The sequence below is a fragment of the Pleurodeles waltl genome, chromosome 6, assembly GCF_031143425.1.
Source record: "Pleurodeles waltl isolate 20211129_DDA chromosome 6, aPleWal1.hap1.20221129, whole genome shotgun sequence".
Classification (NCBI taxonomy): domain Eukaryota; kingdom Metazoa; phylum Chordata; class Amphibia; order Caudata; family Salamandridae; genus Pleurodeles; species Pleurodeles waltl.
The window spans coordinates 1,052,355,372-1,052,427,460 of NC_090445.1; positions in this window are offsets into that span (position 1 = coordinate 1,052,355,372).

Below are 72,089 nucleotides of genomic sequence, written 5' to 3' on the forward strand. Positions count from 1 at the left end.
AAAAGTTCAAGTAATTCTTCACAGTATAATGCCTTGGAAAGAGTAGAGTTAATTCCTTATTGCTTGTCTTTAGTTTTCTGGATGAATGAGATGCCAACAATCTTAAGTTCTTTATGCCAATGATTGTAATAATGTACAGTGCAGAACGCCTCTGAATGACTTTAACACACACTGTAAATCTCGAAGAAACTCAGCTGGGTTCATCACTTTAGTATGAATCAAATGAATAATTTGCCACAGTTTTTCTGTGCAGCTTTCACATCAGTGACGTGTAATGACTGTGCCTTTGAAAAGAAATCATCATAGGTGTTGTATACATATTCATTTTTGCACAATATACTTCTGTGTTCACAATGGTTTGAAATTAACCAACAATCATTAAGAGCAACAAGGCTCAACACTGCACCACGATTGTTTCTCTTGTTCATGCTGATAATCAAACAACCCTAACTCCGTCAGCTTTAAAGCATATCATAAAGAACATAAGCACAATGGTCCGACATGTCCTACTGAATCTGATGCTCGTGATGTGCCGGAGCTCTGAGGTGCTGCCGAAGCTCTGGGTTTCTTCAATGCAAGCACTCAGGACCAGACGTGGCAATCTTTTATTGTGGGCTGGGTCTCCCTGATAACGTTGACATCAGCAAGCAATGGAATACAGATGTGCTTGTAAAAACAAAATGCATGAAAATCAGGGCTGTAGTGATGGAAAAAGGACAAACATTAGTGCAATGTATGGACCCAGAAAGCGAACTTGCAATCCCTCGTACTGTGAGATGGTCTATAAGCATTCTAGTGTAATATCCTGGCTCATAATAGTTCATTATACACTACCCTGTTAATAGTCACTGTAAATACTGAAGGTTCACACAGGAGTGTAGTAAAGCCTAACATAATACAATAAAGCAGTGCCAACAAAGAGCTCCAAGGCCACTGAAGTCTACACTTAGCAGTATACTAGCAAGCAGTGTCCCAGACATATCATGAGGGTATGAGGGTGTGACGGTTTGAGCCTGACAAAAGGGTGATTTTTCCAGGTCAAAATGGCAGTTCGAAACTGCACACAGGCTCTGGAATGGCAGGCCTGAGCCATTGTTAGAGATCTACTTTAGTGGGTGGCACAATTAGTTTTCCAGGCCCACTAGTAGCATTTAATTCACAGGCCCTGGACACATGTAGTTCACTTTACTAGGGGCTTAGAAGTAAATTAAATATGCAACTGAAAATAAGCCAATGCTTCCATGTTTAGAGGAGAGAGCACAAGCCCTTTAACACGAGTTAGCAGTCGTAAAGTGTGCAGAGTCCTAATACCAGCAAAAATGAGGTCAGTAAAGTGGAGGAGGCAAGCAAAAAGTTGGGGTGAAGACCACTTTAAGGCAGTCAGGTTTAATATGAGTCAAATGTCATACCACCCTTTGTACCCACACTCCTTCCACTTAAATGGTACTCCACGTGTGTATAGATAGATGTATTGTCTAGAAAAGAAAATGTCAAAGTACGTGACAAAAGGATGCGTAGGAAGGAGCTTGGAATTAGATTTTTGGAATGGGTGTAGCTAAGGCTTTTGGGCACTAGGAAAAGTTACCAACCCCAGGTATTTCTAAAAACAAAATACCCTAGAGTGTATGCCTCCACTTGTTCTGAGCTGGGAGGCACTGCAACTGTCAGAGTTTGGTCCAAAAGATAGAATTCACTCACATTTCTGTGAAGAAAAGTTTTGAAATATGTAGAAAACAGCAAACCTCCTACCACTCAGTATTGGCACACTTCTACTAAAAACAAGACCTCACATTTTTAAGTAGGCTTATCGTAATAGATACAAAGAGGCCAAAACTGTGACTGTTTGGAGTTATTTTACTAAGGTTTTCACACAGTTAAAATGTTACCCTGTCCCTTTATCGTTCAATAGGCTTATCCACACATGTAGGGTGTCATTTCTATCAAGAGAAGTGTAGGAACATTGGATGGTGGATTTTAGTCATTTGCCAAAACTCCTGATGTTTTCTGGTTCAGAAAAGTGAAGAAATTGTTGTTTTCTTACCAACATACTTAAGGAAGACTGAATGGAAGTAGCAAGTTTGAGGAAAAGAATTGCTGAAAATCTAACAAACATCATGTTTAGAGCAATCTCCTGGCCAACCAGTCAGTTTGAGGGCATTCTGGCACCCAGTGACATAAACATTAGGATGTACAATTGTGAAGGACATATGGTTGCATTTTTCCATACAGTTCAGCAGTGACACCTGAACTAAAATACATGTGCCATGAACAGGCCATTTTCTATCAATTACTTTCCTAATTTTCTAAATTCAATGGACCCAGTTTATCACCTGTGGTACTCCCATGGAAAAAAAAATTCTCAAATCTGACAAGCGGTTCTGCCAGTCAGTCAGGGCAAATGAGGGGAGGCATGAGCCAACAGATTGTTTGGGATGTAGAGACTCGGAAAATATATATGGCCTAAATACAAGTTTGGCGGTCCACGGACTGCCAAACTCACAGTGGCGGTCGGACCGTCACAATCCTGGTGGTCTGACTTCTAGATTGCTATCCTGGCTGTGGGAACGCCAGGAGACCACCACCTCAGCCAGGATCATGGATGCCAACAAATTGGCAGTGGTCAAAGTCGTGGTCAGCTACAGATGTGTCAAGTACGGCAACACAGTGCTGATCACGACTTTGCTTTCTGCCAACCTTTTCATAGAGGGTCCCTGCTTTAAAAAGACTGGCAGAAAGACAATGCTAGGTGACCCGCTGCCAGCACCCTCGAAATGCGCACTGTCTGCAATGGCAGACTGTGAGTATTCCGAGAGTACTGTGTACAACGTCATTGGCCTTGGCTCCCTAAGGGAGCTGAGGCCAATGCCACAGCACTCTTTCCACAAGACTGACCGGTGGAAACGTCATAATACAACATTTCCACCAGTCAGCCCGGTGAAAACATCGTAATATGACATTAGTGAGGCAGCTGGCTTGACGGCCGCCTCACCACTGCCATATTGGTGTTGTGGCGGTTCAACCACCCAACTCCTAATCAGTCCCATAGTTTTTACATTGCCCATTTAGTCCTAAGTTTTACATCTGTCAGCAAATGATCAGTGAACCATAAACAGTGATTCTGCCACAATTTAGTGACATTTACTAACATTAATGCTTCATAGTTTTTTTCAGACTTCCATTTTGTGAATTGCATTTTCTTTTGTTAAAGGGAAAAAGCTATTGCAGAGAGAAGGCATGTTTAAAATGGCCATTTTGCTGGGATAAAGGGAAACGTTTTTAAAACCCACGTTTTAGCTTAACGCATGCACTTCTATCCATGAACATGCACTAATGGCAGAATTGATGTTTTGGGAGTAATAATTAAGGAATAAAGGCACGTAGGTCTTCCATGGAGAGCATGAGAGTCATGGAATGGAGATCCCACCTTCCCTAAACCACAAAGTCCTGGCGTTTTTTTATTCAATAACTATAGGAGCCATCTGTTTCTTTTCCCATTTCCGTAACATACTGCATCTACTGTGGTGCTGTTTGTAACACACTACGTTGTATTTAAGACCACTGGACAATTTGATCTCTTTGTACAGCTGCATCCGTTCAAACTATAATCCAGCATGCACTTGCTATAGCTGGCACTAGAAAGAGCTTAATAGGGTACAAGTGCACATAGCTCTTTGAACAGTGCAGACTGGACTGTCAAATCCCTCATTATGAGTCATATTATGAGTCTGGCAGTTGGCTGATTCTGGTGGTTGAACAAGCCAACCTCCAGACTCACAGTAAGGAGACCATTGAGGAACTGGCAGTCTCCCAACCAGCCCCCATTACAAGGTTTCCACTGGCCTGACTGGCGGAAACCTGAATCCAGTGGAAACTGTGCAGCAGCATTGGTCTTGGCTCCACATGGAGCGAAGGCCAATGCCATCACATAGGGGGGCCCCCCCAGCACCCTTGGAATGCACACTGTCTGCAAAGCAGACAGTGCACATTCTGACAGTGCTGGGCAGGGTGGCCCCTGCACTGCCCATGCCATGTGCAGTGCAGGGGCCCACCTTTGGCTCCTATGTTGTGGTTACACTAGCCCATCCAAGAGCTTGATTACAATAAGATGCTGTTGCTTGCAACCACCAGACTTATTTGGGCATATTCATTACATCCTTGAATATCAAGCTTGCGAAACCCAATGCTTATTAAATGTGTCATTTGTTATAACCAATGCCTGTTGATTATACACAATCTTATTCCATCTGCTCCAAGTATAACTGTCAAAATATGTGCTCTTCACAATGTGATCTATATTGAACATGTGCCACAATCAGGAGGATAATTGATAGTTTCCTTAACAAGCAATCAACTGTCAACATGTGCACATTTTAATAGTTAAGGATGTTTGTGAGTCTGAGGCCTTGCTTGGCTTCGTACCTATTGCTCTGCTCACCAGTTTCCAATCAAGTTGAGTTCCATGTCCTCCAGCCTACCTCCATTCAAGTTCCAGTGCAAGTCAGGTTCCCAGTTCTCCAGCCTGCCTCTCGTCGAGTTCCAATATTCCTCGTTTTCCAACCAGCTTCTAGTCGAGTTCCAGCATTTCTCGTCCTCCTGACACCCTCCAGTCGAGTTCTGGTGACTCTTGCCCTGTGGTCCGCTTCCTGCGGGGTCCCGGCTCTCGTCTTCCATCTTCTGCAGACGCCCCATATTTCCTCTAAAAGAGAGAAAATAAGAAAGGTGAAAAGACCAAGACCCATATTTATACTTTTTTTGCGTCACATTTGCGCCGCTTTCTGACGCAAAAACGGTGCTAACTTAAAAAATACAATTGTATTTTGTAAGTTTGTGCCGCTTTTGCTTCAAAAAAAGACACAAATGTAGTGCTAAAAACGTAGAAATATGGGCCCAAGTTTGGGTTCTTCTGAAATTTTCAAGCAGGTAATTTTATTTGAAGGTAAAGATGGATTAATCACTTAAATGAAACAAAACAGAGCTATGTCTTTTAAATAATTTATGACAATAAGAAGTAGCATAACATATCATTTGGGTAGGAATCCAAGATACAGATAAACAGACATAAATGAAAGACATATTTTCTGTAGCAAGAGGTCCCCTAGGAGATTGAATATAGAGCAAGTTTATCTGAACTATATTGGCAAGAGATTACGCCAGAACACAAAGAAGCCCTTTAGTCAAGCTGATTGTTTTTGAGTTTGGACATTGCTTCAGAGACTCTGAAAGTATTGTATAAAGAGGCTTGTTCAGCCTTATAGAAACGTATGCGCAATGTGTTAACAATAACTGACATTATGCAATGTACAATAGTCTATGCAAGTTCAGTATGTTAATGAAGTAATTCTTTTCAAGCCCAGAATCCTAAAAAGCCAAGAACTCAGTATTTTGAGAAAACAGAAGTCCTGACGCCCAACACGACACGCAGTCCAGGATCCAGCAGTTTGATTCTGCAGTCCACAAACCAGAAGCTGCCATTTTCTCTTTTTCTCTTTCTCGAAACCCTCTTCCCTTTGAGGACTTGCGAGAATGCAATGCACTCTTCATTGCAGACATGTTAGTCCTCACTGGGATTGGGGAATTGTCATCGCCCCATTGGAACACCTGGAATTCAGGTGATAGGCTTGCACAGAACACCCCAGCACTGGCTTACCATCAGCAAAAAGGCTGGCGGTAAGTGAGTTGTAATCAGTCAGGAGCACTGAACTTAGCACTGTCCTGAATGAGTATAACTCAGACCACTGTCGGATCGCTGGGAACCATGATCCCAGCGGGGACGGCAGTCCCCTGGTGGTCTGACTGTCAGGGTCATGATGTGACAATCGGACCACCACAGTTGCAGCGGTCCAACTGCCACCACGAGTCTAGCTGTCCTCGGACCACCTGCTTCGTAAGTAGGCCATAAGTTTTAGCTTTTATTAATTGGCGTTTTTGCAATGCAACGGCACACATTAGGTTTAACTAACAGCACATATTTGTAAATATCTGCACATTATACAGGGGTTGTCTGTTCTGTTTTAAGATTATTTTAATTTTCCTTCTTTTCGCTACATGTTTGGATGCAGAGGACTGCAATTGTTATCTTCTGATGAAGGGCACCCACGCCCAAAATGCAAAAATAATTGAAATAATTGTAATAATCAGGCTTTTAAAAAAGTATAGATACTGTTGTATATTTATAATATACAAGAGGGTTACAGGGAAAGCGCATTGGGGCATGCTGTACAGGTTAGACTAGAGCCTTTTGCATAACATGCAGGGGGTACCAGCTCCACCCACATTCTTTTCACAAGATGGAAAAATATAAAGAGCTGCTGGGGCATATATTGGTTCACCAGTTAGTGACATGTGCATTGAGTAAAGGAAATTGAAAATGCTGAAACAATGATTGGGGTGGAGGGATTCAGAGTTTTCAAACATCTTCATTGGCATAGTTCAGAACAGAAAAAGAATATGATTTAAATGACTTCAACAAAGATTCAAAGGATGTGTGCCTTGTGATAAGAATGTTCTGTAATATGACAGACAAGTGCAGTGGTAAACAACATTGTGTAAGGGTGTTAAGATTTACTTCAAACACAAGGAGGGTAAGCATGAGGAGGTGGAAGACTATTCAAGATGAAGAGGAAGGATTAGTTGCTTGCTTTACAGGCTGATGGCAGACTTCAGGCCACACCTTCTTCTGGGGTGTTGTTGGGTAGTAATGTAATCACCATGATGGCTTATTCAGAAGCTTTTACATTGGTGGTTAAGTTTAATAATTTCCTGATATATATGCATTTGTGAACAGATACGAATCCTGATGCATATGGGGGATGAATGGTTGAAGTAAAGGGTACATTTCTTTTAAGGCTGTGGCTGGAAAGTCACAAAGATGTAAGCTGATATGAAGGTTCACCAGCACAATATTGTGACAAAAACATTGTTGACAAAAAAGATTGTTGCAAAGATATGTTTTACTTCAGTATTGTGTCCCTATACTTTTAATGAAAATGACAAAAATATGGATTCAAAAATATCCTGAATTGGAATATCATTTGAAAACACACACATATATATATATATATATACACACATATACACATATTATATATATATATATATATATATATATATATATATATATATATATATATATATATATATACTTTAAAGTAATTAATTTACAAGATTAATATATATGCATTTAAGATAATATAAGATAAGATAGTTTTCACTAATTGTTTATACATATACATATATATACTTATAAACACAAACACACACCCAGACAGATATTTGTATGATACATCCATTTCAAAGTCCAAAGCAATTTATAAAAAGAATAACAATAAATTACATAAATTGAATTAAAAATATTTATTTAAAATAAATTTAATAAAAACAAATCCTGCATGGTCATAAATAGGTACCTAAAGCTAAAATAAGCATCATACTTAGCCTGCACATCTCTGCATCATTTAACACTAAAGCCACTGTGGTGCCGCCTCGGCTGCCCACCTATGTTAGTGGAAAAACCTTCACTCCAGCGACAGAGGTTGCCACTTAGGTGGCTCAAGCAAAGAAAATCTCCTGCATCTAACCTGCATCTGTTCCAGGATGCAGAGTTGTTTCCTGAAGGCTCCACTAATCCGTACATGCAGGCAGGCTGTCATAGCCTGTCTAGAGCCCGACAACCCATTTTGAACTATTGCTTCATACATTTTTGTAACTAATTAGAACAAAAACTACCTAAACAAGCAAACAAGGGATCAGAGGGATGGCCCAGGAGCCGCGTCTGGAGCTCCTGTCATGCTCCGCAGCTGAGGAACCGAACGCGCAGTGGGGGGAGCAGCGTTTCACTCCATCGGATGCGCTGACGCTCATAGATGCGTGTTTTGGACAGCGAGACGGCCCCAATGGATGACGTGCATCTACGGCTCTGAGCATGAAGCTAAAATTCACTAACAAGGTACAGAGGAGAGGCTTGGGGAGCTCTTAAGGACGAGGCAAGATCAAGCCTTTCTCCCCCCTCCCAAAAGGAGCAGAGAAATTGGCATTGGCGAGGCACATCAGGCAGCGCTGTGGAGGTTGGCTTACAGTGAAATACCCCCTCCAGGGGCTAATAGGGGACACCAGGAACCACTAGTAATAGATAAGTTTCCCTGCCCCCTCCTTCTTAAACTATATTTAAACTGAGCTCCAAGCTCCGAGTTTCGGCCAACAGATTCACCTCTTCCAGCGGGAAATGACATTAGGTCCTTCTGCTCGGCTGCTTGTGCATGGTGGGGAATCACAGAGGCGGCCTTTAGAGTCACAGGTGCGGCTTGTGGCCCTCAGGTGTCTCTGGCTACCGAGAAAGAGGTGCTACAGTACAATAGTGACATATACTGACCTCACCCTCTGTCAGTGATGTGAGGCTCCTTTAGAGATCTACTGATCAAGGGCCGTCTGTCGTCAAAATCTTTAAAGACAGCGCACAGCATTAAAAATAAGTGCCCTCTACCCCCTGATAAGATGGACAATAATGAGCCTACCACAAGCATAATTGGACCTCAATTCACAGCTAAAGTTGACCTTCAATCCGGTATGGCCCTCAGCTGGACAGGCGCAGACCAGCCAAACCTCGTTGATTATGGCAGGTTAGCAAACCAGTCCACTGAGATAGCAGATGAAGCACCAAGAAAGAGAGGGCAGCAAGCTAATTTGGTAAACCCTGATCCAGGTCATCAGTAAAACCTACTTCAACCCCAACCTCACTAGCTTTCTGACGAGGGCAGCAGCACTCTGAAGCAGTTATATCCATTATTCACCGGGTGTGGCACAGGCTCAAAGGAGAGCTGTTCCGGACCACAATCCTCCAGCCATACCTCAATACAAGTGAAAGATAGCCTCCCCCCCCCCCAGTTCTAAATTGCTCGGATACAAGCTTTGTGAGAGAGACAAGCAAAACTGGCATTCTGAGACATCCTAAAAGCCAAGTGGAGTTTGGGAATGTCAGCAGGGCCAACAGGGAGAGGGGCAGATAACTCCATCTACAAGGTTACAGGAGACGCCACAGCCAAGTTTGCAGCCTCAGGATTCCTTGCTCCTCCAAATATTAAACAAACTGAAGTCCTTAAAACTTTTACAAACGGAAGCGAATAATGTAGTTGAGAAACAGTTAAACTCAATATACATTAACATTCAGCAACCTAATTCGCGTATAGTGGAGGTAGAACAGCGTGTCTCAGATTTGGAGGACGACAGTGCCCAGTTAGCACCCACGGTCTCCAAATGTCAAGCCAATCTTCTGGAATTACAGATTCGCCTAGATGATGCAGAAAACCACTCACGCAGAGCAAATTTAAGATCCACAGTGGTGCCGGAAGGGCATGAGAATGGGCAGACCACTATAGAAATGATCACAAATCTTATTAAACAACATGAACTCCCAGATCTAGCGAATAATCAGCAGGACCTTTCCATTTTGAATTCTCATCGCATTCCGGTCACACAATCACCCAACGCCTAATATCCTAGCACAATCCTGGTGAATTTTGGCGACTATCGTATCAAAGAACAAATTTTATCTCAGACGATTAAGTGTAGAGTACATCAGATTCCTGGCAATTATACTTTCAAAATTTTCTCCAACATGTCTGGCACCGCTGCTCGAAGGAGAAGGGAAATGAGAGAAATTATTCCGGTATTTCAAAAAGCCGGTGCCCAGGCTGGTCTGTTCCAGCAATTAAAGCTAAAAGTTCTTTTCAAGGGACGGTCAAGTATAATCCATACAAGGATGGCAGCGAAAACTCTGCTACACTCAATATGTAATGGCAATGGGGCTGGCTGATCTGGACACTAATCAGAAGGATATGTTTCTGAGGATTTTACATGATTTACCACTATGTTTTTTATCTATACCCTCCACTGCTTTCGGTGACTCAGTGCCATGTCAAGGCACCCAGGTAGGATTATAAGGGTGGGGTTGGGGCGTAGTCCCAGATCACCCAGACGGGAGGGCCCCAGGTGTAGGCCACTTTGGAGGGGGGTTGAGTTCCACGCAGGCTGGGGGGTAAATTGGTATACGAGGGAGGAAAGGGAACCAAGGGCCAGATGTAGTAATCTCTGGCATTGAGACTCGCAAATTGCAAGTCTGAGCGACTCGCAATTTGCGAGTCGCAATGCCGGATGCAGGATGGTGTCCCAGACACCATCTGCGAGTCGCAAGGAGGTTGCAAAGGCCCACCTCATTAATATTAATGAGGTGGGTCGCAATTTGCGACCCCTAGCGAGTCGCAGCACTCACAGGGATGGTGGCCTGCTGGAGACAGCAGACCACCATGCCTGTGACTGCTTTTAAATAAAGCAGTTTTTTTGTATTGCAGCCCGTTTTCCTTAAAGAAAAACGAGATGCATTACAAAATGAAAAAATTAAACGTGTTTCAGAGCAGGCAGTGGTCCATAGGACCACTACCTGCTCTGAAAAAATGTCCCCAATGCCATTCACAAAGGGGAAGGGGTCCCATGGGGACCCCTTCCCTTTTGCGAATGGGTTACCACCAGTGTCACATTGGTGGTAACTGCGAATTGCTTTGCGACCGCGTTCGCGGTCACAAAGCAATCCTGCATCGCGCTGTGACTCGCAAATTGGAAGGAGAACACCCCCTTCCTATTTGCAACTCGCAGTCCCATTTTGCGAATCGGTAACCAGGTTACGTCTCGCAAAATGGGAATGACATTGCGATGTGGTTTTTGCGCCTCGCAAACAGAGATTTTCGCTGTTTGTGACGCAAAAGAACCTTTCTACATCTGGCCCCAAGTCCCTTAAGTTGGGAAAATTCAGGTTTTTTCAAGAAGTAGCATATATTGGCTTTGGATGGAGAAGGAAGATTAACGAACTAACCAATAAGAATGGTCAAGCTTAAAGTCATTTCCTGCAATGAGAATGGCATCTCAAATAGGAAGAAGTATAAGGCAATGTTAAAATGGTTAAGATCATTCAATCCTGATGTGCTTTACTTTCAAGAAACCCATCTAAAAAGTAATAGTACCAAAATCTATATTCCAAAACAGTTCTCTGCAGCTTTTTTGCGTCATCTGGGTTGGCAGTTGGAGGGGAGGCAATATATCTCAGTAACAGACTAGACTGGGCTATAAAAGACGCCATTAGAGACCCCAAGGGGAGGTGGGTCTGGCTCAAAGTTTTACAATCAGGAGCTCAAGTCAATCTGGTTAATTATTATGATCCAGTTACAGATGAAGTAGAGCCACTAATGCAACGTTATAATATAGCAATGAGCGCCACAGGCCCTTTTGTTATGGGTGGCGATTTTAATTATATTTAAGATACAACACTAGATACTTCCAACCAGGTGAAAAGACAACTTAAACCCATAACTGAAAGACTTCTGAATGTATTGAAAAGTGATTTCCAGATAACAGACCCTTGGCGAGAAGTACACCCCATTGCCACTCAATACCCTTGTTTTTCACACTGCCTCCCGGATAGATTTCTTTTTAGTGTCCCGCTCGTTGAAGAAGCTAGACTCAGATATTTGGGCAAATGCTTTCTCTGATCATTCCGTGGTCATGGCGACGCTAGAATTGGACTTGCCTAACAAAGAGAGACCCAGATGGCAGTTTGACTGATCTTTGCTAAATAATCAGCAGTGGCTCTCAGATATCAGAATATTCATAAAGGAATTCTTCCAGTTTAATCGAAATTCTGCATCCCTCTTTAATGTATGGGAAGCATTTAAAGCAACAGCTAGGCATCAAATTATTTCTATTAAAGCTGCACAGACACGACAAAGAGAGTTACAAATAAAACTAAAACTACAGAAGACAATAGGCAAGGCGTCAGATGAATGTATCAGATCAGGGAGGCACGATGTGGCAAGGCTCAATCTTAACCTAAAGAGGGCTCAGCTCACAGAAATGTTCATTCTGGAAGAAGTAGCTAGCTCAAGGGCTTATCAGCAGAAGGTTTATGAAGAAAGTCAACAGATAGGTAAACACTTAGCTTGGACCACTTGTACAAAACACGAAAAGCAGACAATTCACCAAATCCAGGATCCTGAGACTAGTCCAATTCTCAATGAAGACAAGGATATAGCTTGAGTGTTTATGTCACATTATTCTAGAATTGATGAGATAGACTATACAGTTTCACTCTCGCAGCTGAATCAGTATTATAACCCTAGCATGCTACCTCAAATTTAGTTAAAGATTCAGAACGATGTAGCACAGACGATTACGCCTTTGGAGATCAAGTGAGCTATTCAGAGAATACCAAGTGCAAAAGTTTGTGGTGACTATGGGATTCCAATATAATTTTACAAAACTTTCTGCGAAGAGCTCACACCGTTCTTGACAGAATTATGCAATGCAATACTTGAAGGAGCAGAAATACCTTTAACGTTTAACAAAGCAATAATAGTCCGCTTTTTAAAAAAAAGATAAAAATCCAATGAAACCTGATGCATATCGCCCAATTAGTCTGCTAAATGAGGATTATAAAATCTTAACAATGGTCTGGGCTATCAGGATCGCACCAGTTGCACAGCAATTAATACATAAAGATCAGAACGGTTTTGTAGCCAATAGGTTGATGACCTCCAAGACAAACTTTTTGTTACAGGCAATTGATTACTTTACTGCCAACATAACCCCTGCAGTAGTGATAATGTTAGATGCAGAGAAAGTATTTGACCTAGTTAATTGGGAAGCCTTGGTAAATAGCCTAACTAAATTTGGCTTAATTATGTTAGGATGCTTGCACAAGTGCAAGCACTTCTCGATAGATGGATAGTTCTACAGTTAACTCTGTTAGGGAGAATCTCTTTAATCAAAATGTCAATTCTCCCACTTTTCCTTTTTCTATTTAATAATGTACAGATAAGATTAATTAGCTCCTATTTTCATAAATAAGATACCATGATACGAGGTTTTATATGGAGGGAAATAAAACAAGGGCGAGACTTTCAGTTATTCAGCTAAATAGAGGCCAAGGGGGTTTGGCACTTCCTAATTTTCAAGTTTATTATCAGGCCGCATTGCAGGATATATTGGTACGACATTTAGCTATCGAAGTAACTATGGATAATTTCATTTTCAATAGAATGATCACTGAATCAGCAATAAGTCTCCCAGCATTTATAAAAACTCAACAGAAATATATACACGACTTTAGCGAAAAACTTGAAATCCTACGTAAAACATATCAAATACACCAGATTATATTTATCTACAAATACAGGAGTGAAAATACTTCGGCTTACACCTTCCAGAAGCAGCAACAGTCCTATGGAAAAGCAAAGGGTTTAAAGAGATAGGGGATTTTATATCAAGAAATAAATACATCACTTGGGAAGAGGTTGAAACCAGACTTGGCGATAAGGCAACTAGACTCTTCCTGAGCTTTTTTCAGATCTCCCATTTTTTGAATATAATTTCACCCCAGGAAAGCACCCAAGAACACCCAATATGGAGGGCTCTAATCAGAAGTAAAGTACTAGGTACAGGAAATTGGTATGGATTGTTAGCGGAACGACCTTCTTCAGCAATAATTACAGAACTCAGGGATCATATTCTTCGAACAACACAATGGCTAATATCTGATGAAGAGTGGAGAATTATTTCCAAAATAGGTTATAAATCTTTGAAGGCCGCTCATTATAAAAGAATGTCTTTTCTCTCTAGATGGATGGCCTACTACCCTCCTGAAAAGATACACAAAATGTCTCTGTCAATTCCTGATGAATGGTTCCTCTGCCATCAGGGTGCGAGGGGGAATTGACTTCACGTATTTTTTGACTGCCTCAAATTAACTACTTTCTTATTGGGAATAGAAGAGTTAATGAATTCCACCTGCTCCTCTAGGATAGAGCTAGATTCAAATTTAGCACCTTTTGGAGTCTCTGAGAAAACACGGCAGCTAGCAAAGTACTAACAATATTTTATAGCAAATATTTTTGTAGTAGCTCGATCATTATTACCTCAGTTATGGCACACTCAGACGATTCCCACTATGCATAACTGGTGGAATAAAATGCTAATAACTAAGAAGTATGAGGAAGCATACTCAAAACATGTCTGGAGTATGAAAAGGTTCTCAGCTATTTGGCAGTATTTAGAGAAGCAACAAGTCATGAATAGGGGAGGCGGGTAGTTGGATGAAACTAATGCTTGTGAATATAGTATATGCAACAAATATAAAGACAGAAATCTTGATGTGACTATAATTGTAAAGGTCATTTGAATTAATATTTCATTGAACGAAGACTGATAGCAAGGCTGTCTTGATCTTACCAGCCAAAGAAAATTGATTGTTAAGGATGAATCCTACCGAAGATTAATACATGTTTTATTTTTCTGTGTATGTATACCTGAAATGAAAATAAAATATTTAAAAAAGCAAACAAGGGAAAATGGCCACCAGCCCGCTTCTGGTCATTAAGACAAAAAAATGTGGGCCAGGCTGCTAGAAGGCAAAAACATCAAAATCTTGGCCTATCCTGGCTCTTTAGAGATCCCTGATAAAGTTGCTCGTATTACCTGAATACAGGTGTGTGAAGTTTCCAACCTTATCAATCACTTCATAAAAACATACTTCATCTTGGGCATCTGCTTTCTAAATCGAGTCCCTGGGAGACCATTAGACAAGTCCTGGGCTTGACAGCCTCCAGACAGCACCTATGCACTTTAAAACTGCTAACTTTCACGCTGGCACTTTAATAACATCTCTGGCCCCCAAGACCTCCTAAATCAAACAGACTCCCGCCTATAAAAGCTGCCAACATGCATGCTTGCATCTTAATAACACTCTTGGCACCCCAGGACCTCCTGTATCAGCTGCAACACCTGGGTGAGGTTACCAGCTGAGGAACAGACATTAACATCAAAATCTTGGGAAACACCCGCTAACCAGGAACCTTTTGACAAAGTTGAATACTTGATTCTAAAGACAAGACAGCTGTGTGACTCTTTTTAATTTTACAACACAGTCTGATAAAATCTTTTAACCTGTACACCTGCACTTTAACCCAATGCATAGGAAGCCCTCTGGACAAGCCATATGTCTGACATACCCCAGAGAGCATTTAGGTTCTTACGGATCTTATATCAGTTTTTAATCTTGTTCGAAGCCTATATTCTGTCTTCTGAATTTGAATTATTGGTATTTTCTTTTGTAAGATTGTAATTAATCAAAACAAATAGCTACTCACACACACACACACACACACATATATATATATATATATATATATATATGAGACGTCCATTCCAAAATCCAAAGCAATTTATAAAAAAAGCACAACAAATGAAATACATTTTATTAAAAATATTAATTTAAAATAGTAAATAAAATGTAAAAACTAAATATTTACTAATATAAATATTTACTTAATCATTTGAAACATGATGTTATTTTAAATAAAGAATAAATATATGAAATAAAAATAAACAACATTTATAAAGATATAAATAGTGTGTACATAGCATACAATACAATATATACACAATTTGAAACCAATATAAATAATCTAAACAGTAAAAACATTAATTGTAAACATAGCTAATAAAATATTAATAATTATTAATATGATCAAAACATAAATTAGCAAAATATTAAACCCTTCCAAAGAAAAATGGTACTTAAACTAATATAAACATTATAAAAAAAATAGTAAATAAACAATATTAAAAATAAACTGATCAATAAAGAATATTCATCCAGTTTCAACAACAGTAGGAGAAGTGTTGGGGGTTTAGATTTACTATTCACACTCCAATCTATGAGACTGTAGGGAAAGTTTTGAACTACAGAGAAGTTGGATTTACTATTTCCATTGCAACCTAAGCAACAGTAGGGAAACTAATGGACTTCAAAGAAATTATATATATATATATATATATATATATATATATATGGAATACAAATCTTGATTATTTCCTAAAAAAATATATTGCAATGCATAATAAAAACAATATTAAATTATATTACATAACAATATATTATTTATGAAATTTACAAAATAAAAATAAATAAAAAATACAATTACTTATAAAAACATCCACTTGCCTAATGACAAAGAATACATGTATCAAGTATTCAATTTACATTAATACTTAAAATACTTGAATACTATTTTTTTAATTGTCCCTCAAATCAGATTTCAAAAACACTTAGCATTAAGTTAATTCAGAATTCAATAAAACAAATAATTAAGATAATATGTACAATACGTACAATGTAATTATCAACTAATCAGTTACGTATAAGTAACAATTATTATAACTAATGTTAGAAGGTTAATATCCTACCCCCATGCCCCTGAAAAAGAAAATGCAGGTTTTAAAATGCATGCCTAATAAATATACAAAAATTAAAATACACATAAAAAAATACAACTCTACAAACATTAAGCAACCAGTGAAAAATAAGCAATTTACACAATTCTATTTAAATTATTCTAATTAATCTAAAAAAGAAGCTAATAATACATTTAAATACATTCTATTTTAATTACGTTTCCTCCATTTTCCCCTACAAACCCAATAACATCTACTATAATATAAATTACTATTATTAATAATAGATATTATAGATGTTATTGATTAAATGTTAATAATAAAATGAAATATGCCTACTAATCAATAAAATATACCTAAAAGTTTAATATAGCAATTAAACAATTTACATAAATAAAAGTCAATTAAATAATGAATGTGCAATAAAAAAATTAATTACTAATACATTTTAATTCTTTATGGTTAAATAATTAGGAATTATAATTATAATTTAATTAACTTCCCACTCTACTTCCCTACAAACCCAACAATCCACTACCAAAATAGAACTTACTATCACTAATATTATAATTAAATATATATTAAAATTAACATTTTAAAAATAAAACATATAACAATTATTAGAAATTGGGGCTCTAGTTGGCAGAGGTATGCACCCTTTCCAAGAAAGGACCACAACCTTAGTCAGGGTGAGTAGGGTACAAACCCTCAATTAACATGTGCTCACCCCCAGCTATGCTGGCGCAGAGCATTCGGGCTTAATTTAAGAGGCAATGTGTAAAGTATTTGTCCGATGATTAAACTATAGTAACACAGTGAAAGACACCACAAAGAGCAAAGAGACACCACCACCGCACCAGGCTAGAAAAATAGATAATATTTATCTTATTAAAATAAAAACAAAACAACAAAAATCAAATCAGTAGAAGTCGAGATATGACTTTTTAAAGATTTGGGCCTCATTAAGAGTTCAACAGTCGGACCGCCAGATTGCCATGTTGGCGGTCCTAAACAGACCGCCATGTTGGTGGTCTTTCAGACCACCCTATTACGAGTTACACAGTCAGGATCACCAACCAAAAACGGCAGACCGGCAGCAGCACGGGGGCCTGGAAATACACGGTCCGATTTCCAGCACCGTCAGCACCATGACCAACCACTGACCGTATTACAAGCACACAGTGGCCATGGCGAACTCCCTTGGCAGTCAGGCAATGGCAGTCCGAACCACAGCAGTCCGCATCACTAAAGTAATAAACACCTGCACATTGGATGAATTTAAAAATAACATAGCTGACACACATTGCCACATTGCAAAACCTGCAAAGGACACAATAAAACACACCCCTTCACAGACCACAATCCTTTGCATTTAAACTGCAACACACAGAATCCAGAGCACTTTTTCCACACAGTACAGATACTAGACCCCACTTTTTCACTATCCCATACAACACCCTGTATACACTTTTGTCCAGTCATACACTTTTGACATGTAAGTTTGGAAGCTGGAGTGTTGCCTTGATGGAGTGAGTACATTCTTGATCTCTCCTCACCGCCTTAGAAGCCTGAGTGTCTCTTTTAATGTCATGTCATATTTCTTCATGTTTCTACATCTTTAGAGTGTGACTATAAGCACATACCCGGCGAATCCATGGTACCGGAGTCAGTAAACCAAAATGTATGTTTTGCATGAACTTGTGTGTTATTCTGCATATACTTTACGCGTTCTTTGTTCAGTTTGTCTTGTATTGTCCACAGACATTTAAGAATGCAACCATGATAGTATCCATGCATTTACTAATTTTTATCACTTGAAGGTTGAGAAATCACAAGTGTTCTACACGTTTGGGTTGTTGTTTGCTTAGTTTTGGCACCTCACCTAAAAGCAGATCATTAAGTTAAGGTATTGTCTAGCAACTTGGGCAGGTTAATCAAATCTTTGTATGTTTCCGCAGGTAACACCATATGAGATAGGTGCATTATATTCTATCTTTAGCATGCAAGTAACATGCTTGTGTATATACCAGGGAGTCATCCTTGGTCCTTATGATAAGCCTAATGGTAGGCTTTGAAACATGACGACCAGAAAGGCAGCTACATAATATGCCCTACTTCCATGTACCCTCTTTTTTAATCATACCGCCCCTAGGGCAGGTATTATAGTACTATAGCCCCTAGTAGGCAGGTATTTTAAACCACTTTAAGACCCCATCTCACTCCTATCTTTTCTTCCACCTGAGTTATATTACCTATATATTTCAAAAAGTGCTCCCACCTAATTAGTAGGTTGCAGCATGCCCTGTTCCGTAGCGGAACGGGAGGAACCCAGTGATGATGTCTGCCACTAAGGGGTTGCCCTGGTGGGAGAGTGTTTTTAATGAAAATCAGTCTTCCTTCTTTTTCTCTCTGGTAGATACTTTACTTCTGCTGGGTTTTCATGTATTGTTACATAGACACTTAGGAGGGTAAGCCCAGCATTTCATCCTCCTTCACCTTTTTTTATTTTCAGTACTAGAGAGAGTGACCTGACTGCAACTCACAGGAGGCACTGCTTCAGCAACTCTAAACACCAGACCAGTGTTCAGTTGTCTAAAGACCACTGTCTGGCAACTCACAATTTAAGTGTACTCAGCTGGGAACATACTATTTGTCAAATGTGGCAAGTAGAGGGAGTGACATAACTACTAAGGCCTGGAAGGCCCTGTGTATGTAAAACCAACCATCATAGTGTTCTCTTGTTCAAATACCATTGTTTGTGATCTCTCGATTGAAGTGGACTCACCTGGGAGGATAACATGCGTATAGTGTGTATAGTGCAGGGAGTTACATTGCTGCTACTCCCAGCAGCCCTTGTGCCTAACTCCATTCACCAACACAGGGTTCACTTGCCCAAAAACATCTGTTTGTAATCTCTCCAGTGATCTTCACTCTCCTGAGAGTATACCGTTTGTCAAGTGTTGGGAACTAGAGGGAGTTGTAACACTGCAACTCCCAGCAGGCTCTGTATCTGTAACTCCAAACACCAGACAAATGTCCTCTGCTCCAAAGGTGTCTAGCTGGTAACTCACACATGAAGTGTACTCATCTGAGGGGATAATATTTGTATAGAGTGTGTAGTACAGGGACTGACATGACTCCAACTTCCAGCAGGTCCTGCTTCTCTGACTCCAAACACCAGCACAGTGGTCACTGGCCCACATGCCCCGTTTGTCAACTCACAAATGAAGTATACTCATCTAGGAGGATAATATTACAAAAGTGTGTGAACAAGATGGAATAACCTGTCTGCAACTCACAGGAGGCACTGTTTCAGCAACTCAAAACACCAGAACAGTGCTCATTCTTTGAAAGACACCTGTTTGGCAACCCTCAATGTCAGTTTACTCACCTGGGAGAATACCATTTGTATATTGAGTGTAATAGAGGAACCGACATGACTGCTAAGGCCAGGAGGGTCCGTCACTGTTACTTCACTCACCAGTCCAGTGTTCTCTTGTCCAAAGACCCCTGTGTCGTAACTCTCAATTGAAGTGTACTCACCTTGGGGCGATAACAATTGTATAGTGTGTGCACTAGAGAGAGTGACATGGCTGCAACTCCCATAAGGCCTTGTTTCTGTAACTCCAAACACCAGTCCAGAGTTCACTTGTCCAAAGACCCCTGTTTGGCAAATCACTCCCAAACAAAGCTTTCTCATCTGGAAGATACCATTTGTCAAGTATTGGGGAGTAGTGAGAGTCACCTGACTGTAAATCATAGGAGGCACTGTTTCTGTAACTCCAACCACCAGCACAGTGGTCACATGCCCCAAAACATCTGTTGGTGAACTCTCAAATGAAGTTTACTCACCTGGGAAGAGAACATTGGTCAGGTGTGCGCTAGAGAGAGTGACATGACTGCAACTCCCAGCTTCACTGTTTCTGTAACTACAACCACCAGCCCAGTGTTCCTTTGCCCAAAAGTCCCTGTGCCTTAATTGTCAATTGTAGTGTCCTCATCTGGGAAGATGATATTTGTATAGTGTGAGTAGTACATGGAGTTACATGACTGCTAAAGCCAGGAGGCACTGTTTCTCTAACTCAAAACACCAGTCCAGTGTTCAGTTCTCCAAATACCCTTTTATGGAAACTCACAAATAAAGTGTACTCACTTGTGGGGATGACATTTATCAAATGTATGAAGTAGAGGGAGTGACATGACTGCTAGTGCCAAGAGGCTCTGCATCTCTACCTCCACCCCCCAGCCCAGTGCTCTCATGCCCAAATACTACTGTGTCTTAACTCCAAAATTAAGTTTATTCATCTGGGAGTATAACATTTGTTTGGTGGTGGGAAGTAGAGGGAGTGACTAGAATCTTAAGCCCAATCAGCCTTGTGTCTCTAACTCCAACCACAAAAACAATGTTCACTTGCCCAAATCTATCTATTTATGAACTTTAAATTGAAGTTTACTCACCTGGAAGGATAGCATTTGTCAAGTGGGTGTAGTAGAGAGTGACATGACTGCAGCTTCCTGGAGGCACTATTTCAGTAACTCCCAACACCAGACTAGTAATTTGTCCAAATACCCTTGCCTGTCAACTCTCAATTGACGTTTACTCACTTGGGAGGGCCCAAGATACAGATCATGCTCAACTCTGAGATGCGCCTGGCCACCTAGCTCCATCTTGACCAGCTAACCCAAGACAAAACTATTGAGGACAGGGAGGACAGCTTACCCAGTGTGCAAAACAATGATCCTCAATATGCATCATCAGAATGGTATTGGCAGCATACACATTCACAATGCACTAACCACAAGATGTCTCCAGTCACATATTCTACAACAATATCCTCGACTCCACTCTCTCCATGACCAGGTAAGTCAACGCCATCTCCGCGTCCTGCTTCAACACCCTCCGTATGCTCCGCAGGATCTTCAAATGGATCCCCCTCGACACGAGAAAAAACGTTACCCAGGCCCTCATCACCAACAGACTCAACTACGGGAACGCCCTCTACTCAGGAATTACAAACAAGCTCCTGAGACGACTCCAACGCAGCCAGAACGCCTCGCCCGACTCATCCTCGATGTCCCCCGCCGCAGCCACATCACACTCCACCTGAGAGGCCTGCACTGGCTCCCTGTCAATAAAAGGATCACCTTCAAGCTCCTGATCCACGCACACAAAGCACTGCACAACACCGGACCCACCTACCTCAACAACCGACTCAGCTTCCACACCCCCACCCTAAGCCTCCGGTCAGCAAACCTCGCCCTCGCCACAGTCCCCCGCATCTGAAAAACCACCGCCGGCGGCAGATCCTTCTCCTACCTCGCCGCCAAGACCTGGAACACTCTCCCCACCATCCTACGACAGACCCAGGACCTGCTGGCCTTCAGAAGACTCCTCAAGACCTGGCTCTTCGACCAGTAGCACCCCCCCCAGCGCCTTGAGACCCTCGCGGGTATGTAGCGCGCTTTACAAATTGATTGATTGATTGATTGATTGATTGAACAAAGACCTGGGTCTGCCTACATAACAATCAACTAGGCCTTAAAATGTCCAAAGACATATCTTGCTGAGCCACTGTTTTCCCTGGACTGATTGTCAGATGGCATTCTCCGGCCATCCTCACAAGTGCTAATGATCTGCACATTTTAGTAGCTGTTTGGCATAGATAGAAATGGCATGCTTCACAATGTCAGGACAATACAATCAATATCATGGCAACCTGCCACAATACGATTAATTCCAAAATCACTTTCTACAAGGTCTATGCTTTATGAAATTCTGAGTTGTTGGAGGTAGGTGTCACAAAACAACCAGTAAGATTGTATCTTTCACATCAACTGGTCGACCTGCCACTGGACACACAGAGGTCACAGAAGAGACTGGCACTGCCCCCGAATGAAGTCCTCAGTGAAGAACATACCCCTGGATGTCTGGATGAGGAGGACGGTTCTGGCCTATCTGGGCAACCTGGTCAGACACCGACAGTGAGTCTCACTGTGGCCACATCAACACCTTCCAGCCTTGTAGCCTCAACATCACATGCAACCATTCACCCCCCAACCTGTGTCCCTAGCACATTGTCTACTATCTCATTCCTCACAGTCCTGGATCCTGAGTTGCAGCACAACACGTCTGACAATGAGAGTCCAGGATCAAGTGGGAGAGGGCACCCAGTGGCAAGAGCACAGGCTCATGGGGGTAGAGTGCTTGGGAGGAATGCTGTGGGCTAGCGGGATGAGACCACTTGGGCTGTTCCTGGCGTGCACTCCATCAGCCATGTCTTGGGGTCTATCAGGAGTCTCAAGTTGTGATCGGCCAGGTAGTAACCGAACTACGGGAAATCAAGCAGCAACAAAGGGACATCCGAAAGGATATGCGTGAACAGTGGGAAGCTCACAATACCAACATGGCCTTCATAACAGGGGTGATGAGAGACAATAATACCACCCTGAGCAGGGCTCTCCAACACCACTCTCCCTATTCCTTTGGCGCATCAACGCCAGGCCCTTCCAGAGGAACAAGCCCAAGACACTCCTGCCCTGTAACAGCAGAGCCCCCCACCATACAAGAGGGTACATCAGGTGAAGAATCCAGGAGGTGCGGATGGCAAGACACCCACCACGGCCAGCAAATGACCTCTTCCTAAAGGAACTGCTTTGTGTGCCACACACCCACTCCGTTGACTGATCCTGAGCTGCCTACCAGTGCCAATGGGAGGAGCATTCTGGACTTTGGAGTCCCAACGGTGTTGCATCTACTCCAATGATTTCATTTACCATGACTGACATCTTCAATTCATTATTTATCTTCTTTTCTGTCAACATTTTATTTACTGCATCAGCACTGTAATAAATTCACCCATCACAAACTCACATGTCTGCTTGCTTGATATCAACATTTCACTATGTGAACCATATGATGAAGACATTACTTACTTGTGAAAGAAGGGATATGTTACAAGTACACAATATCCTGCTCAGGATTACAACCAATACACACAAACAGATACGTACAAGTGTTTGATCACACCAAACAATTTATTCCAGTGAACAGCACATCGATTATCCATACGTCTGGGCCTTTTTGACATAAGAATGTGTGACTCATACTGAGTCAAGGTACATATTACAGGGTCCAGCCCCCCAGACCACAGAAGGGAGAGATTTATCAGGCATTGTCTTGTAGATTAGGCAAACATTAAAGTGGATGATGTAAGTAGCTTGAACCTTATCACATTCCACACCAAAGTGATCCAACGCCACATAATCCAAGATACAGATGGCAGTACATTGGCCCATCATAATCCAATGACCATGCATCTCGTGGTATGACACAAGCATATGTCAGTGTTGCATCACTGTGGCTTGCAATGATGAAATACATCTACAGCTTCATAAAGGTCATACAAGAATAATGTTTAGCCAATGTGAAGGGTGAGTGACTTGCCCGCAATCGATGACTACATATGTCATGCCTGCATGATGACACACAATACTATCATCCCAACACAGCACACAAAACATGTCCAATGTGCACTTCTGACCTTCCACTCAAACACTGTACAAGGTGCCTTAGCACAGGTCTCATACACTCCAAATCTGTGACCTATATTACCTGCAAAACTCCATGTCCATACTTTATGTCAGAACAGAATCAGATATCTGCCAATGTCACAACTCTGAAATTCCCATATGAGGATGTCACGGCAGAGGTACCTGTACAGAGACAAAACATGGAGTATATGCTTAAAAACATGCCTATTACACAAATCACATGGCAGGTAACTGGAAATGTAATTACATTGCAAAGAAACTGACACAAACAAAGCAACATCATCCAGGAGGGGATATTTCAAAGGGTAACTCTTCAAGCAGCCCTTGGCTGAATATTTCAGAGTATCAGCTCCCTAGTTGTTGCTAAAACACTCAACTCCACACAATTTTCACAACTACAGTTCCTTGTACAGTCACAGTAATTACATCACATGACATACACTCATGAAAAGTAGCTGTTAATGAGATCTTCCCGCAAGTCAGCTCCTTCCTCTTCATCACTGTCATTCTCACTTGGGCCCTCATTACAACCCTGGTGGTCGGTGTTAAAGCGGCGGTAATACCGCCAACAGGCCAGCGAAAAACAAATTTGAATTACGACCATGGCAGAAACCGCCAACATAGACAGCCACTTTAACACTCCGACCGCCACAGCGGTAGAAACAAACAACACAGTGGTAACCGCCAACAGAAAGGCGGAGGAAAAAGTACCGGCCACTGTATTTCAAGACGCCTATCCGTCACCTTTTCCGGGGCGGTAACCAACGTGATCAAAAGCACGGCAGAAACAGTACACAGAAGGGAAAACACTCACCTCTCAACACCCAACGAGGAATCAGGACTCCTTGGAGCCCGAACTACACATCCTGCCCATGCTGGTCTTCCTCCTGCTCTATCAGGAGCAGGACAGACGCTGTCAACCACCACGGTGAGTAGTGCACCTACAACACAGGGGAGGGGGGAGGGAAAAGAGAGTGACACACACACACGCAACACGCAATACCCCCACCCTCACCCTCAACAACATACACACAAATACATGCAGCAACATTACATATACACCCCCTGGAAGAACGCAAGGACAAAAGGAAATGATTGTAACAATTGTAATCATGAAAAATCAGATAGTAATAATTCAAAATTCAGTATATAAAAATATATGCACCAACTACACAAGTCCGGATAGTGTGCCAACCATTGTCCGTGGACCACTGGGCCCAAAATGCATGGGCGAAGCCCACACATGATACCTGACTCGAAACAGAGAGAACACAGCTGGGGCATCACACCGAAAATATACAGCACCTTAGGGGAAGGGGGAGAGGGGGACACATCAGCCAGATGAAATCACGACACCACTGCTGCACGAGGGGGTGCCATGCCCATTTTTGTATCCTGGGGAGTGCAAAGCCACAGTCTCTCAAGTCTTTCCAGTGGGTGGTTTACCCATTGCTTTATCCTGGGGAGTGCAAAGTCACAGTCTCTCAAGTCTTTCCAGTGGGTGGTTTGCCCACTGCTTTATCCTGGGGAGGGCAAAGCCACAGTCTCTCAAGTCTTTCAAGTGGGTGGGTTGCCCACTGATTGGTCCTGGGGAGTACAAAGCCACAGTCTCTCAAGTCTTCCCAGTGGGTGGCTTGCCCACTGCTTTATCCTGGGGAGTGCAAAGCCACAGTCTCTCAAGTCTTTCCAGTGGGTGGTTTGCCACTGCTTTATCATGGGGAGTGCAAAGCCACAGTCTCACAAGTGGATAACAGTCTCCACTGGTTCTGGAGGGGGCTTGGTGCCCAGAGTGCTTCATCCTGCCAAGGACTGAAGTAGAGGATGTTTCTCTCCACTGGTTGTGGAGGGGGCTTGGTGCCCAGAGTGTTTCATCCTGCCAAGGACTGAGGTAGTGGATGTCTTTCTCCACTGGTTCTGGGGGGGTTTGGTGCCCAGAGTGCTTCATCCTGCCAAGGACTGAGGTAGTGGATGTCTTTCCCTACTGGTTCTGGAGGGGGCTTGTTGCCCAGAGTGCTCGACGTACAGTGGGGTTGGTACAATTCCCTCACCTGGGTGTGTGTGCCACGAGATTGCTGAGGTACAGGTAGCATGATACGCCAAGGAGGCAGAGACATACCCCACACTGCTGCTGCTTCGCCTTCCACCTGCAGGTGCAAACAGTGATGGAAGTCATGCCTCATGAAAGCTGCCCAGGGTCCAGGAACTCTCCTCAAGCCTCGGACGACTGACCACTGTGGATGGTAGCCATGTCAGCGTTGGTGCCACTGTCCAAGCACGTCGCAGGGCTGGTGGCGGTGCTTGCGGCGGTGTCTTTGGCAGTGGTGTCTGTGGCGGCAATTCTCGCGGCGGTGCATGAGTCAGCACCTGATGAGGGACACAGCAGGACATCTCCTGCAGCCTCGGATGGCTGCCCACTGAGGAAGAGGCTGGGGACTGTGTATGAGGCTGTAGACGTGCCCGTGGCGGTGCAGGTGGCGGTTGTGGTGGTGGGGCAGCTAGCGGTGTTCACCGCCGTACAGGTTGGTTTGGTCGTGGCCAGAAGGTGTGACACTGGTCCCTCAGTTGGTGCCACCATGCCCTCTCCTGACCTGCTCTTCTGCTTTTGGCCCTTCCCCACCGTTGATGGTGCCACAGTTGTCTTGCCACTACCACCTTTTAATTTTTCCGAGGCCTTGGTGGTTGGTTGTTTCGGCTTCTCCCTCCAGGATGTGGGCACCTTTTTCCCCTTGGCAGGTGGCGGAATGTCCTTGCCCTCATTACGTGGCACACTGGCAGCCCTGATGGGTGGCGCACTTGATGACCTCGCAGTTGCTGGCACCACTGTGCCTGGGGATTTGGTGGCTGAGGTGCTGGTATGGGACCTGGAAAGCCTGGCCCTAGGGGAAGGACGGTGGAGGGAGGTGAAGGGAAGAGCTCAAAGTTTGCAAGGAAAAGTTTTTTAGACACACTGGAATGGGAAGATGGAGGGGGTTTGGGAGTGGAGGAAAAGGTAGTGGTTGTAGGAAGTGTATGTCTGCTGAATTTGAGTGAAGGTGCATGGGCCGGAGGCTGTTGTGAGTATGATGGCTGTTGGGTGGGTGTGTGCCTGCGTTTGTGTACCTTGGGAGGAGGGCTCACAGACACACTGGGAGAGGACACTGGGGATGTGTGAATGATAGTGGGGGTGGTGATTGCACGTGAGCGGTGTGTGGTAATGGGCGTGCTGGTGATGGAGGTAGTGGCTGAGGATGTAGTGTATGCAAGTGTGAGTGGAGATGAGACTGGGAGGGAGGAGGAGGAGGACGTGGAGGAGGGGACACAGTGGAGACAGTGTATGTTGGTGTGCCTGCATGGGGATGGGGCTTGTGTGAGTGCCTGTGGGATGTGTGGTGCTTATGTTTGCCTGAGCCACTCTTGTGTGTTGATGTGTGTGCATGCTGGTCTGATGGTGTTGTTGGGTTAGGCTGAGGTACAGGGGATTGGGTCTGGGTGGAGGAAGTTGGAGGGGGAGGCTGGACAAAGGGACAATGGCTGCCATCAGTGCTGAGGCCAAAGCCTGAAATGCTCTCTGTTGGGCCGCCTGCCCATAATGAATGCCCTCCAGGTATGCATTTGTTTGTTGCAAATGCCTCTCAACACCCTGGATGGCATTCAAAATGGTAGATTGCCCAACAGTGAGGGATCTCAGGAGGTCAATAGCCTCCTCACTGAGGGCAGCAGGGCTGAATGGGGCAGGGCCTGAGGTGCCTGGGGCGAAGGAGATGCCCACCCTCCTGGGTGAGCGGGCACGGGAAACACGTTGAGGGGCTGCTGGGAGGGCAGTGCTGGTGGGGGGGGGTGGCAGCTGTACCTGTTGATGCGGTGGGCACAGAGGTGCCCGCCAGCGCAAGGGAGCTCCCATCAGAGGAGGAGTCGCTGTCACTGGTGTATGCTCCTGTCCCCCGGGGTGGAGCTCCCCTCGCCCTCCATCCCACTGGTGGCTTCAGACTCCGTTGCTTCACCCTCTAGGGCCAAGTGGGTTGCATCTCCCTCCTGCTCCGGTGCCACTGCTCCTCCGCCTGATGATGCTATTGCACACAAGAACAGGGAGACCACAAAAAGGTGGGGAAAGGCAGAAGAAAAACATGTTCAGTGCATGCAACACTACTACCGTTGGCGGACACAACACACAGGGAGCAGCCCTCTGCAGTACGCCATGCACTAACAGTTCCTAGAAATTTCACCTGCCCATGGGGTATGAGGCCTAAGCCCAATTGCTGCACACCTGGAAGTCACAGGAGCCTGACTAGGTGTAGATGGCTCTTACCACTAGTGGGGTTGGAGTGCCACATAGCCTGCCTCACAAGGGACCTTGCCTACCAAGTTCCCCCTTGCCTAGGGGAACTCACTGCCCACCTTCCCCACCCAGACACCTAGTTATGCTCGCAGAGTCAGCTGAAGGAGAGTGTACTTACTCCCTTGTGGCTGCTGTGATGCCCTCAAGCGCCCATCCAACTCCGGATACGCCACCGCCAGGATCCGGGACATCAGGGGGGTCATGGTGTGACGGGCACCCCTTCCACGTTGGGAGACCATCCCCAGCTGGGCCTCCGCCATCTTCTTGCTCCAGCGGCCCAGGTCCTCCCATCTTTTACAGCAGTGGGTGCTCCGTCTGTGGAAGACCCCGAGGGTGCGGATGTCCTTGGAGCTGGCATGCCAAATAGCCTTCTTCTGGTGGGCGCTGACCTAGAGGAATGGTACAAGTGTGAGGAAATTACTCAGCCGTCCGGACCGTCATAGTCATTGCCCACCAGTTCCCACCCATGCCCTGATGCACATATACTCACCATCCGCACATGCAGGCCTCAGCCCCGCCCCCCATCCACACCACTCAAAGCAGGCATTGCCCATGCAGCATGATCACAGTGTACTCACCTGCTTGCCTGGAGGACCGAACAGTTGCGTGTACTGGGGGAGGACCCCATCCACTAGTTTCCCCAACTCCTCAGAAGTGAAGGCAGGGGCCCTTTCCCAGACACTGTAGCCATCGTCGCTTCCAGACACGTCACAGCAGCACTTGCTGTGTAGGTCCTCTCCTGTTGAAGGTCAGGTATCAAGTGAGTGAGCAGACAGAAAATGGCGGTCACGTCCGCGGCGGTGCGTACCCTCACCACTGGCGTCCATCGTCTTTGGCTCCTGAAACCCATATGGCACATTGTTAAAAAATGCAGAATTGCGCTGCGGTCTTCGACCGCCCACCACGACGGTGTACAACACCAGCGCAGTTACCTCATTTCCCCTTGTCCCACCTTACAGGTCAAGCAGCCACCATTTCAGGGGGCCACATGGCATGGAAATAAACTGCGTCACACCTATATAGGCCGGGAATACAGACAGATACCGGCACATAGCAGATTACTAAAGTTTCTGCAAATAACACATTGTGATACCTCAGTGATGGATGACTCTCTGCTCGCTGTTCTCCACAGGGCACGTCTGCTGGGGCAGGTGATGAGATGGCGGCATCATCCGGTGTACAGACCCCAGGTGGACCTGTCAACAATGGAAGAGAAACACATAATTATCACATACAAACTTGATTGTGCAGCAATCCAGGAACTGTGTGCCCAGTTGGAGCCAGACCTGACGTCAGCTATCCGCCATCCCACAGAGATACCCCCTCTAGTGCAGGTCCTGTCTGTCCTCCATTTCCTGGCCAGTGGGTCTTTTCAAACAACAGTGGCCATGGCATCAGGGATGTCCCAGTCAATGTTCTCTAACCTGTTATCAAGAGTGTTATCTGCCCTGCTGAAACACATGCGGAGCTACATCATTTTCCCTCAGGTGGAGGATTTGCCCACAGTGAAAGGTGACTTCTATGCCCTGGGACATATCCCCAGCATCAATGGTGCCATTGATGGTACACATGTGGCATTTGTCCGCCCCGCAGAAATGAACAGGTGTACAGAAACCGGAAGAGCTACCATTCGATGAATGTGCAGATGGTGTGTTTGGCAGACCAGTACATCTCCCACGTCAATGCCAAGTATTATAATTTGAGGAATAGCAGCATCCCTTATGTGATGGGGCAACTCCAGAGGCACCGTGTGTGGCTAATAGGTGAGGCCAAGGTCCCAATACAGTTGACGTAGGTGTCTGGGTCTGGGGTTGTCCCTAAGGGTTAGTGTGTGTCTAACAGTTGTCCCTCGACATTTGCAGGTGACTCTGGTTACCCCAACATGTCATGGCTACTGACCCCAGAGAGGAATCCCAGGACAAGGGCAAAGGAATGCTACAATGAGGCACATGGGCGAACTAGGAGGATGATCTAACGCACCTTCGGCCTACTGAAGGCCAGATTCCAGTGCCTCCATCTGACAGGTGGTTCCGTATACTACTTACCAAAGAAGGTGTGCCAGATAATAGTGGCCTGCTGTATGCTGCACAACTTGGCTTTGCGACGCCAGGTGCCTTTTCTCCAGGAGGATGGGCCAGATGGTGGTCTTGTGACAGCTATGGAGCCTGTGGACAGTGAAGAAAAGGAAGCAGAAGAAGAGGATATTGACAACCGAAACAACATCATCATGCAATACTTCCAGTGAGAAACAGGTAAGAAGATGTTACTACTTCACACATCTCATACTATTGTTGGAGCTAGCATACGTCTGTCAGTTTCACTCAGTGTATGGACACTGACTTGTCACTTTGACTTTCCATTTCACAGATCTGGGTCCCACTTTGTGCCCTCTGCTATGTTTACTCCTGGCCTACAGCTGTGTTACATTGGTATGTGAACAAGTAAATTGACATTGCTCTGTTCCATTGATATTGCAATTACACATTTGTGAAAGCACAGACTGACTCCAGATTGTTTTGTGATTGAAGTGTGTTTATTCCTGTGCAAATAAGTGGAGGGGGTTGTAGAATGGGCTGGGGTGATGGTGGAGGTATGTCCATGGCAGAGTACAGTCTATTTGTTTCACAGGTGCATTGTCCAAAGAGGCATTGGAAGTGGAGCAATGGCAGTTTAAGGATGGACAGGGTGACATAGTGGGACAGAAGGGTGACATTCAGGGGGGTCTTATTTCCTGGTGGGGGTCTTGGCAATGTTCTCTGTCTTGTTCCTGGATCTCAGGGACGTGTGCGGGGTGGTTCTCCATCTGCAGGGGGTGGGGTGCTGGGGTCCTGTTGTTCCTGTGGCGGTGCCTCCTGTCCACTTGCGCCGGCAGAGGTGGAGGGCTGTTCATCATCCAGGCTAGTGTCAGGGGCCCGTTGGTGTGCCACTGTGTCCCTCATGGTGTTGACAAGGTCTGCCAGCACCCCTGCAATGGTGACCAGGGTGTTGTTGATGAAGTTCAAGTTCTCCCTGATCCCCAGGCAGTGTTCCTCCTACAGCCGATGGGTCTCCTGAAAGTTGGCCAGTACCGTGCCCATGGTCTCCTGGGAATGGTGGTAAGCTCCCATGAAGTTGGAGAGTGCTTCGTGGAGAGTGGGTTCCCTGGGCCTGTACTCCCCCTGTCGCACAGCAGTCCTCCCACCTTCCCTGTTATCCCGTGCCTCTGTCCCCTGAACCGTGTGCCCACTGCCACTGCCCCCAGGTCCCTGATCGTCCTGTGTTAGTAGGGTTGCCTGGGTTCTCTGTAGTGGTGGAAACACTGCTGATTGACGAGTCCTGGGGACAGAGGGATGGGCCCGCTGGGTTGGTGCTGTGCTGGTGTTTCCTGAGGGGGGAGGCTCTGTGGTGGTTTGTGACTGTGTCAGGGGAACCGACTGTCCCGAGGTCCCTGAAGGGCTGGGCTGGTCATCTTGATCCAGGCGTGCAGAGCTGCTGTCATCACTGTTGGTCTCTTCTATGGGGGGGACTGGATGTTGCTGGCACCTTGTGATGCTATTGTGTTTGACCAATGACTTTGTGTTTCACCACTGTGCATATTAGTTGCTCAATGTTCACCAGTAGCACATTATCTGTTTTGTTCAGTTTAGTTGCCTATTAGCTTTGACATGGCATTAGACATTACATTTTGTATTCAGTTTATCTGCCTATTGGCTTTGACATGGCATTAGCCATTACATTCTGTATTCAGTTTAGCTGCCTATTGGCTTTGACATGACATTAGACATTACTTTTGATATTTAGGCTAGCTGCCTATTGGCTTTAACGTGAGGTTAGACATTGCAGTTGAGACATTGCAGATGAGCTGTGTTTTTCCAAGCTGTGTTTTTCCACAAGATGGACCAAGCTGTTTTCTTCACACCAGACCTCAGCTGATAAGAGCACGCAGATTTTGTGTTTACCTCGCAATCCAGTCTGAGAGCTCGGGGGCTCGGGAGAATTGGCCACTCTCCAGGGTCCTTCAGTTCTCACACTGAGTTTGCTTTTAAGGATGACTCTGGGCTACAGAGAGTTAGATGGAATCTGCTTCAGACAGGAGCTAGACGTCAGTTGCCTGTCTCCCGTTTGGGTAGAAAATCTCTTTCTCGCAGTTGACCGGAGTCATCAACTTGCAGATCCCAGAAAGATGAAGCTGAGCTATAGGCCCTACAGTGATGAATTTTGACTTTTATGCTTTGCTTTGAAGTTATGCTATAATATAATCACCTATATTTGCTGTGTACATTGCAACTGAGAAGTACTTTGATATATTTTGCTTTCATTGCTGCGACTACTTTTGAACGTGTGCTTCCAATCTACTAATTTCGTCTCTCAGGAACCTCCTGGTGGAGAATTAATAACAATAAATGTCTTCTTTAAACTCAGAAGTGCATTCCAGAGAGGTTCTGTAAGCTCGGTTATGAGATAAAAGGGAAAGTAAAACATTTTGGCTTAGTCGTCAGTTTTCAGAGTCGGAAATTGGAGTTTCGAAGTGCACTGTTTAAAAGTGTAATTGTTTTTTCGATGTTTAGAGGATTAAAGAAGCACAGCAGACCATGTTTGAAAATGCATGTGAAGTTAAACTGCCTCATGGTGCTGTGAAAAACATGTTTTCTTGTTTATCAGGACTGGATGAGTGCTGTGATAAAGCATATTTAGAAAATGTGCCTTTTGAAAAAAATGATGTTCCTTTTGTTTTTGACAGAAGGGTTTGGATACTTTTATCTGCTTACAGGAAAATGCAGGAGAGATGTAGGCAGTTAGAACATGAAAATAATAATTTACGTGAGCTAATTAACCAGAACACATTAATGCAAGATTATGCTGAAATCTATAAAACTGCTGTTTTAGAAGAATCTGGCTTTTCCCATTCCAGTAATGAGGGGGTTAAGACAGCTGTGAGTCAGTCTGAGGAGAGCATAGAGCAAAACACCCCACATTCCTTAACCGATAACACTGAGAACAGAGCTCAGAATGTTATTTACAGACCGCTTCTGCAAATAAAAATTAGCCTCGGAGGAGTCGGTGGAGGGTGGGACACTGGTAAGTCAAATCTTAACTATCACATCCCCCACCCTACCTGCATGCTATCACACACCCCCAACCCCACACCCTCCCCTATCACCCCAAATCCTCACTGATCTACCCATGACACCAACCACCCATCCCAACACCAAGCCCTGCATGACACAACTAAGCATGCTCACCCCTCACCAAAGCATGCTCACTGCACATACCCAGAACACCCCCCAACCATCATCACACAAGCCCCCACACAGGAATGCCTGCACTGGGGTTCACGCACACCCACCCATTGCACACCATGAAACACACATGCAATAATCATGTTCTTATACCCCTGCAGGAACCCCAAGGAATGTCACCACACCAGAGGGTCCAGACAACACCACTCCACCCACAGGAGAGGCCCACAGTGACGACAGCAGCTCTGCCCCACTGGCTCTTGATGACCAGCCCGGACCATCGTGGGCCTCAGGATAGTCGGTTCCCCTTGCCCAGCCACAGCCCAACACCGAGCTTCCACCCTCTGGTAACACCAGCAGAGCACCCACCCAGTGGGCCCAAACCTCCCTACCCAGGGCAGGTCAATCAGCAGTGTGTCCACCACTACAGGGCACCCAGGGTAACCCACCACCCCAACAACAACAGGGACCTGGGGGCAGTGGTAGTGGGCACACGGTCCAGGGGACTGAGGCACAGGAACATAGGGGAACTGGGAGGGCTGCTCTGCGACAGTGGGAGGACAGGCCAAGGGAACCCACTCTCCACGAGGCCCTATCCTCCATCATGTGAGCATACCACCACTCCCAGGCGACGATGGCAACGGTCCTGGACAAGTTGCAGGAGACCCTGCGTCTGCAGGAGGAGCAGTAGTTGGGGTTCAGGGAGGAGCTCAGGACCATCGGCTCCGCCCTGGGCACCATCGTAGGGGTGCTGACGGACATTCAAAAGACCTTGAGGGACACCGTAGCACTCCAAGGGGCCCCTGACACTAGCCACGACGATGAACTGCCCACCACCTCCGCCGGCGCTAGTGGACAGGACGCCCCGCCACAGGACCACCACACCAGCACCTCATCCCCTGCAGACGGACAACCACCACGCAAGCGGTCTCTGAGTTCCAGGAACAGGACAGAGCAAGATGGCAAGACCCCCGCCAGGAAATTAGACCACCCTGATTGTCCTCCCACTGTCCCACTTTGTCACCCTGTCCATACTTGAACTGCCCCAGCTCCACTTCCAATGCCCAGATGGCCAGTGCACCTGTGTGACTAATGGACTGGACTCTGCCATGGACATTCCTCCACCGTCCCCCATCACCATATTACTACCCCCCTCCATTTTTGAGCACTTAAATAAACACCCTTGAACCACAAAACAATCTGGAGTCAGTCTGTGATTTGCTAAATATGTATAATCAATGACAGTGTCAACATGCGCTTCCAATTGTAAAGCCAACATACCTATGTCACACATCACAAGTCCTTGAAGGATGCAAGCAGATGACACACGTTGCTAACCACACCTGTGAAACCGTAATGGAAAGGTACAACTCAGTGACCAAATACTGCTATGAAATGACAGACAGGATAGAGGTAGAAGTGTGAAAGTGAATGTAATGGTAAAAAGAAAACTGTTCTCACCTGTGTGTCACTGGAAATATTGCTGTATGACTGACTCCCGGTTGTCTATGTCTTCTTCCTCAGCGTCCTCCTCATCACTGTCCACAGGCTCCACAGGCTCCACAGCTGCCACAACACTGCCATCTGGACCATCCTCCTGCAGAAAAGGCACCTGGCGTCGCAAAGCAAGATTGTGAAGCATCGAACAGGCGATGATGATCTGGCTCACCTTCTTCGGTGAGTAGAATAGCGAACCACCTGTCATATGGAGGCACCGGAACCTGGCCTTCAGGAGGCTGAAGGTGCGTTCGATCACCCTCCTAGTCCACCCATGGGCCTCATTGTAGCGTTCTTCTGCCCTGGTCCTGGGATTCCTCACTGGGGTCAATAGCCAGGACAGGTTGGGGTAACCAGAGTCCCCCAATAGCCACACCCGGTGCCTCTGGAGTTGACCCATCATATAAGGGATGCTGCTATTGCGCAGGATGTAAGCGTCATGCACTGAGCCAGGGAACATAGCATTTACCTGCGAGATGTACTGGTCTGCCAAACAGACCATCTGGACATTCATCGAATGATAACTTTTCCTGTTCCTGTACACCTGTTCACTCCTGTGGGGGGGGACCAGAGCTACATGGGTCCCATCAATGGCACCTATGACGTTGGGGATATGACCAAGGGCATAGAAGTCACCTTTCACTGTAGGCAAATCCTCCACCTGAGGGAATATGATGTATCTCCTTACGTGTTTCAGCAGGGCAGGCAACACTCTGGACAAGACGTTGGAAAACATAGGCTGGGACATCCCTGATGCCATGGCCACAGTTGTCTGAAAAGACCCACTTGCAAGGAAATGGAGCACTGACAGCACCTGCACGTCAGGGGGGATTCCTGTGGGATGGCGGATTGGTGAGATAAGGTCTGGCTCCAACTGGGTACATAGTTCCTGGATAGTGGCACGGTCAAATCTGTAGGTGATGAGTATATGTCGCTCCTCCATTGTCAACAGGTCCACCAGCGGTCGGTACACCAGAGGATTCCGCCATCTTCTCAAATGTCCCAGCTGACGGTGCCTAGGAAGGACAACAGCGACCACAGAGTCAAACAACTCAGAGGTATGTACCCACAGATACACAGAACACAACACCTAAGACAAAAATCTTCCTCTATGTGTGTCGAGTATAGGCCTAGGTATATGTGACGCAGTTGTAAATGAAGCCATGTGGGCCCCTGAAATGGCAGCTGCCTAACCTCTAAACTGGGACAATGGGATGTGAGGTAACTGCGCTGGGGTTGTACACCGTCGCGGTAGGCGGTCGAAGACCGCGGCGCAATGCTGCATTGGTTAACATTGGACCCTGTGAGTCCCAGGAGCCAATGAAGAAGTGCGCTGGCGGTGATGATATGCACCACCGCGGACGTCACCGCCGCGGACGTGACCGCCATTTTCTATCTGTTCAATCACTCGATACCTGATCTTCGACAGGAGAGGACCTACACTGCAAGCGCTGCTGTGACCTCGGTCTGGAAGAGACAATGGCTGCTGCGTCTGGGGAAAGGGCCCCTGCCTTCACTGCTCAGGAGTTGGAGAAGCTTGTGGACGGGGTCCTCCCCCAGTACACGCTACTCTACGGTCCTCCAGACCAACAGGTAAGTACACAGGGAGCACGTTGTATGGGCTATGCCTGTGTGGAGAGGGCTGGTTGTAAGAGGGAAGGGGGCAGAGTGCAGAGAACATGAAGGACTGTGAATGCATGTGCCACATGGCAAGGACAGGGATGTGGGCCACTCACTTCTACGGTGCTCTTGCTAATGACTTCTCTTCTTCCCCTGTGCATGTCATGTAGGTCAGCACCCACCAGAAGAAGGACATTTGGCGTTCCATCGCCAAGGACGTCCGGACCCTGGGGGTCCACCAGAGAAAGGGGCACCCACTGCCGGAAAAGATGGAAGGACATTCGCCGCTGGAGCAAGAAGACGGCGGAGGCTCAGCTGGGGATGGCCTCCCAACGTGGGAGGGGTGCCCGTCGCCCCATGACCCCCTGATGTTCCGGATCCTGGCGGTGTGGGAAGAGGGCTGTGGGTTTCCCTAGGCCAGGGCGACTTCCATAGGCTAGGCACCTCCGTAATGCAGGTCATGTGCCACTCCACCCCACCTCTGTAGAGTGCCAAGTACAGGTATACATGCCCCTGTGGCATCCATGTGTGCAGATGTCCATCATAGCGATGTAAGCCATATCCCAGGAATTGCATTTGTAGAGGCCAAGAGCACGGCGTAGTGCAGGGGGCTGCTGTGTCTGTATTGTCCGCCAACGTTAGCGGTAAGCCATGCACTCAACCTGTCTTTCTTCTGTTCCCCCCCCTTTTTCTGCTCTCCCTGTTCTTTTGTGCATCAGCATCATCAGGCGGAGGTACAGTGGCACCGGAGCACGAGGGAGCTGCATCCCACATGGCCACACCACGGACTCAGAATGCACCAGTGGGACGGAGGGCGAGGGGAGCTACGCGTCGGTCACCGGATCACCAACCAGCGACACGGACTCGTCCGCCGATGGGAGCTCCCTTGTGGTGGTGGCACCATCTGTGCCCCACACTTCTACAGGTACAGCCGCCACCTCCCCTACCAGCACCGCCCTCCCAGCAGCCCCTCAGCGTTCGCCCCGTGCCCGATCACCCAGGAGGGTGGGCATCACCTTCGCCCCAGGCACCTCAGGCCCTGCCCCTGTCACCCCTGCTGCCCTCAGTGAGGAGGCCATTGACCTCCTCAGGTCACTCACTGTTGGACAGTCTACCATTGTGAATGCCATCCAGGGTGTAGAAAGGGAGTTGCAACACACTAATGCATTCCTGGAGGGCATTCATTCTGGTCAGGCTGCCCATCATCGAACCCTGCAATCTCTGGCCTCAGCACTGATGGCAGCCATTGTCCCTGTGTCTAGCCTCCCTCCTCCAACTTCCTCCACCCAGACCCAATCCCCTGTACCCCAGCCCATCCCAAGCACACCATCAGACAAGCATGCATACACCTCAACACACAAAAGTATCTCAGGCAAACATAGGCACCACACATCCCACAGGCACTCACGCAAGCATCACCCACATACAGACACACCAACATCCACTGTCTCCACTGTAATCTCCTCCTCGTCGTCTCCCTCCTCCCTCCCAGTGTCATCTACACTCTCACCTGCATGCACTACATCTACAGGCACTAGGACTCGCACCACAACACCCAGCACCACACCCCGCTCACCTGCACTCACCACCCCCACTACCATTTACACGTCCCCTGTGTCTGTGACGCCCCCTCCCAAAGTACACAAACGCGGGCACCCACACACCCAACATCCATCCACCTCATGACAGCCTCCAGTACCTGCACCTGCACCCAAAACACCTAAAGTGACACCTCCTACAACCACCTCCTCTTCCTCCACTCCCAGACCCCCTCCAGCTACCCATCCCAGTGTTCGTTAGAAACTCTCCCTCAGCAACGTTGACCTCTTTGCCCCCATCCCCACCCCTCCAATTCATAAGTCCCATAGTAGCGCCTCAGCCAAAAAGACTCCAGTACCAGTGGTGCGTGTTACAGGTGAGTGGAGTGCACCGGCCACCAGGAGTCATTGCCCAGGAGGGCAGGAGTAACGTCACTGGTCAGGAGACCACCGCCGGAGTCAGTGCCCAGGAGGGCAGGAGTATCGTCACTGGTCAGGAGACCACCGCCGGAGTCAGTGCCCAGGAGGGCTCCGGCTGCCACAGCCCCGCTGGGCAATGAGGGACCTTCATGCCACATACCAATGCACAGGTCAGAGACCGCCATGGCAAAGCACAGCTGAACAAGGAAATCACTGCCATGGTGAAGACCGCTGAACAGGGCAAAGCACCGCTGAACAGGGCAAAGCACCGCTGAACAGGGCACAGACCACCATGGCAAAGCACAGCTGAACAAGGAAATCACCGCCATGGTGAAGACCACTGTACAGGGCAAAGCACCGCTGAACAGGGCAAAACCCGCTGAACAGGGCAGAGAACTGCTGAACAGGGCACAGACAGCCATGGCAAAGCACCGCTGAACAAAGAAATCACCACCATGGTGAAGACCGCTGTACAGGGCAAAGCACCGCTGAACAGGGCAAAGCACCGCTGAACAGGGCAGAGAACCGCTGAACAGGGCACAGACCGCCATGGCAAAGCACCGCTGAACAAGGAAACACCGCCACATCAAGTCTAATGCAGTGTGGGCACCATTCCCCCTCCAGAACCATTGGAGACTGTTATCCACTTGAGAGACTGTGGCTTTGCACTCCCCAGGATGGAACAGTGGGCAACCCACCCACTGTAGAGACTTGAGAGACTGTGGCTTTGCACTCCCCAGGATGGAACAGTGGGCAACCCACCCACTGTAGAGACTTGAGAGACTGTGGCTTTGCACTCCCCAGGATACATCAATGGGCATGGAGCCCCGTCGTGGATCTGGCGTGGTGCTGTAATCTGGCTGAGGTGCCCCCCCTTCGCTTCCCCCTGAGGTGCCTGTTGTATTTCTATCTGATGCCCCAGCAGTGTTCTCTCCGTTTGTGGACAGGTATCTATTGTGGGCCTCGCCCATGCAGTTTTGGACCAGTTGTACACGGACATTGATATGTGCATACCTGCACTACTTCTCATAATGTATATACTTTTGAATGTGTATATATATATCTGTATATATTTGGTAACTGTATTTTGATACAGTACAATGTTTGAACTGAACTCCTTTTGTCTTTGCATTCTTCCGGGGGGGTTGTGGGTTGTTACTGTGATGTTTTGAAATGCATTGGTGTGTGTGTTGTAATGTGCGAGGGTGAGGGTGGGGGTGGGGGTGTTGCATGTGTGTCCCCCTGACTTTTGCCTCCCCCCCCTATGTCGTAGGTGCAGTACTCACCGTTGTCTTCGCCACCGCCGTTGCTGGTGTTCGTAAATGAGCAGGAAGACAAGGGCAGGTAAGATTTGTAATTCCGGCTCCATGGTGTCCTCCTTCCTCGTGGGATGTGTAGAAGGTGAGCGTTTTCCCATTGCAAAAGCTGTTTCCGCCGTGTTTTTATCCACGGTGGATTGGCGGGTTGTGATACTGTGGGCAGGACATTGTCTTCCGCCTGTCTGTTGGCAGTGACCACCGCGCTGCTTGTCTGTACTGCCGTGGCGGTCGGAGTGTTAAAGTGGCTGTCTATGTTGGCGGTTTCCGCCACAGTCATGATTCCCTTTTTTTGTCTGCCGGCCTGTTTGCGGTATTACCGCACCTTTAACACCGTCCGCCAGGGTTGTAATGACCCCCTAAGTCTCTTTTTTGAAGATTTTCTTCAGCGGGACGAACCTGCCAGTCCAATCCGACCTCCTGGAGCCCTTCTCCGGATACGCGATGCGGGAATCCTCGGTGGAGATTTTTACCTTCAGACTTAGTCATTTTTTTCAAGGGGAAAATCCTTCGACCGGGGTAAACCTGGATCTTGATCCGACGTCCCTGGAGCCCTCCTCGGATACACTGGCTGGGAGGTCCTGGTCAACTTTTTACCTTCGGACTTAGAGGGTCATTACAACTTTGGCGGGCGGCGGAGGCCGCCCGCCACAGTTCCCCCGTCGAAAGACCGCTCCGCGGTCAAAAGACCGCAGGGGTCATTTCGACTTTCCCGCTGGGCTGGCGGGCGACTGCCAAAAGGGCGCCCAGCGGGAAAGACCCTGCAACAATGAAGCCGGCTCCGAATGGAGCCGGCGGAGTTGCAGGGGTACGACGGGTGCAGTTGCACCCGTTGCGATTTTCACTGTCTGCAAAGCAGACAGTGAAAATCTTAATGGGGCCCTGTTAGGGGGCCCCATGACACCCGTTCCCGCCATCCTGGTTCTGGCGGTGTAAACCGCCAGAAACAGGCTGGCGGGAAGGGGGTCGGAATCCCCATGGCGGTGCTGCAAGCAGCGCCGCCATGGAGGATTCTCTGGGCCAGGGGAAAACCGCGGCTTTACCGTCGCGGTCAGAATGGCCCTGGAAGCACCGCCAGCCTGTTGGCGGTGCTTCCGTTGCCCTCCACCCTGGCGGTCAGAGTCCGCCACGGTTGGAATGAGGGCCTTAGTCTCTTTTTAGGAGATTTTCTTTACCGGGACGAACCAGCAAATCAGGCTGGGTCGCGGTTGAGGCAAACTAGCTAGAGTTGCAGCAGCGGGTCGGTCCCTCTATGGAGCTTTTTTTCAAAAGTTCTCCAAACTTCTGGGGCTTCTCCCAGATGTCCTTTTAAGGTTCTTTTGAGGTCCACAGCTCAACCCAAGGGTCTAGAAGTTCTGAGATGGTCCTTGGGGGGTGCGGACTACAACTCCCAGAATGCACCTGGCGCAAACTCCTTTTTGTCCACTGGACAGTGGTCAGCTGGTCACCTTCTTCAGGAGTTGGTGCAGGGGACTCTGGTTAGCAATTTTTCACCTGTAGCAAACAGGGAGTCCCTCCTTGAACCAGTTGAAGCCAGGAAAAGTCCTTCTTGTGGTGAAGCCCAGGTGTGCAGCTGGTGCAGTCCTTCTGAGTGCAGGTTGCAGGTGCAGGCCAGGTGTCCAGCAGGGCAGTCCTTCTTCTTCTGTAGTTCTTCCTTGTTGGATGTGATAGGGAACTGAGGTGTGGGTGCAGGTCTGCCAATTTTATCCTTGCTCCTGGGTGAAAAGCAGGGGGGTCCTGGTTCTCCAATCAGGTGCAGGGTCCTTCCCCCTGTGATGACCACTTCCTGGGAAGTGCGGCAAAATCAATCCCAGGAGGCAACATTCTCCAAAAATCCATCATGGCTGAATCAGATTTTTGGAGGTTACATCTGGCTGAGCCCACCCACTGGTGTGGCTAAAAATCATAAACACACCCCTCTCCTGCCCTCTCCTAATCTAATCAAGGGGGCACCTAGTTGTCTGGGGTTGCAGGATGTGGGGGTGTTGCTGGTTGCTCCAAATGTCCTTCTCTGCCTTTGAAGACCAGTTTGGCAGCCCTCCCCCTTCCTGCCTCACCATCTGCTGAGGGAAGATTCCCTCCCACAGGCACATTCCTTTGTGTGAAGTCAGGCCACTTCACACCTCATCAAGGCAGCCTGGCCAGGCTGCTACAGGCTGGCCAATCAGAGCACAGCAGCAAAAACAATGCAGGGCTGAAATTGGCAACTTTTCAAGTAAAGTTTAAAACTCTTTACCTGTTACATTAAATCCCACAACTGGAAGTTGTGGGATTTATTACAACAATTAATTTGATACCAAACTCTTGGTATCCATAATTTAAGGAGACTTTAAAAATTAAAATACAGTCTCCCCATTCTAGCCTATGAAGGCGGCCATTTACTACAATGAGGGAAAAACAAATGTGGCTGTTTTTACCTCACCAGGGCTTATAAATCTATTTTTATAAGGTCCCTGCTTATAGTTACATGGCACCCAGCCCTAGGGGCACATAGGGTACACCTTAGGGGTGACTTATATGTAAAAATAAGGTAGTTTAAGACTTTGGAACTACTTTTAATTCCAAAGTCGAATTTGCATATAACTTTAATTTAAAAGCAGCCAGCAAGGCAGGCCTGCCTTTAAAATGACACTGGGCACCTCAGCAGTGCACCTATGGGGGCACTACCTATGCTGTGGTCCCTAAACCGACATGCCCTACCATATACTAGGGACTTATAGGTAGGTTAACTTAGCCAATGATATTTAGCCTAATTTGCATATCCATATTACACAGAGCACAGGCCCTGGGACTGGTTAGCAGTACCCAGGGCACCATCAGAGTCAGGAAAAACACCAGCAAAAAGTGGAAAATGGGGGCAAAAAGTTAGGGGGCTTCTGCAATCAGCCCTGTTTTCTCACAAGTTGCCTATTGGCTTTGACATGGCATTAGCCATTACATTCTGTATTCAGTTTAGCTGCCTATTGGCTTTGACATGACATTAGACATTACATTTGATATTTAGGATAGCTGCCTGTTGGCTTTAACGTGGGGTTAGACATTGCAGTTGAGACATTGCAGATGAGCTGTGTTTTTCCAAGCTATGTTTTTCCACAAGATGGACCAAGCTGTTTTCTTCACACCAGACCTTAGCTGATAAGAGCACGTAGATTTTCTGTTTACCTCGCAATCCAGTCTGAGAGCTCGGGGGCTTGGGAGAATTGGCCACTCTCCAGGGTCCTTCGGTTCTCACACTGAGTTTGCTTTTAAGGATGACTCTGGGCTACAGAGAGGTAGATGGAATCTGCTTTGACTTCAGACAGGAGGTAGACGTCAGTTGCCTGTCTCCCATTTGGGTAGAAAATCTTTTTCTCGCAGTTGACTGGAGTCATCAACTTGCAGACCCCAGAAAGATGAAGCTGAGCTATAGGCCCTACGGTGATGAATTTTGACTTTTATGCTTTGCTTTGAAGTTATGCTATAATATAATCACCTATATTTGCTGTGCACATTGCAACTGAGAAATACTTTGATATATTTTGCTTTCATTGCTGCGACTACTTTTGAAAGTGTGCTTCCAATCTACTAATTTTGTCTCTCAGGAACCTCGTGGTGGAGAATTAATAACAATAAATGTCTTTTTTAAACTCAGAAGTGCATTCCAAAGAGGTTCTGTAAGCTTGGTTATGAGATAAGAGGGAAAGCAGAACACATCTCCTGGCCGGTGACGTTGGGTATGGGTCCTGTTGGGGTCTTAATGCATAGTTATTGTATGTGTGTGTGTGCCATCTTGTGCAATGGGTAAGTGACCCTCTACTCCTGTGCTTGCATTATTGGCTGGGTCCTTGTGTGATTGGTGATTTTGGGGCATGAGTGAGTCTCTGTAGTGGACATGCTTTGGTTATGGGTGTTACATGCAAGGCTTGGTTTTGGGATGTGTCGGTTGTGTTAGTGGGCTATCTGTGGGTTGTTGGGGTGATGGGTGTGAGGGTAAAGGTGGGGGTATGTGATGGCATGCAGGTGGGGTGTGGGGGATAAAGTAGTAAAGATATGTCTTACCAGAGTCCAGTCCTCCTGCTACTCCTGCGAGGCCCTCAGGATGCATAATTGCCAAGACTTGCTCCTCCCATGTTGTTAGTTGTGCGGGAGGAGATGGGGGTCCACCGCCAGTCCTCTGTACAGCAATCTGGTGTCTGGATACCACAGAACGTACCTTCCCCCGTAGGTCATTCCACCTCTTCCTGATGTCATCCTGTGTTCTTGGATGCTGTCCCACTGCGTTGACCCTGTCGTCAATTCTGCGCCATAGCTCCATCTTCCTTGCAATGGATGTCTGCTGCACCTGTGATCCGAGTAGCTGTGGCTCTATCCGGACGATTTCCTCCACCATGACCCTGAGCTCCTCCTCAGAAAACCTGGGGTGTTGTTGAGGTGCCATGATGTGGTGTGGGTGATGTGTGAGGTGGTGTTGGTTGTGATGTGTGTGGGGATGTGTTGGTGTGTGTTGTTTGAGGTGCGTGGATGTCGTGTAAGTGATGGTATTGTGTGTCTGTGGATGCTGGTGTTGTTTTAGGTAGTGTCTCTCTCTGGCCTTCTTTCAAAAAATTGGTAGTAAGGGTTTTTGGGTGATGTAGGTGTGTGTTTTATATTGGATTGGGTGTGTGGGAGTGGTGTGTGTATGTGTATCAGATATGTGTATTTCGAATTGTCCAGTGTGGTTGTGTTTTGTAAATGTGTGTATTTTGAGAGCGGCGGTGTGTACCATCAATGGAATACCGCGGTTGAAAATCAGCCGCGTTGATTCGTGGGTCGTGATACTGTGGGCGTATTCCTGTTGGCGTGACAGTGGAGGTTTTGTTATCGCCAGTTTATCACTGACCTTTGGTGTGGCGGACTTCTGTGGGTGTCTGTATTGTGGCGGATTACGAGCTGTGGGTCATAATACCTGTAGCGGAATTCCGCAGCCACTGCGGAATGCTGGCGGTCTTCTGCATGGCGAAAAGCGGGATTTACCACCAGGGTTGTAATGAGGGCCTTGGTATTTCAGTATTCTCACCCGGTGGAACTGCAGGGTCCACCTCCTCTGGGATTTATGGGATATTCCTCTGCAAGGCAGTGGGGTGTTTCTGAAGCATGCCACAGTGATCTGACACACTTTTACAAGTGAGTAGAGGAGGGCTCCACCAGTTCTATCCAAACACCTTAATCTGGCCTTCAGGAGCCCAAAAGCCTGCTCCACTACCTTCCGTGTTCTTCCATGGGCCTCATTGACTTCCCCTGGTGCAGATGGAGTCCTTAGTGGCGTCAACAACCAAGGATAGTTTGGATATGTGGAGTCTCCTGTTAAGGAATAGGACATATGTGTAACAATGAGTCACTTACTTCATGATTGTAGCACTAGACATTGCACACACAAAAACAGGACAGATGTGACTTACTAACCAACCAAGCCCTCTCTGGGGACAGTTGTGACATCAGCAGCTGGGGTATGGTGCTTTTCTGCATTATGAAGGAATCATGGGCTGAACCGGTAAAACAGGCACAGACATGTGAAATGTAGAGATCCGCCAAACAGACCACATGCACGTGGATGGAATGAAAGTTCTTTCTATTGCGATATACTTTTTCATTGCCCTGCAGTGGGACCAAGCCAACATGTGTGCCATCAATGGCCCCCACCACATGTGAGATGTGTGCAAAACCATAAAAGTCAACCTACACATGGGCTAAATCCTCACATTGGGGAAACCGGATATAGCTGTCAAGGTGTTTCAACATTGCTGAGAAGAGATCCTTCAACATCAGACTGAACATATGTTGGGATATACCAGCAGATAGGGCCACTGTATGTTGGAAGGACCGTTTGGCTAGCAAGTGCATACTGAAATGACTTGTACAATGAGTTGTGTGCTGGCTGGATAACTAATAGCTGGCATAAGATATGGCTCCAACTGGTGACAGAAGTCCACTATTATTTGCCTTTCCAGGCGGTAATATGTTATTATGTGCCTTTGCTCCATGTTCTGAAGGTCTGGCAGTGGACGGTAGACAGGAGGTTGTCGCAGCCTCCCTCTCCTTGGGTACCTATGTATGACAAGACGTTATTTGTAACATTAGTCAATGTGTCCACAGCGACATACATGATGCATGTCAATGATATATCATGTGACAAGGCATTTCTGAATAGGCAGACATGGCAACCAGTACACACCACAGCTGCATGTGACCCTCCCTAATTTTCCACACGTGTCTACAGCATGTCTATGGATGAAACTCAAAGATGTGCAACACAACTGCCCCTCAAAATATGACTGGATATCACAACTGCAAAAATGACCGACGGCGGTGGTAGACTGTGCCCCACTGTTAAGTACCATCTGTGCCCTGCAACATATTACAATGGTATTTTAGTACCAGACAGGATAAGGATGTTTGTGAGGTCAAAAATCCTTTTTTGCAGGTGTGACGCAGTTTCTAAAGCCCAATAGAGCATTTCAGGGTGCCAAAATGGTGGCAAAAAAAACAGAAGTCAAGGCACTCGTGAATAGAAGAAAAAACATTAGTTTTAGAAGTCCAAATGTATATGAAATTAAATCATCTTTAAAACATTCAGGATCCGAAAGGCCGTGATTGGTTAACATGATTCCATTTTATTCTCCGAAGTGAAAGTTCAAACTTGTTGGAACAAGCACCAGCCAACAATCAACAGCCCCAATCGCTAATAAGTACAAAGCATGTGGATACAAGTTACAGGCCATAATCAAAAGCTTTTTACATTTTATTATCCCAGAAAATACTCCATTTCATGGTTCATATTGAGACCTGCCTCAACAGCCCTCAATTTCAAAATCCAATAGCACTCACGCTTCCTGAGTGCTAGTTCCCTGTTACCACCCAGGGAATCCCTGTGTACAATTTCGAAACAAAAGAATTCAAATGTTTTAGTATGATCCTGCTTGGGGCACTGGCTCATGTGAGTTACGATAGGGTATCGTTCGTCTCTCTGTCTCAGAGCCCTGTAGTGTTCACTCGCACTCGTTCTCAGTGTTCTAATTGTGCTCCCCACATAATAGAGTCCCCACGTACAGACAATCATATAGATGACATAGTTACTGTTACATGTGATATTTGAGACAATGTGGATCTGGACACCCCCCTAGCCATTAAAAATAGATATTCCCGATCTGGTCCAGTTGCACATCCCACAGTGACCGCATTTGTAAAATCCTTTACTGCGACTAGTAAGCCAATTCTCACGTAGGTGTGCAACAGAGTAATTCGGGCACAATATATTCTTGAGGGTCCTGCCCCTACGATAAGTGAAGGTTGGGTTATCTGCGATTAGACCCCTAAGATTTACATCCACTTTAAGCACATGCCAATGACTGGTCATACATTTCCGTAGCACTGCTGAGGTATGTGTGTAGTTTACTATGCAGCGCAAATTGGTATCGGTGCTCCTAGTTCTTTGTTTAAGAGTGTCCTCCCTATTCAAACGCATAACTCTACTGCGCGCTTTCGCTAGAATACGTGATGGATAACCACGTTGCCTGAATCTAGCTTCCATGTCCTCAATGCAATTTGTGAAGTCTCCTTCCATACTACAGTTTCTGCGGGCCCGTACCATTTCACCATATGGGATTGAATTGATCTGGGATGAGAGCTTGTTGCGTGTAGTATTAAATTGCACGCTGTACTTTTTCTAAACAGACAACTCTCAATCTTGTCATTATGTACGAAGAGTTCCACATCTAAAAAATTGACATTAGCTGAGCTATATTCCCAAGTGAATCTAATGTTCAGGTCATTGGTATTCAAATAGGTAACAAAATCATTGAGTTTGTGAGTGTCACCCGTCCATATCATAATACAGTCATTGATATATCTACCCCAGAAAAGTATATCCGAATTCCAAGTGTTGCCCTCCATACTCCAAATCACCTTCTGTTTGAAGTATCCCACAAAGAGGTTAGCATAAGCTGGTGAGAATCTTGAACCCATAGCGACTCCCCTTTTTTGGCGATACCACTCTTTCTTAAAGAGGAAAAAATTATTTTCCAGAATTATTTCCACCATATCAAGTACCATATTGGTATGTCCATATAGACTAGCTGATTTTTGGTTTAGAAAATGGCGTAAGGCTGTCATTCCCAAACTATGATTGATACTGGTATAGAGTGAAGTCACGTCAAGGGTCACTAACATCATCCCTGGCTCCCCGCTGATATCGGCGAGGATACTCAGAATGTGTTTGGTGTCTTTAATGAAGGAGGGAAGGTTCACCACAAGGGGTTGTAGAAAGATATCCACAAATTCAGAAAGTCTTTAGGTCAGGCCATTCATACCTGATACTATGGGCCTACCTGGGGGAGATACCGGGTTTTTATGAATTTTAGGTAATGTATAAATGCGTGGATATCTAGGTCTGAAACCCCCAGGTATTTATACTCATCCTCTGTCAGTAAATTATCATCTAAACAATCCTTCAGAAATTTGTTTATCCTGTTTGTAAGTCCAGGTATTGGATCAGACTCAATTCTCTCATAACAGGACGTGTCACCTAATTGTCCACTGATCTCCAATTCATAGTTCTGGGTGTTCATCACTACTTTATTGCCACACCTATCAGCCTCCCTGATAGTAATCTCGTCACAGGTTTTCAAGTGTTTCAAAACATCAATTTCTTCCTGGTTCAAATTGTTATGATAGAGATGATGGCGAGTCCTATTCTTATGTTCCATGATATTCAAGTTTCGCCATACCAATTTGAAGAAAGTATCAATACAGTTTCCACTACTAAGAGTGGGTGTCCACTTAGAGCTGGCCTTAAGGCCACTACAGATTGTTCCAGATAGAACATCAAGGTCAGTCAGTATCTGAGAAGCAAAAGTGGGATTTCCCTCAAGGTCTGTAATTGATAATAGTGTAACCATATCCTGCACATCCTTAATAGACAGAGGATGGTAGTCCCTATTACAATCAGAAAGAATATCCTTATTCATATTATCAGTGTGAAGAGAAAATAATTTTTTGAGTTTCAACGTCTGATAAATTTGAAAAAGTCAATTTTAGTTTTTTTAAATTCCCCCAGCTCATCTGGACAGAAACCAAGACCCTTGCTCAATAAAGAAACCCCATGAGGTGTGAGTTCTAGGTTAGAGAGATTTACAATAGCAATTGAATTACTGTTCCCATCCCCTACTTCCGTTTGTTCCATGATCTGGTTTGCATCCCTTTCTTTATTTCTGTGTGATCCTCCTCTCCTGCCCCTCCTTGTTTTACGACGCCCTCCTTGCGTCAATTTGTTTCCCATTGTCCCTGTCTGATCCTCTGAACCTCTGCTAAAAAAGACGGTGCACTATGTTGAATTGTGACATCCTGTCTCGAGGCATTAGAAATACTGCTAGAGTCACTATTACTTACTGACACAGTGCTAAGTGATGATGTGGAACCCGCGATGTTAGTGTGTAGAGACTCGGCTCCTTTGATTAGATGATTATATTTTTGGGAGAATGTAAAAATCCTACTATTATTATAGTCTTGTTCATCACGTTTAGGTTTACGTGCCTTCCTTCTTGTGATCTCAATCTGATGTTGATTAATGACCTCATTCAAAATTGCATAGTTTTTTACAGTCGCTTCCTCTAAGTTTAAGTCCTTAATTTCTGTTTCTAAGCTTGAGATCTCCGACTGGAGTTTAGTTACCTTCCTGTCCGAGTTTTCTATTAAGATGTTCATCAATTTCATGGAGCTGGAGACCAGTTCTTGTTCCCAGCAATGGTGGCTGCCTGACCTACTCCACTGGACATTAGGAACCGCCGGCGACTGCTGGCTGAAGTCATCATGGCAGTCGGCGGTTGTAACTGTGGCGTAAACATCCATAGGCTAATGTTATTGCCAGTGGTGGTTGCTGGCCAGTGGCTGTGTCCGCTGTCAGTGGCGACTGCGTACACAGTGGACGTGACCACCATGTTGTGCAGATTCACTCACTTGACTTCTGACACTACTGCCAGCAACATCTCCACAACCTGAGCTGCTGTTTGCCACCTCTGGGAGAAATCATCCCATGTCCCACAGGTGATAGGGCCCCTTGCCTTCTCACTAGAGGAGTTGGTGAGGCTGGTGACTGAGGTCCTACCCTGGTATGGACAGCTCTATGGCTCACCAGAGGAGCAGGTAAGTACCTTGTGCGCACAATTTTCTCTGTACTTCATCATCCTTTCCATTCTCACAGGCTAGAATGTGCCCATGTATGCCGGTTATACTACTTGTGCGCCTGTAGTTGCAGTCTGTGTAGCATCAATGGGATGGGCAATGTGCAGGTATTGGTGGCATGTGCCATAAGTTAAGTTCAGTCACATTGGTGGTCATTACAACCCTGGCGGACGGTGTTAAAGCGGCGGTAAAACCGCCAACAGGCCGGCAGTAAAGAAATTGGAATTATGACCGTGGTGGAAACCGCCAACAAAGACAGCCACTTTAACACTCAGACCGCCACAGCAGTACAGACAAACAGCGAAGCGGTCACCGCCAACAGACAGGCGGAGGACAATGTACCGCCAACAGTTTCACAACCTACCAATCCGTCACCTTTTCCGGGGCGGATTCACTGCAGATAAAAACACGGCGGAAACAGCCATTTCAAAGGGAAAACGCTCACCTCTACACACTCCACGAGGAACGAGGGCACCATGGAGTCGGAATTCCATATACTCCCTGCGATAGTCTTCCTGCTCCTATACGAGGATCATCAATGCCGGCGGGAAAGACCACGGTGAGTACTGCACCTACGACATAGGGGAGGGGGGAGGCAAACACACAGGGACACACAAAACCAACATCCCAACCCCCACCCCCACCCTCACCCACTACAACACACACACCAATTCATATCTATACATTACAGTAACAACCCCCAACCCCCCCGGAAGAATACAAAGACAAAAGGAAATGAGTTGAACCATTGTAATATATCAAAATACAGTAAGCAAATATATATACAGTATATATATATATATATATATATATATATATATATATATATATATATATATATATACACATTAAACAAAATATACACCACGATTAATAGTGCAGGTATTGCACCATTCATTGTCCGTGGACCACTGGGCCCAAAATGCATGGGCGAGGCCCACACAAGCTACCCGATCAAAACGGAGAGAACACTGCAGGGGCATCAGATAGAAATACAACAGGCACCTCAGGGGGAAGGGAAAGGGGGCACCTCAGCCGGATGAGTGCACAACGCCAGATCCACGAGGGGGCTCCATGCCCATTGATGTATCCTGGGAGTGCAGAGCCACAGTCTCTCAAGTCTCTGCAGTGGGTGGGTTGCCCACTGTACCATCCTGGGGAGTGCAAAGCCACAGTCTCTCAAGTCTCTGCAGTGGGTGGGTTGCCCACTGTACCATCCTGGGGAGTGCAAAGCCACAGTCTCTCAAGTGGATAACAGTCTCCACTGGTTCTGGAGGGGGCTTTGTGCCCAGAGTGCTTCATCCTGCCAAGGACTGAGGTAGTGGATGCAAGTCTCCACTGGTTCTGGAGGGGGCTTTCTGCCCAGAGTGCTTCATCCTGTGCAGGACAGACGGAGTGGATGCAAGTCTCCACTGGTTCTGGAGGGGGCTTTGTGCCCAGAGTGCTTCATCCTGTGCAGGACAGACGGAGTGGATGCAAGTCTCCATTGGTTCTGGAGGGGGACTGGTGCCCAGAGTGCAGCACACACCCTGTGACGGTCCCAGTTGCATCACTGCCCCTGCCGCAAATGGGCTATCGGTGCCTTCCATGGCAGTCTTTGCCCTGTTCAGCGGTCCCTGGCCTGTTCAGCGGTGCTTGAGTTGCCAGTGTCAGACCTGTTCAGTGATGCATTCCATGGTGGTCTTTGCCCTGTTCAGTGGTCCCTGGCCTGTTCAGCGGTGCTTGAGTTGCCAGTGTCAGACCTGTTCAGCGGTGCATTCCATGGCGGTCTTTGTCCTGTTCAGTGGTCCCTGGCCTGTTCAGCGGTGCTTGCCAAGGCGGTCCTTCATTGCCCAGCAGGGCTGTGGCTGGCGGTCCTTCATGGGTCAGCTGGGCTGTGGCTTGCGGGGCCCTCCTGGCCAGCTGGGCTGTGGCTGGCGGTGACTCTGGCGGTGGCCTCCTGGCCAGTGACGATGGGGCTGGCCTCCTGGGCAGTGATTCTGACGGTGGCCTCCTGGTCAGTGACGAAGGGGCTGGTCTCCTGGGCAGTGACTCTGGCGGTGGCCTCCTGGCCAGTGACGATGGGGCTGGCGGTGGCCTCCTGGGCAGCGGGGATGATGGCGGTCTTCTCCGCCGTGCTGCTCCTCCCAGACTTTGGAGATTTCTTCTGCCCCTTCCCCACCTTGGGAGGAGTCACAGCTGAGTCCACACTCCCACCGGGACCCTTGTGAGGGGCTTTGCTGGCTGGAGTCTTCCCCCTCTCCCGCCGGACACTGTCCAACTTCTGGTGCTTCACAGGGGGTGGACTGGCTGTGCTGTGGGTCCGTGCCACACTGGCTGTCCTGGTGGCTGGTGCACTCCACATACCTGTAACAACAGGCACCACTGGTCCCGGAGAATTTTTGGCTGAGGTGCTAGTACGGGACCTATGAGTTGGAAGGGGGGGCGGTGGTGGGAAATAGGTTAAGGGTGGACAGGAAAAGTTGCTTGGAGACACTGGTACGGGTAGATGGAGGTGGTTTGGGAGTGGAGGAAGTGGTGGTGGTTGTAGGAGGTGTAACTTTTGTCGATTTGCAGGTGCATGGGCTGGAGGCTGTCGTGAGGTGAATGGCTGTTCGGTGGGTGTGTTCCTGCGTTTGTGTATCTTCGGAGGGGGCATCACAGACACAGGGAACGTGTAAATGGTAGTGGGGGTGGTGAGTGCACGTGAGCTGGTTGTGGTGGTGGGTGTGCTGGTGTGGGACGTTGTGGCTGTAGTGGTAGTGCATGCAGGTGTGAGTGTAGACGAGACTGGGAGGGAGGAGGGAGATGAGGAGGAGGGGGACACAGTGGAGGCAGTGGATGTTGGTGTGTCTGTATGTGTGTGATGCTTGCGTGAGTGCCTGTGGGATGTGTGGTGCTTATGTTGCCTGAGCTTCCCTTGTGTGGTGAGGTGTGTGCAGGCTGGTCTGATGGTGTGCTTGGGATAGGCTGGGGTACAGGGTCTTGGGTCTGGGTGGAGGAAGTTGGAGGGGGGAGGCTAGATACAGGGACAATGGCTGCCATCATTGCTGAGGCCAGAGCTTGTAGGGTTCGATGAAGGGCAGCCTGACCAGAATGAATGCCCTCCAGGAATGCATTTGTGTGTTGCAATTCCCTTTCTACACCCTGGATGGCATTCAAAAAGGTAGACTGCCCAACAGTGAGGGACCTGAGTAGGTCAATGGCCTCCTCACTGAGGGCAGCAGAGGTGACTGGGGCAGGGGCTGAGGTGCCTGGGGCGAAGGTGATGCCCACCCACCTGGGTGAGCGGGCACGGGGCACACGCTGAGGGGCTGCTGGGAGGGCAGTGCTGGTAGGGGGGTTGGTGGCTGTACCTGTAGAAGTGGGGGGCACAGATTTAGCCACCACCACAAGGGAGCTCCCATCGGAGGACGAGTCCATGTCGCTGGTTGCAGATCCTGTGACCGCAGTGGTGCTCCCCTCGCCCTCCGTCCCACTGGTGTATTCTGAGTCCATGGTGTGGCCCTCCATGGCCATGTGGGATGCAGCTCCCTCGTGCTCTGGTGCAACTGTACCTCCGCCTGATGATGCTGATGCACACAAGAACAGGGAGACCACAAAAAGGGGGGACAACAGAAGAAAGACAGGTTGAGTGCATGGCTTACTGCTACCGTTGGCGGACAATACAGACACAGCAGCCCCCTGCACTACGTCGCGCTGTTGGGCTCAACAGATGCAATTTCTGGGATATGGCCTTCATGGCTATGGACGACATCTGCACACATAGATGACACAGGGGCATTAATACCTGTACTTGGCACTCTACAGAGTTGGGGTGGGGTGCCACATGGCCTGCATTACGGAGGGGCCTAGCCTACGGAACTCGCCCTGGCCTAGGGAAACCCACAGCCCTCCTCCCCCACCCAGAAACCTTCACTGCGCGCAAAGTCCGCTGAATGATGTTGTACTCACCCCCTTGTGTCTGCTGTGATGCCCTCAAGCGCCGATCCAACTCAGGGTAGGCCACCGCCAGGATCCGGAACATCAGGAGGGTCATGGTTTGACGGGCACCCCTCCTACGTTGGGAGGCCATCCCCAGCTGAGCCTCCGCCGTCTTCTTGCTCCAGCGGCGAATGTCCTCCCATCTTTTCTGGCAGTGGGTGCTCCGTCTGTGGTGGACCTCCAGGGTCCGGACGTCCTTGGCGATGGCACGCCAAATCTCCTTCTGTTGGGCGCTGACCTACATGACATGTACAGGGGAAGAAGAGAAGTCATTACCAACTGCACCGTCAATGTGAGTGGCCCACATCCCTACCCTTGCCATGTGGCACATGCATTCACAGTCCTTCATGCACGCAGAACTGTGCCCCCTTCATTCTTGCAACAAGCCCTCTCCACACAGGCATAGCCCATACAACGTGCTCCCTGTGTACTTACCTGTTGGTCTGGAGGACCGTAGAGTAGCGTGTACTGGGGGAGGACCCCATCCACGAGCTTCTCGAACTCCTCTGCAGTGAAGGCAGGGGCCCTTTCCCCAGACGCACGAGCCATTGTCTCTTCCAGACCGAGGTCACAGCAGCACTTGCAGTGTAAGTCCTCTCCTGTCGAAGATCAGGTATCGAGTGATTGAACAGATAGAAAATGTCAGTCACGTCCGCGGCGGTCACATCCGCTGCGGTGCGTACCATCACCACCGGCGTACATCGTCATTGGCTCCTGGGACCCATAGGGTCCAATGTTAACCAATGCAGCATTGTGCCGCGGTCTTCGACCGCCTACCGCGACGGTGTACAATGCCAGCGCAGTTACCTCACATCCCACTGTCCCACTTTAGAGGTCAGGCAGCCTCCATTTCAGGGGCCCACATGGCCTAATTACCAACTGCGTCACACATACCTAGGCCTTGCCTCACAACACAAACACAGGCCACATTTTGTGTATGAATGGTGTTCTGTGCAGACTGTGGGTATATACCTCTCAGTTGTTTGACTCTGTGGTCGCTGTTGTCCTTCCTAGGCACCGTCCGCTGGGACATGTGAGGAGATGGCGGAATCCTCCGGTGTACGGATCGCTGGTGGACCTGTCGACAATGGAGGAAAGAAGTTTGATCATCACCTACAGGTTTGACCGTGCCACTATCTAGGAACTGTGTGCCCAGTTGGAGCCAGACCTGATGTCAGCTATCCGCCATCCCACAGGAATCCCCCTCAAGTGCAGGTGCTATCAGTGCTCCATTTCCTTGCAAGTGGGTCATTTCAAACTACAGTGGCCATGGCATCAGGGATGTCCCAGCCTATGTTTTCCAACGTGTTGTCCAGAGTGTTGTCTGCCCTGCTGAAACACATGCAGAGCTACATCGTTTTCCCCCAGGTGGAGGATTTGCCTACAGTTAAAGGTGACTTCTATGCCCTTGGACATATCCCCAACATCATAGGTGCCGTTGATGGGACCCATGTGGCTCTGGTCCCCCCCACAGGAGTGAACAGGTGTACAGGAACCGGAAGAGTTATCATTCCATGAATGTACAGATGGTATGTTTGGCAGACCAGTACAACTCCCAGGTAAATGCTATGTTTCCTGGCTCTGTGCACGACGCCTACATCCTGCGGAATAGCAGCATCCCTTATGTGATGGGTCAACTCCAGAGGCACCATGTGTGGCTATTAGGGGACTCTGGTTACTCCAACCTGTCATGGCTACTGACCCCAGTGAGAAATCCTAGGACAAGGGCAGAGGAACGCTACAATGAGGCCCATGGACGGACTAGGAGGGTGATCGAACGCACCTTCGGCCTCCTGAAGACCAGGTTCAGGTGCCTCCATATGACAGGTGGTTCCCTATTCTACTCACCAAAGAAGGTGTGCCAGATCATCGTGGCCTGCTGTATGCTTCACAACTTGGCTTTGCGACGATAGGTGTCTTTTCTGCAGGAGGATGGTCCAGATGACGGTGTTGTGGCAGCTGTGGAGCTTGTGGACAATGATGAGGAGGAAGCAGAGGAAGAAGACATTAACAACAGGGACTCAGTTATCCAGCAATATTTCCAGTGACACACAGGTGAGAAAACATTCCTGCCTATTACAAGTACTTTCACACTTCTACCTCTATCCTGTCTGTCGATTTCAACCTGTATATGGTCACTGAGTTGTACATTTCCCTTACGGTTTCACAGGTATGGTTTCCAACGTGTGTCATCTGCTTAGATTCCTCATGGACTTGAGATGTGTGACATAGGTATGTTGACATTACATTTGAAAACGCATTTTGTCACTGTCATTGCTAATACACATTATCGAAATCACAGACTGACTCCAGATTGTTTTGTGCTTCAAGGGTGTTTATTGAAGTGCTAAATATTGGAGGGGGGTTGTAAAATGGCGAGGGGTGATGGTGGAGGAATGTCCATGGCAGAGTCCAGTCTATTAGTCTCACAGGTGCATTGCCTATATGGGCATAGGAAGTGGAGCTGGGGCAGTTCCAATATGGACAGGGTTACAAAGTGGGGCAGTAGGATGAAAATCAGGGGGGTCTAATTTTTTGGCGGGGGTCTTGGCATTGTGCTCTGTCTTGTTCCTGGATCTCAGGGACCGCTTGCAGGGTGGTTCTCCCTCTGCAGGGGGTGGGGTGCTGGTGTGGTGGTCTTGTGGCGGTGCCTCCTGTCCACTAGCGCCGGCGGAGGTGGTGGGCAGTTCATCGTCCATGCTAGTGTCAGGGGCCCCTTGGAGTGCCACAGTGTCCCTCCTGGTGTTAAGTATTTCCTTCAGCACACCTACGATGGTGCCCAGGGCGGAGCTGATGGTTCTGAGTTCCTCCCTGAACCCCAAATACTGTTCCTCCTGCATGCGCTGGGTCTCCTGAAACTTGGCCAGGACCGTTGCCATCGTCTCCTGGGAGTGGTGGTATGCTCCCATGATGGAGGAGTGGGCCTTGTGGAGAGTAGGTTCCCTTGGCCTGTCCACCCCCTGTCGCACAGCAGCCCTCCCAGTTCCCCTGGACCGTGTGCCCACTGCCACTGCCCCCAGGTCCCTGTTGTTGTTGGGGTGTTGGGTTATCCTGGGCTCCCTGTAGTGGTGGACACACAGATGATTGGCGTGTCCTGGGCACGGAGGTATGGGCCCGCTGGGTAGGTGCTGTGCTGGTGTTACCAGAGGGTGGAAGGTCTGTGGTGGGCTGTGCCTGTGTGAGGGGAACCGACTGTCCCGAGGCCCACGATGGTCCAGGCTGGTCATCTGGATGCAGTTGGACAGAGCTGCTGTCATCACTGTGGGCCTCTTCTGTGGGTGGGGTGGAGATGTCTGCACCCTCCTGTCTGGTGACGTTGGATAGTGGTCCTGCAGGGGTGTAAAAGCATGATTATTGCATCTGTGTGTGTCATGGTGTGCAATGGGTGGGTGACCATATACCCCAGTGCTAGCATTCCTGTGTGGGGGCTTGTGTGATGATGGTTGAGGGGGGTGTTATGGGTATGTGCAGTGGGCATGCTTTAGTGATGGGTGTCCATGCTTTGTTTTGTCATGCAGGGCTTGGTGTTGGGATGTGTGGTTTGTGTTATTAGTACATTTGTGAGGAGTTGGAGTGATAGGGGATGGGGCGAGGGTGGGGGTCTGTGATAGCATGCAGGTAGGGTGGGGGATATGATAGTTAAGATTTGACTTACCAGAGTCCATTCTTCCACCGACTCCTGCGAGGCCCTCAGGATGCAGAATCGCCAAGACCTGCTACTCCCATGTTGTTAGTTGTGGGTGAGGAGGTGGGGGTCCGCCGCCAGTCCGCTGTGCCGCGATGTGGTGTCTTGAGACCATGGAACGCACCTTCCCCCGTAGGTTGTTCCACCTCTTCCTGATGTCGTCCCGATTTCTTGGGTGCTGTCCCACTGCGTTGACCCTGTCGACTATTCTTCGCCATAGCTCCATCTTCCTAGATATGGAGGTGTGCTGCACCTGTGATCCAAAGAGCTGTGGCTCTACCCGGACGATTTCCTCCACCATGACCCTGAGCTCCTCCTCCGAGAACCTGGGGTGTCTTTGCCGTGCCATGGGGTGGTGTAGGTGATGTGTGGGGTGGTGTGTGTGGTGATAAGTGAGGTGATATGTAGTGGTGTGTGGTGTTTTGTGCGTGGCAGTTGTGTGGGTGATGGTGTTGAGTGCCTGTGGCTGCTAGTTTGTTGATGGTGGTGTCTCTCTCTGGCCTTCTCTCTGTAATGGTGATCATAGGGGTTTGTGGGTGATGTGGGTGTGTGTTTTATATTGTATTGGGTGTGTGGGAGTGGTGTGTGTATGTGTCTCAGGTGTGTGTACTTGGGATTGTCCAATGTGGCTGTGTTTTGTAAATGTGTGTGCATTTTGAGTGCAGTGGTGTGTACCGCCAATGGAATACCGCGGTTGAAAGACCGCCGCGTGGATTCGTAGGTCGTGATAGCATGGGTGTATTTCTGTTGGCGTGACGGTGTCATTTTTTTTTTCACCAGTTTAACACTGACCTTTGGTGTGGCGGACTTGTGTGGGTGTCTGAATTTTGTCGGATTTCGAGATGTGGGTCGTAATAGCTGTGGCGGAATTCCGCGGCGGTGTGTTGGCGGTCTTCTGCACGGCAGTAAGCGGCTTTTACCGCCAATGTTGTAATGACCCCCATTGTGTTGTGTGAGGTTTTTGGGGTACTAGATCTTCCTTTTTGGATGCACATAACTAGTAAAGGAGACATTACTGCCATCCACAGACATCTCTTTCTTCATGAAGGTTGTAAATGTCAGACAACATATATGTGCATGACAGTATGAGTTGTATATACATGTTGTATGAGTCAGTTGAGAGTCATATGAGCAATGTGCATAGTGCCACAGATCTTTCAAACCACATCTGCTCTTACTAAACTGTTGTTTGGAAGGCTTATTATGAGTCACTCTGTCCCTCAGGTTGCCACACACACCACATGACAAATGTTGTTGGCTACATGATGTACTGTCATGCATGGAAGTGATGGGAATGGAGTGTTATGTAGGTTCTGTCAGCTCAGTCTGCAGAGACCAGAGCCTGTCAAATGTATCTCCCAGTATGGGACTTAGGGGGTCATTCTAACCCTGGCAGTCGACGACCGCCAGGGCTAAAATGACGGGAGCACCGCCAACAGGCCGGCGGTGCTCCAATGGGCATTCTGACCGCGGCGGTACAGCCGCGGTCAGAAAAGGGGAAACCGGCGGTGTCCCGCCGGTTTCCCGCTGCCCTGGGGAATCCTCCATGGCGGCGCTGCAGGCAGCACCGCCATGGGGATTCCGACCCCCTTACCGCCAGCCTGGTTCTGGCGGTTTTGACCACCAGAACCTGGCTGGTGGTAACGGGTGTCGTGGGGCCCCTGGGGGCCCCACTAAGATTTTCAGTGTCTGCATAGCAGACACTGAAAATCGCAACGGGTGCAACTGCACCCGTCGCACCCTTCCCACTCCGCCGGCTCCATTCGGAGCCGGCATCCTCGTGGGAAGGGGTTTCCCGCTGGGCGGGCGGGCGGCCTTCTGGCGGTCACCCGCCCGCCCAGCGGGAAACTCAGAATAACCGTGGCGGTCTTATGACCGCGCAGCGGTATTCTGGCGGTTCCCGTTTGGCTGGCGGCGCCCGCCGCCCGCGGCCAGCCAAACTTGGAATCACCCCCTTAGTCTAGGCTGTGGTAGAATTACAGTGTCTATGCAACTGTGGCACTGTGCCCACTCCCTGTACCCCAGCAGATCCTCTCATGTGGCCAATATGAGGCTCTGGTGGCAAAACCTGCTGTGAATGCCTCATTCCTTTGACTAGATTAGGAATGGGACAGAGGTATATCACTCATCTAGTCCATATGTGGATTTAGCATCATTGTCAATATGTGTCTTAGACTCATGACATGTCCCTTACTCCCACAGCTCTGCTGTCACCTTCACACAGGTTATGTTTGTCCGGTACAGGCGCACTGCATAAATGACAATCCCACAGTACAGACAGTGTGCTGAGTCCTGAGAGGCTATGATATGTGTCTCAGTAGCTTGGTCACATAGCAGAATCTGTACAATGCATGCCTTTTTTCGTTGGAAAGACACATATGGCCAAAGGAGTGTTCAGTGGTACAGGTAAATCACACAGAACCCCACCCCCTGAAGTGGATGAGTCTGCATTTGGTAGGCCACATGTCCACATATGCACCAGGAAGACATTTTCTGTACCCACCATGCCAGCCACGTGATTGTTGCTCATGTGTAATATCACTCTTTGTACTCTGGCGGTTGCTTGTAGGGACTGCATGCAGTAAGTCATTCTCACAGACTGTGAATGTGTTGATCCATTTATGCCTTAGGAGTTTACTCTTCAGAAGCCACATAGGTGTGTAATGTTTCATTGTGGCTCGCATCACAGTACAGGTTGCCAGAGCATGGGCTACCTGATGTCAGTAAGCTTGCTTAGTCTTTGTAGGCCATGAGCAGGGTAATGGGTTAGTCTGCAGATGAAAATACATATGTCTGTCTCATGTACCTGTAGTTTTTGGCTTGTGTGTTTTACACTTGGGGAGTATTAACAAATAGAAAAGCTTGGTGTTACTGACTTGTATGTGACCATTTGTGATGAAACTTTAGATTTGAATCTCTTGATTTTTCTTTTGCATCCATGCAGGTCAACACTAATCTGAAAAAGGGACTATGGGGAGCCATTGCCAAGAAGTTCCACAGCCGGCGGAGCGCCCACTGTAGGAAAAGGTGGGAGGACCTGAGACGCTAGGCCTGGAATATCATAGAGGTACAGCTGGGGATGTCCTCCCAATGTGGGTGGATTGCCTGTCAGACCGTGGCCCCCCCAATGGCCCCACTTCTGGTGGTGGCCTACCCAGACCATGTTGGGCATTTGAGGACAGCACAGCAGCCTCAAGGGGATGAGTGTAGGGCATATTTCTGCCTGTCACATTGCCAATTGAATGTGTTAGGTTCTGATAGCTCCCACTGACAATTAGGATGAGCCATGTGTAACAGAGTAGATAAGTGCTTGTTTGTGTAGACATATCATGTGTTTTATACTGATGTGCCTTGCCTATTTACCCAGGTTGCCCTGGGACCTAGGACACAACTGTGTACACTCCACAAACAACTTTCTCTCCAGGGATGACATATGGCTGTACACAGTGATCAATCAAGTACTGATTGTGGTTGCAGCGGATATGTAAATTCTATGCAACTGACCACTACTCCTCAATGTTACAGACCAAAGATGAGAAAGTGATGGAAAACTGTCCTCAGCCATGTGTCTGGGTAAATGATTATTTTGGCATCTGCCACCCGGAGGCTACTTGTCTTCAGCGTATAACAGGTGTCGGTGCCTCACTATAGTCTGTAATGTGAAGACGGCCATCATACATGTGACAGAGCATACATGGTACTTTGGGTGCTGCTACTGATCAAGACTTTCCCTTGATAAGTGGGGAATGTCCATTGACATGAGTTATGTGCCATCACTGTTGCCAACATTCCTTGTGCCTACATGTCAGCATTTGTCCCTTTCACATTAGCAAAACATTTGTAGGCTGCTTTTTCATGCATGGTCTACCTGTATTGATGGGATGACGTCTGTATTCCATCATATATATGTGCATGGCAACCTGTGTGTGGAATAAGACATTTACAATGGGGATACATTTCAAGTTGTGCAACATACAGGAGTGTGTCACCATTGTTTCTTGGCTGACACATACCCTCATGTGTCATACAATGTCATTTGGCATGGAAAACTGCAGTAGCAATAAGGGGCATGAGAGATAGACCTAGACTTTTGAGTTACATGTGCATTTCTATGCTATTGCTGTGACATAATGTAGCAAAGTGCATTGCACATGTGAAATGGGTAAGGTTTGTAACCTCACTGTTGGCATGTATCATTGAGTGACTTGCAGTTATGGTGAAATCACGTGTTTAGGTACAATCATTAATCTACAGATATATGGATCTGCATGACCACAATGAAGACAATGATGTAGCTTCAAATTGTGCAACATGTTGAGGGCCTTCAAAAAGTATTTGCAAATCTCTGGGCCTCTTCAACATCCAAGAAACTAATGGCGTCTACTGATGCACTCAGAGTATGTCATTGTAAGAGGTACGAGACATCAGTGGTGATTTTCCTGGGGCTTGCTGATTCATTGTGTTGTGGATTTTAGGGACATCACTCCCTGACATATTGCACATGGTGTCCACAGTGTCCATTTCTATGGCATATGTGTAGCCTCTCTGAGCAACATTTATACTACCTCCATTACTCCATTGAAACAAAGTGTGCATTGTGGAACTGCTTCCAGTGTGACATGAGCATTTCCATGTCATCTTCTCCAGGCTATTGTACTTTTGCCAGCAACAAGGCAGGATTTTGGACCATCATTTCTTATTGTTGGGTCATTATGTATGTGAAAAATAGATGTGTGCATGACCTTGAGTGAGATCTGTAAGAATGCAGTTGGCGTTGGCCTACTATTATATGACAATAGGTAACTGAGATCTGTTCCATGGGGCCAAGCTTTGAGGGTGATGAGGTCTCCTACTAGTTCAATAGTTACTGTGATTGCGCATCTTCAGCCATGCAATTGTAGTTGTCTGAGATCCTGATTTTCCTGTGGGCAACTGTTGAAAGTTCAGATGGCATGCATGCATATGGTATGGCACATGTATGGGCCACTTAGGTGGAGTTTGTTGCTGCGGTCTACTTGATATCATGGTATTGTTTGCTAATCAGAGCTGTTTTTCAAGTTTGATCATGCACATGTGATTACCCTATTTCTCTTTGTATTTGCAGCATTAGCCCAGGGAAGTGAAGGAGACTGGGCACAGCCGATTAGGGACACATTTGGTCACTGGACCTCAGGTCAAAATACCACAGGCCCAGTTCCCGGAGGGTGAGGGGAGTGCCACGGGGGAGACAGGAATATTGTCTTTATCATCAGAATCTTCCTCCAGTGGACCTAGTGGTGGCAGACACATCAGGGCAAACCCCTGTACCATCTTTGTCCACCACCCCCATTCTATCACCACCCTCCCTGTTGCTCCCTACCCGGTTGGCTGTGCCCGCTCATCCAAGAGGTTGGCCATTTCTTTTGCCTCTGCCCCAGCACTTGTTACCCCTACTGCCCTCAGTGAGGAGGCTATTGACCTTCTGAGGAGTATCTCTGTGGGTCAGAAAACCATTGTGAATGCCACCCAAGGATTGGCAACCCAACTCTAGCAGACTAATGCATTCCTGGAAGCACTTCATGGTGCAATGTCTGGCCTATTGAGACCTTTTCAGGCTCTGGCCTCCATACTGATTGCAGCCAGTTACCCCCGCCTTCTGTCGCCCCCTCCACCTCCCTCTTCCCAATCCAAATCCCCCATTCTCCTACCTACCCCAAGCACACAGACCTAATCCGTATGAACCAACCTTAAAACACAAGAGCAGCACACACAGTCACAAGCAGCACAAAACACAATGGCACGCTAGCAAACAAAAGACACACACAACATCAGTCACCACTTCCTCAGACAACCCCCACCATCCCTACTGGCCCACACACAACATCAAGCATACCTACAGGCAATACCACAGCAGTCAATGATACACCCACCACACCCAGCATACCCACAGACTCCACCCCAAACGACATCCACCACAGCCACCATACCCGCTGACACCACCCAAACAGACACATAGAAATCCACCACATCCTGCATACCCACAGACACCACCCCAACACACACACACACATCTACCACTCCATCCCCCAGCACCTCCACCTCCCAGCCCCCAAGACACACAGACGCACACACTCACCCACGCAACAGGTACCGCACAAACTCAAGCATACCTCTCACATGCACACACCAACGATATCCACACATCACAGCAGACAACCACTCCCTCGACCTCCAAATCCCCACCTTCTTCTGCTGACCATCCCTGTGTACCTGAGAAAGTTTTTTTGTTTGACCTTGCCTTTCTCTTGTTCCCTCCACACCTGTCCAAAACTCAAGTGGCCTCAACCCACCTCCCAACCTATCCCTTCCACCACCAAGTCCTCCCCTGTCACACCGCCCCCCTGCAAGCACCCATACCCTTTTCCCAAAAAACAACCCTTCCTCTTCTAACAAGCAGTCCACCCCTCCGAAACCCAAACCAACCCCTCCCAAATCCGACCTCCTCCCAACCCCCAAACATGATCCCCGAAGTGCCTGCATCTCCACTTGATGTCCCCTCCTGTGGAGGTTCCCTGGCAGGTAGGAGTCAAGTGATAGCCAAGTGATGTGCCTGTGTGGAACAAAATGGACTGGCTAACGGCCTTGGACTTTTCAAGTTAGAATTTATTAAACCCAAACACTTGTTTTTTTTTGGGTATACATTTGTTCTGCAATTCCTTTTCTACCTTTATGTTGTTCCTGAATGAATTGTGTTGTCTGCCTACAGTTGTGTGTGTTTCAGCCTGCTTGCTGATCCATTTGCTGTTGTTTGCAGTATATGACTTTGTGGGCGGTGCTTGTGTCCCCCAAGAGAAGGGTATATGTTGACTGTATGGATACGTGCATTTAAATGCAATGGTGGTGTCATGGAATTGTGTACTGTTTTGTATGGTAAGTATTTCATCTTGTGTTGTCCAATGTGAGCATGTATGTTGTTAGTCTTGTCACCCTGATATGGATTATGGAATCATCTAACGTGGTGCAGCTTGAGTTTTGTTTGTGCAGACATGGAGTGTGTTCAATTCAGCTACCTTTGTTTGTATTTGACTTTACATGTGACCATTTAGCTGTGTGTACCTTGCAGCTAGTTCACGCAGAGGTATGTCCAATGCAGTTGGAGTTGTATGTGCTTTGTTGATTTGCACTTCCACATTGTGCAGATAGGCATGTCATTTGGGTCAAGTATTGTTTGTCTCTGAGATACATGTAGGGCCAGTTCTTGTACAAATGTAAGGGGCATGTGCAAAGTGATATGTGTCCCAGTGCAGCCTTCTTCCCTGACTGCTCATGATGGCTCCATCCCTACTGTGCAGGTATTGTTTGCATAGTGAGCTTTGTATATTTGCCTCTCTGTCTATTGTTACAATGTCGGTGATGTGTGTGTCTAACACAGGGCTGTTTACTAGTAGCGGTGTTTGTGTTTCATGCCACATTCATACATAAGTGTGTTTAATGTAATGACAGTCCATGGCATGTGAGGAATCTGAGTGTGTGAATTGTATTTGTAGATGTGATGGTGCAGTGTTGGTGTAGTGTGAGACAATGTTGTGTACACTTCGCTGTCCATGTGCCTGAGATGAGCAGATGTGTTTTTGTGTAGTGTTGTGGTGCAGTGTGAGTAACCTGCCCAAAGGGGGGCATATTGTGACCGGGAATGTGTCTTTTTTTGTCTCTGATTCCGATGTGGGACACAATGACAAGTGTACTTAATGCACGTAATGGGACCCCCATATGATGTGGGGCACTGTGTGACGATCTTTTGTTAAGCGTATTGACGCAGGTAGGTGTGTGTACTTACGGTGGGTTGCCCTCACAGTGATGTGGATTTTGTGCACCATTGATGATCAGTAGCAGTGACAGGACATGTGTAATGGGCTCCATGGCTGCAAATCATGTGTAATGCCCTAAGGGCCTGATTTAGATATTGGTGGACAAGTTACTCCATCAAAACGGTGACAGATATCCCCTCCACCAAAATGTAAATCCCATTATATCCTATGGGATTTACATTTTGGTGGATGGGATATCTGTCACCGTTGTGACAGAGTAACTTGTCCACCAATATCTACATCTGACCCTAAATGTCAAAACAATTCTTAGAAGTCAAAAGCAGTTAAAAGATTTATTGAGGTTGAGAGGGAGCAGAGCAAATCTAAAATCCAGGCTGACTGCGATTGAGAGTTGGCCGGCTATTGAACCCCTGCAAGGTCCACTGAACAGTACCTTGCATCGACATTGAGGGCACAATGCGTCTATATTTTTATCACATCCCTTGTCACTGCGTTGTTTGGGCTCTGTAGACGTAAATATGATACGCCGTCTTTGGGCTCCACAGAGCATTGTCATTGGGCCGCGCAGTCTGTGAATCTACTGTCATCGGGTAGCCGCTGTGTCGCCATAAGAGATGCGATGTGCAGATTTTTCGGCGGCACTCGTATGATGAGGTGCTTTTTGTAGACTTTAGCTGCAGAACCCATTTCTGGACAGGGAGGGGCACCTCAGGCAGGGGTAGCACTCACAGATGGCAGAGTCCAGCAGCACCAGGAGAGTTTTCAGCAGTCTGACATCTCTGAGGCTGCAGAAGAAGAGTGGGCAAGTCAGCAAGCCCCTGGAGACTCTTGGATGCAAAGATGTGGAGAACAAGTCTAGTCCTTCGCACTGCAGGCAAGAAGCAGGAGACAGCAAGATAACACAGCAAAACAAGTAGCAAAGAGGCAGTTCCTCCTACAGCACGTAGTAGGCCAACACAGCAATGCGGTAACAGAGTGGCAGTCCCTCCTGGCAGCAAAGCAGTTTTTCTTCTTGGCAGAGTGTCCTTGGTTCCAGTAGAGATCTGATTTGCTGGGGTTTGGGGTCCACTACTTATACCCAGAAAGGTATTTGATGTGGGGAGACTTTAAAGAGCCCTCTGAAGTGTACAAGGGTCCCATTCATCTTAGCTCTGACTACCAGGCTATCTGTGGGGGTGTAATCAGTCCTTTGTCTGGAGACAGGACACCACTTATTGAAATGTAAGTTTCAATCCCTCCCATTCCTTCTGATCAGGAAGACCCATCAGCATGCAGATGAATGCAGCTGAGTGCCATGTGCTTGTGGCTGTCTACAGGGAATTTATAAAGTGTAGCTTTCACCCAACTGTCTCTGTCTTCTGAGACAGTTAGAGGCACAGAATGGTTAAAGTAAGAGAATGCCAGACTTACAATTTAAAATCTGACTTCACCGTAAGTTGTGTTTTTAAATGGTAAGTCCAGAGGCACTAAACTCCATATTTCTATCTTTTCTCAATTGGAAATATTATACTTAAAAGATGTTTTAAGGTAATCCAAATGCTAACCTATGGGAGGGATGTCTTTGAAATAGTGAAAAATGAATTTAAGAGTTTTTCACTATCTGGACATGTTAAACTCAAAAGTATATGTCCAACTTTTTAAATACACTGCACCCTGCCTTTGGGGATAACTAGAGCCTATTTTATCATGTGATAAATAGGACGATTTGTGCCTGGCAAGTGAGCACACTTCTCAAAACAAGCTAGAACCAATAAACATGCGCTAGTCCCAACATACATGTAAAAAGCCTTAAAGGCTCATCCTAGAAACACATTTTGTATTGTATTGTATTGTAATCATATTTATATAGCGCTTACTACCCCTGACGAGGCGTTGAAGCGCTTTTCGATGAGTAGCACGCTACTCTGGAACCCAACAAGAATTAGTGATGGATTAGTATCGTTAAATAATGAGTACAGTTTTAGTATTATTATGAGTTAATTTGAGCCGCGGATATGAGAGTTTGTTAGTTAGATTGACTGGAGTAATGGAGGGGTGGAGGACGAAAGAAATCCAGAAGTGTTAATTGGGAGTATTTCCTTCATTTATTCAACCCAAAGGCTTGGGATGAGTATAGGGGGCGGAGGGGGAAGAGTATGTGGAAGGGTTAGGGAGAGCATAGTAGCAGGGTGAGATTAATGCAGGAGAATTTAGTAGGGTTGTGTGGGAGGTCACAGTAGTAGAGTGAGGTTTGGTGAGTTAGATGTGGAAGCGGAGGGAAGAGCTTAGGCAGAGATATTTAGGAGATGAAAGTAGTAGAAGGGATTTGGGATGAGTCAGAGTGAGAATGGAAGATAGTTTGATTGAGACATGACATGATGATGAGTAGATAAGTGTGATAAGATGAGAGCAGGAATTCATAGATATCTAGTATAAAAACCCACCCAGGAGCCATGCAATGATCCATGAACATGCCAAACACAGAAACAACATATACACATACATACATATATATATACATACACATATACACATGAATACACACACATATGCACATACAATACATAAATAGAACCATGGGTAAAAAAATACTTAGTCAAACAGGTTTACAGAGTGTGTGTGTGTATTTTATTGTTATGACATAGTAGCAATACATATTTTCTAAAGAAACTATAAATAAATAGAAATTTACATATAATCTGAAAAAAATATTTATTAACATAGGCATATGAAGTTCATAGTTGTTTGAATAAGGTGGTTATGAAGGAAAGAGCCAACTCTTGAGTAGTTTTCTGAAAACAAGAAAGTTATCTGTGGCTCTTATAGTTGGGGGTAATGAATTCCATAGTTTGGCTGCTTGGACGGAGAAGGATGTACCACCTATAGTCTTTTTCTTGTATGGTGGTGTTCTAAGGCGGGTGCCAATCTTGAGCGGAGGGTTCTTTGTTGGATGTATTTGGTAATTTTCTTTCTGATAAAAAGCGGTCCTGTTCCATGTATAGCTTTGTGGGTGATACAAAGCAGCTTGAAAGTGCATCTTCATGCAAAGGGTAACCAGTGTAGTGCTCTCAAGGCAGGGGAGATATGGGCTTGCGGCTTTATATGTAATAGTAGCCTGGCTGCGGAGATCTGGATACGTTGTAGTTTTTTCATAACAGATAGACAGTTCTTTGAAAAATGTTCACAATTGCTCAATTAATTGCTTTCATTGAATCTGCAGTCCATGCATCAAAATAAACATTCCTTCATGTTCTGAAGTCAAACATGATGTTTAGACAAACACATTTGTTGAATCCCAACACTTTAGGTCAAACGTGCTGAGCAACTTAGAAGCTCCAAGCCGATCTATGAGCTCTGGGGACGGGATGTACATTATTCCTAGTGATTACATTGAACCCACAGTAGTCCACACAGAACTGGAGTTCAGGTGTGACACCTGGCAGGGCAGCCTTGGGGACCAGCACCACTTGGCTGGACCAAGGACTATTGGAGGGCTCAATAACCCCAAATGCCAACATTTTGGAGACCTCCTCCTTGATGTTAGCCCTCACCTTATCAATCAGCCTGTACATTTTATTCTTTACAGGTGAACTCTCCCCAGTATCAATATTATGGGTGCATCATATGTTGAGCCTGGGTTAAGGGAGAATAAATAGGCAAACTGCGTCCACAACTGGTAGCAGTCTCTGTTTATCTAGGGTCAGTGTAGGGAAGAGGCTGGTAACCTCTACTGACCCATCCTGCTCTTTGAAAGACAGGATGTCAGGGAGAGCTTCATTCTCCTCTTTCACCCCATCATCAGTCACCAAGAGCATAGTCACCTCAGAACTCTCGAAGTAGGGCTTGAGGAGGTTTACATGTAGAACACTCAAGGGGTTTCTTATAGGGTCCAGGCCAGCAGTCTTGCAGGGCACAGGGCTCTATGGGCTCCATGATCCACACCTTTTGCCAAGACTGAAACTCCACCACAGTGGCATTCTGGTCATACCAGCATTTCATGAACTCCTTGCTGGCTTCTGGGTTCTCTTGGATGGGCTTCCTGAAGTGCGCAGTCTGGTGATAGAGGGCTAGCATGTAATTGACCACATCCTGGATCGCTAACCTGGGAGTTTGCTCCCAGCCGTCAGTCACCAGAGTGAAAGGTTCTCTCACATGGTGCTTGTACAGAAGTTCAAAGGACCTGTAACCAACCCCCTTCTGTGCTAACTCCCTGTAGGCAAACAACAGACATGGAAGGAGGACACCCCACTTATGCCTCATCAGTTCGGGTGAACCCATTATCATGCCTTTCAGAGTCAGTTGAACCTTTCAACCAAGCCACTGGTATGGGGTAGTAACAAATGGTGAATTAAGAAGTCACCCCACACTCCTTCCACATGGCCTTCATGTAATGGAACATGAAGTTGGTGCCCCGGTCAGATACCACCTCCTTGGGGAAACCCACAAGTGTAAATATCCCCATCAGTGCCCTGGCCACCACAGGCACAGTCACTGTTCTCAGAGGGATAGCCTCAGGGTACCGGGAGGCACGGTCCACCAAGACCAGAACAAATCTGTAGCCCATGGCTGTCTTGGGATCCAGAGACCCCCCCAATGTCAAAACCAAACCCACTCAAAGTGGGTGCCAACAACAGGTAAAGGTTGCAAGGGGGCCTTGCATTTCCCCCCTGACTTGCCACTTGCCTGGCAGGTAGAATAGGACCTACAGTATGCGGAAGAGTTCTTCCTCATTTTGGGCCAATAGAATTGGGTGACAAGACTGTCAAAGGTCTTGTCCTGCCCCAAATGACCTGCCAGTGGCACCTCATGAGCCAAACCCAATAGCAAGAATCTGTAGCACTGGGGGAACACCAACACACATATTCCACGAGGCTCAGGATCCTTAGGCTCACTATACAGCAGACCATTCTCCCAGTAAATGAGATGCTTGCCAGAGGCGTCACCAGCTGCAGAGGTCGTATCCTGTTTCTGAACACCCACAAGAGTAGGACACTCTCTCTGCACCTTGCAGAACTCCTCCCTGGTGGGTCTCCCTTCCTGCTGCCAGTTGGACAGCTCAGTCAAGTTCCCATGTTCGGCCATGTTGTCCCTTGTAGGTTCCAGGGTGTCCCCCTCAAGGTCAGCCTCCTCCCGGACTGTAGGAATCTCAGGAGCAGGTTTCCTGTGCCCTTTGACCTTCTTATTTTTGTCACTACCCTAGACCGTAGTTTCCGGCTCCAGGTCCTTCTGACCACCCTCTCGAGCTCCAATGGGCCGTTTGGTCAGACACACCTACTCAGGTAACCCCATCATTTCCAAGTGTGACCTGAGCTACTCCTCTTTCCAGATAGTGTGCTCCAGATCATTGCCTAGCAGACAATCCACAGGCATGGGGGACTCACAGCTACCCTCAAGGAAACTAAGACCCCCCACAACTCAAAGGGAACCAGAACCACTGGATAGTGGCTCTCGCGGTTGTCAGCAGCAACACCTTGGTGGAACATGTTAGGGACCACCTGCTATGGAGACACCAGATGACACCTGATGGTTGTCATGCTGGCTCCTGTGTCTCTCAGAGCCTCCACCCTCTGACCATTGATGAACACCCACTCCCTGTACTTTTTAGTATTGTCCGGCATGTGGATTTTCTGGACCATATCTCCATCACTGAAGGGCAGTAGGGTTACCTGCACTTTCTCCCCAGCACTATTTAGGGACATCTCCTCCCCAAGTACTACACTAGCCAACACCAGTGACTGCCCACCAGTGGGGGTCTGCGCCCACTTGGGACAGTTGGTATCTCCACTGTCATGCCTTTCCTGATGACATTCAAAGCACAACACAGGAGCCTTCCCTGCAGACTTGTTCTTAGAGATCCACTTTCTCCTTTTCTAAGAATGAGGATAGGACCCCTGTCCCACAGAACTTGATTGAGCCCCTTTGGAGAACTCTTTACTGTTTTGTCAACCCCTCCTTCTGGTAAGGACCCTGACCACCCTTGGCATGATCCCTCCAGGTACCTTCTTGAGGCCCTGGGTGCTGGCCCAGTAGTCCGTCTTCTTGGTAAGCTCTCTGGGGTCAGTAAGCTTGCTGTCTTAGGTGCTGGTGCAGACCTGGAAAGCAAAGACTGAAAAGGTGCTCTGTTGCAAACAAACTGTACAACACTTGATGATCTTTTACCTCACTGCCCCTCACCCAACCATCCAGTGCCTTGCAAAAATAATCCACTCAATCCATGCAGGTCTGTTGGGAAAACTTTTTAATATCCCTGAATTTCTGCCTGCATTTTTCTGTGATCAAACCAACCGTCCTGTTCAGAGCCTCCTTCATGGAGAGGTAGATCATCTTGTCACTCCTTGACAGGGCTAAGAGAGCATCCCTCCTTTCACTGGGGATGTTTCCCCGCAAACCGACCCCACAATCTCCTTAGGGGACCTTGTGCATTTGTAGGGCAATCTCAAAGGCCTCTAACCATCTGTCTGTGTTATCTCCCAGCACAAAATCAGACACCAGATTCTTGGGTATGTGAAGCCTAGAAGACAGAGAAGAATTGCTGCCACTATCCTTGCTGGACTCTACCTGACTGGCCTTGATGTCCATCTCCTTCAGGCTCATCTCCTGAGCCAATCTTTTTTCTTCAATAGCCAATCTCTTATTGCTCTCCTCTATTTCCATGGCTAATTTCTTTGGGTTGCCTCCATCTTCATGACCAGCCTTTTCTCCTCTAAGTCCT